Source organism: Vanellus vanellus (assembly GCF_965231255.1).
Source record: "Vanellus vanellus genome assembly, chromosome: 2".
Classification (NCBI taxonomy): domain Eukaryota; kingdom Metazoa; phylum Chordata; class Aves; order Charadriiformes; family Charadriidae; genus Vanellus; species Vanellus vanellus.
Window position 1 is genome coordinate 122,167,283 of NC_138906.1, and position 72,089 is coordinate 122,239,371.

General features: G+C 39.8%; 1 protein-coding gene across 1 annotated transcript; it reads right to left on the reverse strand.

Moving 5' to 3' along the window:
- Window positions 1-16,074: 16,074 nt before the first annotated feature.
- LOC309686842 (opsin-5-like) lies at window positions 16,075-36,266 on the reverse strand (the record flags this gene model as incomplete). Its single annotated transcript, XM_082499626.1, has 5 exons — window positions 16,075-16,686; window positions 33,005-33,339; window positions 33,854-33,981; window positions 35,568-35,730; window positions 36,179-36,266. The coding sequence occupies 5 exons, from the start codon at window positions 36,264-36,266 to the stop codon at window positions 16,075-16,077; spliced, it is 1,326 nt and encodes a 441-aa protein (XP_082355752.1).
- Between the last annotated feature and the right edge of the window lie 35,823 nt (window positions 36,267-72,089).

Genomic DNA, 72,089 nt, shown 5'->3' on the forward strand with positions numbered 1-72,089 from the left:
AGGATGACTGACGTCGTAGGAAGTCATTACACGCATGAGTGCTTGCACTGGGAGTTTGGTTGGAGACTTAGTCACAGTATGTTGGTGCTGGCAGGCTTGATTATTAATGTCAACACATCATATAAATTGGCTTACTAGTATGATACGGTGACATAATCATGAAACAGCTATGTCACACATAGTGGATACACACAGATCTCAAATACTTCCCATTGATATATGAAGATGTGGACCAAACAACACGTTCTCCCTGTGTATAGTCTCTCCCACATCTTTTTCCTTCTTCTCCTCACTGCTGTTCTGAATCAGTAAACTAATTTCATTTTAATTGAATTAAAATGTCCTGACTGTCAGAATTAAAATGTCCCGACTTGATATTTAAAATATAAATGCACACAGCCAATAGTAAATACACCTAAGAGCCAGGAAAGCATTTTCAGCATGCTTTCAGGTATCTGAACACCCATATGCATGTTCATTCTCAGAAATATATATTTGCTCACATACAGAAAAGCTTATGTCTACCCCAGTCAGGGTCCCTACATTATTCTCCTATTTATTGTATTATTACTGCATTATTGCACCTGTCTGTTAAGGTGACTAAAATCCTTCTAAAGAAAGGAAAAGAAAGGCGGGGCTCAGGACTTCGCTATTCAGATTTCTCCTTTTGTAAAGCTGGCATGCAGATTTCCATCCTCAGCAGATGAGTGTGTGCATTAGACATCTGGAGTCCATTGCTGACCCCACTCAAGCTTCAGGCAGATGAACCAGGCCTGCAGGGATGCAATTTTCTCATGTTCCTTGTTCCGAGACAGCAATCAGAAGTGCCATTGTTAAGTGGTGTTCTTCCCTTCTTGCCAATGTTACCTACAAAAATAGTACCATTTGAATATAAAACTTGCAGGAAAGAAACAGTGGAGAATTTAATGCAGCTACAGTTGCCTAAATATTCCCCAGACTAAGTAGCCACGTTGGGCCAAGCTGTTAGCCATTACTAAGAGATGCAGCCAGGGTTTCAAGGCAAAAGGCCCGTAGGTATTTCTTCTGCCAAGGCTGAAAGGGTGCTTACCGTAATCACTGCTTTCAGTAGATTTGTCCAAGACTTCCCACTGGAGCTCATTTCAGTGCACCTTCCCCACAACCTTGCCAGAAGTTCCCTTCAGGTAGGGAGAATAACTTCTCAGAGCAGCACAGTGGAACCTGACAGCGCTCATTACATCAGAGCCCTTAAGCTGCTGCTAATGCTGGAAGGAAAATACCTTATTACCATACTTCTTGTGACACGTTAAACATCCAAAAGACTGACTGAGAAGTTGGGTTCCTGTTTTGTGAAAGGACACCCCTATCCTGTCTCAGACACCACTTGTCTGTGCCAGCAGCCCTTCCTCTCGCTGCTCATTTCCCTCAGCCTAGAGAAGCCTCCAAGGCTCTCCGGGGGATTGTTGTTAGGAGAGCCAATGTCCCTGCCTCCAGAAGCCACTCTCAGACTCAAATCTTTATGAATTTGACTGTGCAAAATGTGTTACTGTGTTTATAGGCTACAGAGCACCAGGGAAATCAGTCCTAATTACTCCATTTTGCAAATACAAACATAGTCTTTTATATTACAGTGAAGTCATATTCCAGAGGCTCTGTGAAGCCTTGTACTTGATTAGAGACTGATGTCTCCCGAGTGATTCCTCAGTTGGCTCTGCTCTACAAATTCTTTTGAACGTTTTTAAGCAATTTCAAGTTTTAAAGAGACAAAAAGGACCTTTTTTGCCTTCAGTGTGAATGACAAACAACACTGACAAGTGAGGAATAGATGGCAGTGTTTTGCTGTAACTCTGAGAACTCAGTGCCACTCAATATGATACATCGTGTGATAAACGGTACAGCAGTAAAATTAAAGACTATGTCCCTTGCTTCCAGGCACGTGTACTCCATCACACCACCTGCCCATAGATTTGTCCCTGTAGCTAGGCAGATTTTGAAGTTACTGATTAAAAGAATATCTTTTGATATATTCTCAATCTTGAGACTCGTCCAAATGTTACGCTACAAGTATCCACTAAGGAATGTTTAAATGCAATAAAATGGAGGCAATTTTTGTAGAGTATGCATGGTAAAATACTGAGAATTGACAGAGCCATACAAATACAGCAGCATTTGGGTGCTGACACAAGTCATTTGCCCTGATTGACAAATACAACTGTCACTTATTGACACTAAGGAAAGAGGCCTATTATTTCAAGCCAGGAATATGTTTATTCTGGGGCAAAACTAGCAGCCCAGTCATCAAAGAACGATGGGAAAGACAGCCCTGGAAGTCGTTACCTTAAATCTAATAAGAAATGTGAAGAACAGAGTTTGTGAGGAAATGGTGAAGACTGTGAGATTATTGAGTGTCCTTGTTCGTGTCGTTTAGTCATGTAATGAAACAGTCACGTTTTAAAGCTGGAAGGTGCTCTACATAAGTGCAAAGGTGAGTTTGTGCAAACTTGGCAAATCCTTTTGCATGTGTTGTAGAGACTGTATTTTAAACCTGAGCTAACATACAGAATCTGTTATGGAGAATAGATCTTGAGGGGTGGTTTGATGTTTATTTAATCTTTTAAGGAATCAGATGGAAAAAGAGAAAGGAAAAAACAGGAGGAAAAAAAGCTTTCACAAAAAACGCCACCATCCTTTTTAATCTGTTAGTTAGATGAGGGAGATCAGAGTTTGGGAAGGTGGAGCATGCCAAACTGCCCTTGCTCTGCCCCCTCAGCCTCATAAAAACTCTGAGGTGAGAGGGAGAGGAAAGATAGCTGGTTACACTTTTCTTGTCTGCGTTAGCTCACTATGGTTGAATAAAATCCTAGCTAGCCAAGCTTTCCACATGTAACCTTCCAACTTACTTGCAAGTATTCTGATTAGTTAGGAAAGATTCGTGCAAAGAACTGCCTGTTTTCCTCCACTGCATTTCTGCTAAGCCACTCAACCTCACTGTTAGGAGTGTCTCAAGGTGGCTTAGTAAAATCTCTTTTCTTGTAAAATGCACTGCTTTGAATCAACCTGAACAATTCCTTTCCTCTTCAGCACTCAGATGTTTTGACTTTGTTAATCCATGGGCAGTAAATAGAAAATAAAATCTGCCTTGCCCCAGGGAATTTGCTGTCTCCTATTTCCTTACACCAGCCACTGCGGTACTATGGTATATTTTGTTATCCTTCTCAGATTAAAAGTTCTGGAACGGAGGAAGAACTAGGCAATACCCACTTTTAATCAATTCTGCAAAATTCACATGGGACAAGGGAAAGAAAAAAATGCCGCTATATTTATGTTGAGAATTCCCCTGCCTGGGAAAGGCTTAGTTTTACGCCTGATTTTTTAAACTGTTATCTCTGTACTATATCTGCTTATTATGCTTGTAGTAGAGTCCAAGTCCTAGTTCTTCTCACTTCAGCTTGTACATCAGAAGTCTCAGACAAAGGCATAGTGCAACGAACCCAATGGAAATGAGATGACTTCCTATGTTCCTTGCCAGCTACCACTCTTTTGAAAAATTCCAATTAGATATTCTACAGCTGTATATTTTTTAAATCAAAGTACCTTATGGAGGACTGTCAACTTCATTTAACTTCAAGGTTAAAAGTCAGGCAGGTTACCAGTGAAAAAGTGCTTTCCAGACATCTTTCATACTCCACCTTCTTTCCTGCCAACGTACTTGGCAGGGTAATGAATTGCTGAGAGACTGGAAGCTTTCTGATTTTTTATTTCCAGGTAAACCAACCATTTGAACTGCCTTGGACCTGAAGCAGTCCTAATTTTCTAGTCCCCAACTCCAAGAAAAATGAGCAATTTTATTTCACTGAGAATTACACAGTTATTGGGAATGCGTTTTGGAAAACCATCATGAAGGGAAATTAACATCCTACTTGCTCCATCTTTCACTTTCATCTCTGATACGAATATCTGTTCTTGAATAAGCCATCTGTAGGCCTCTCACATATTAATGTTAAGTATCAAGCTATGAGCTGTTTCAAACTACTGAGCAGAATGCTAAAGAGGTAGAACGGCTGTTTTCGTGGTCTCAAGGATATATTTATATGTAAAGTGGTTAGATAAAAAAAAAAAAAAAAACCAAAAAACAAAACAGAAAGCCCATATGAAATAGCTTTTCATTCAAAGAGCCTCCTTTTAAGAATGTCATGGAAGACACTGCCAAAAACTCTAATAGGTCAAGTCAGAGTCCATCAGTCACATTTTTCTAACTTGCCAGGCCAGACACCTTGTCAGGAAATTAGACTGTTTTATTATGTTCTGTTCTCAATAAACCCATTTTATTGTCTTGCAAATCAAGCTTAATAACTTGAGCAGAATCTTCCAGTGATCAAAGTTCAGCTGCCTAAAAAAAACAGAAAGCTATAGACCTTCTTCCTTTTAAAAATACATAATGTTCGAGTCCTTTAACTCACTTAGTGCTGCAGGTTTGTGGGCTCAAACCAAATCAAACACCTTCCACCTCTTCCCAAATAGCTGATTTGTAGCCAGTTTCTAACCCCAACCTCATACATGTTCATTTTCCATTTACCTTCATTCAATGCCTTCCAACAAGCTTTTTCTTTCTGAGCTACAAAGCAGATATTTTCAATTTTGACATAGAGCACAAATCTCTCTTATTTTTCTGGCATTCCTTCCCCAAAGAGCATCACATTTTTATGCCGATAATCTAGTCCTGCAGATTGATTGTGCCACCTCTCTGTGATCGAGTTATGTCATACCTTTCATTTTAGTTTCTTCTCATTTCCCAGTGTGTGTAGAGGCATCTCAAAAGGCCCTGTTAGTTTCCTCCTAACACTCTTACAGGAATGAGGGATTTATCCTGTGAGGGAACCAGGGGACCTGCCTACAATTCCCCTCTCCTGCCTTCCCTCAGTGCTCTAGCCTAGATTTATATTTACCTAACAGTGAACAAACAGTGTCAGAGGAGGTTCTTTTTCACCACGTGAGAACATCCAGTGTTCAATACGTTAAACATACAAAGTAGTTTGGACATCCATTAGCTTCTACCTTCCACATTTAACAGGGTATTGGGAAAATTACACTTTGCAAAGAGCTTAGCGTCCTGGAAATGCCCACATTGTGTTTTGAGCAAGGCATAAGGCAAACCTGGATGCGTGGAATCTCATAGACCATGCAAAATGCTACATGTTGGACCATTTGCCATTGCATTCAGTAGTGGGGTACTAGACAGTCTGGATGCTCCCTGAACCACTCAGCCTGGCCACCTGCAAGCTCTGCCATGGGCTTTTCTGTGAATAACCATCAAAGAAATACGGGCAGATGGCAGATGGGTCTAAGAATGTTGTGATCCTTTGCACTCCCAAGGCTGCTGCTGAAGAGTATCAGAGAGGTACTCGCTAGACCTCAAGCCAGAGGCTGTATCTGTGCTAAGGGAAATTCCCTTCTACAGTACTATCAGTACGCAAAGCGTTGCTGAGGCAGACATCAGCAAAGCTGAATTTTGTACTAGTAAAACCACCCCATAATTTCCAAGTGATAATCTTCAGTACAAGTTTTAAGAAAGATCAAACTCACCTAGCACAAGCTGTTTCAAAATTAAGGTTACAAAGTAAGAGGGTGGAGTTACGCATTGTCCATGCCACAGAAGAGATTCAACAGCTGCAGTTCCAGCAGACTTCAGTACTCCACCTTTGACAGTGCATGTGGCATCCTCCCACATCACCTCAGGCTGCGTACATTTTTATTCCATCTCCCTCTGCTAAGTTTTCCCAGAAGATGCAAATATGTGTATGTCCTGTGAACAATTTCACACAGATAGTGAATTCTTCAATGAGAACTTTAAACTGTATTTTTATTATTATACTAATTTAGGACCTGCTAGTAGAATTCAGCATGATTACAAAGCATTTTGAGAGCGATGTTTGTTGTAGATACTTGTAGTTGTTTTTATTTACTCCAAGGACAATTAAAACATCGTACTTCAGGGCACACTGCAATGGCAGAGGGAGACCACCAGCTTTCCTAAGGAGGCATTTATGCAAACAGAGCTTTTCAGAGCAGCTGGGCTTCAGCTATCCTGCCTAGAGTAACAGCTCACCTGGTGTAAATACACTTCCATGTTGCAGAAGTTACTGGAGAATTTTTAGTCCTGCATCATGCAAGCCATACCGTGTATGGAATTACTATAGTTCCCCTCTGGCATCAGGCTCATGGGATGTGGGAAAAAGTCTCCAGAGTTCATTTATGCAATGTCCTTTGTAAAGCTGTATAAAATGTCGAAGAAAAAAATTCCTAACTAACTTCTAAAAAACCTTAAAATTCTGAAAATCATGTTTTCTTGTTGACAACAACATATACAAAGATTTTTATTAAAATTTATGTGTTAGAAAATACTTTTAATGTTTTGATTATTGTTTTCCTTTTCTATTTCTATACTTTTTGTCTTTCTTCTCCGTTAGAAGGGCAGGCAAAGGAAAAAGGACAGACAACTTGAAACTGAAAACTTCCAATTTTTTAACTTCCATATTTCAATAAAAAGCATGACTGAAGACATTAATTTTGGAAGATGGGCCCCAGGGTTTCAAAATAATTTGGTTGCTTCAAACGATGGCCAACTCAAGTGTACCTTGAAGTGGTCAGGAGCCCTGCAAGGGACAGAGACAGCCAACATAATTCAGACCAGCTGCCAAGATGCTCTGGGCTCTCTCCAAACTAAGGAGGATCAGTACAGTCAGAGGGACAAAAAGGCAGACCTCCCTTCCTGTGCTAAGCACATCTTGATCCCAGAGCCTTGCACCATTTCTGTGTACCAGACTAAAGGACTGTGGTGGATTGGTGAAAATGCGCACCTCTGAGCCCTCTCTTCCACCCTACTTTACTGCCAGGGGAACTACGATGGCCTGAAGTCAGCACAGCATAATAGACGAGAAGGTGCCTTCTCTTTCTTCGTTTCTAAAATGTCAACATATCCTTTGCAGTCTGCTGGAAACAAAAATAATTAACATTGCTAATGACTTACAATTCATCCTCTTTGGATTCCCCGCAGTATAACCCTCAATTAAAATTTGTGATAGGCAGAACGAGGTGGACAATATGGTTCTGCAGAGGTCTGAACTATGTGGGTGATTAAATCTCCAATGGTCCTGTGATGGACATTTTTACAAGGGCATGTAGTGATAGGACGAGGAGTAACGGCTTCAAACCAGAGGAGGGTAGATTTAGAATAGATATTAGGAAAACAATTTTTACTGTGAGGGTGGTGAGGCGCTGGAACAAATTGCCCAGATAAGTTGTGGAGGCCCCATCCCTGGAATTGTTCAAGGCCAGGCTGGACAAGGCTTTGAGCAACCTGGTCCAGCAGGGGGTGTCCCTGCCCATGGCAGGGGAGTTAAAACTAGATTATCTTTAAGGCCCTTTCCAACCTAAACTATTCTGTGATTTTATGATTCTATGATAAACTTTGAAATCTCCAGAATATATTAAGTCACACCCTATATAACATCTATTCACATACCTAAGAACTGCACACCAAATCCATGCTTATTTAACGTAGCAGCCTGAAACAGTCACTCCACGTAGAGGTAACCAATTCAGGAACATTTCTCAGAGGCAGGATAAATGTACAGGCACCAAGATACAGATAACAATACTGCAGCCCTAGTTTTCACTCCATAAGATTTGGGAGATGAATGAGGACACGCTCCTCTTTACCATTGAAATGAACTAGCAAATTCTTCTAGTCTTCCCAGCAGGCAAGCACTGGGATTTGCTAGGCACATAACCCCCGTCCCAAGCTTTTGAATCAGAAATACATTGTTAAAGATTTAACAAGGACAAGGGTTGAATCAAGCTTTTGTGGCAGACCATAAAGGCAGAGGGGTTTTGTCCTCAGCTTAGACAGTCTGTAGTCCTTCCCAAGACAAAATTCCTTGTAGATCTCCTTGTAGATCTCACATATTCCACCTTTATACATGGCAGCCCACCTAACAGGATGAAGATATTAAATCCTTCACCCATGCTGAAACAAAAGACATTTTCTTCACTTCTTTAACAAACACTGAATAGTGAATCCTATTTCCAAAGGAATTCCCTGGGGAAAAACATGTTCTTCTATTTTTTGGGGTTTTTTTTAAGACTAGTTAAATAATGAATACATAACTAAAATAGTTTTCCTTTTTTTTCAGTCTTGTTTTTAGTGCATTACATAGATCACTCAGCAGCTCTGCATTTTGCTTCACCTTTCTAACCAGCTGTCACCACCATCATATATTGCAGCTTTTTTAAATTAGGTGATAATTATGTTCACTATGGAAACATTCACTGGAAACATTGAGAAGATGCAAGGTGGTGTTACAACAAAGGGAAATAACAGTTTCGTAACATAACCCATAATGACTCTGTCCTATGTCAGACAGTACAGTCTGTACAGGGAGAACATCTTTCCTTTATTTCAGTTCTGTTTTTCTTTTTTTATCTGCATCCATTGAACACTGATACCAGAAAGCTGGCGCCAACAAGTGCATTTGGGCCAACGCAGCAACCTGCCAGCGCAGAGTGAGTCGCAGGAGCAAGACCAGAGATGTAGGTAGGGAGCTGATAATTGAAAGAAGCAGAACAAAACCTGGTCCCATTCAGCTGGGCTGGACGGGGACCAGGCTGAAAAGAAAATAGGACCTAATAACGTACCTTCTGGAAAATCACTCTGCCTTAGGGTTTGGTTAACACTGTGGTTTCATTGGCCTGGTCGAATTGTATTTAATTGGGAATGTTGTTTATTTTGATCTGCTGAGCAGGCAGTGCTATGGTGTGGGCACCCTGGGAGCATAAAGCTGCTGCAGGATTCCATCCATCTCACAAAGTGACAAGCCCACAAGGCGGGTGAAATTCACCCAGAAAATCCACATTCAGAGCAGACATTGCAATGTCACTGCTTCAAGAAAACCGAAAAAAAAAGACCTGCATGATAAAACTATCATGTGGTTTTGCTACCACAGACATCCTGACTCAGGACTATGAGAAAATCCACGTTATCAGGAGTGGAACTTAATCCCACACAGGTAAAAACTGAAAAGAATAAAGTATTTTGAGAGGAGAAATGAGCTAACATATGTCACCTGCTTCAAGCTGTGCAGAATGCTTCCTGGTACCTTGGGTCTGGACCAAACTTTCCCTACAAGATGTTTAAATTCTTCTTTTTGTCCACTAGTTTCCTGGCTCTGCCTCTCTAATGGAGGTGCAACAAGGGCATATTGAAGGCACCTCCTCTCCAGGTTTGAGGCCATTTGGCATTGGGCTGATGTAAAAAGCTGTTTAAAACCCAACTGCGGTGAGATGCAGTGGGAGAACCATGGACTGGACAGTGAATGAAAAAAAAAAAAGCTTTTTAAGCTGCAGATTTAGCTAGTGTTTTAAACCAGCATAGTAATTTCTGTTGTATAATTCTGTTCATCAGAGAGTACACTGACTGCGACCACAGTCCATAGAGAAGATGTCTGTGTTCATGCATGTAGAATTGGAAAAATTGCCTGTAGAAAAAAATGTCATTTTCCCTGAACAGCAGTAATCACCATTCAGCAACAACCTTGTCTCGGCACGAAGCCTGATAGGAAGCAGAGTGTCATAGCAGAGAAATAAGATAATTGAAAAGGAAAATGTTTCAGCACTCAGGACGACTTCTGCCAGTCTCTCTGAACTAAATCTCAACAACTGACTGGCAGACAGTATCTGCCAGTGTCTCTCTGTCAATGGAATAGGTTGGCCCTGACCCTCTTCAGAAAGTGAGACACATCAAACAAAAGACAACAAGACTCATCCTCATTTCAGCTCACAGCTATTAATTTTACGGTGTGACTCCTCCAAATAACAGATGCGTAGCCAGAGCTGTTCCCAGATTCCAAGTGATGGGAGACCAATTTCCAGCACCTTGACTCCTCTAATTACACTGACAAGTCTCCTGAAATCTTTGATGTGGTCCTTCATCTGAAACAAAAATGCAGACGATTCTCAATAGCGTCTGTTGAGCTGAGAGGAATGAGAGGATTAATTAGTTGCAGTTCATAAAACAATAAGATTAAAATCCGTGAGTAACTGCAAAGTGTAATTGGCAATAACGATGCAATAACCACAGTGCAAGAAGGACAGGATTGGTCCCAGACATTTTACATCTGGAGAAAAATATATTCACTGCATTAAGCCCATGGACTGGGGAGATGCTAGGGTGGCTGGCTCTTCAGCTCTGCTGTCGTGGGCAGCTGCCTGCTTCTCTTCAATGCTGGTGTGCCAGCAGAGGAGCGGTTCTCCGGCAGAGGAGCATCCCCTCTAAATTTCCAAGGGACTGATAATCTCCATGGGTCTTACCTAAGTGTTGCGCTGGGGCATCCTTCAGCTGGCTAGCTGTGGCCTCTGGGCCTGTGAGGTGTCCTGCAGAGGAGTGGTCCTGCGGTTTGAACCCTTCATCTGCCAGCCCCCCCAGGTGGGGTGCAGGCTGCTGCATGGCAGGGCCACCATGCGGCTACCTCCACTGCCCTCCCAGCTGCCCTTGGTGGTCAGGCATCTCCCAAGGACAAAGAGTTGGTCTGGTTTGATACCTTCTGAAAAATACCAAAACACCCTTATGATTCCATACTGAGAAAATCGAAGTCTTTCACTTCAAAATTGCTGTATTGAACAGCTTTGACATTTCCAGCAGTGTTTCCCCCACACACCCAAAACCATTCTATGCTCTCACCTATGTCACAGTTTGCATTTTGCAATTCACTGAAAAACATATCCCACACATTAAAGTCTCTCTTTTTTTTTTTGTGGGTGAAATGCCCTTCTGTCTCATTGTCATTCTCTTTGCACTGCATGAGCACATAGAACTGGTCCAAACTACAGCTCCTGCTTCCTTACAGAAATATGGTTTGCAGAGTCTATTTCTTGCCTTCTTAGGGGCACTAAACTTTGTAGCATGCCAATAGCTTTTCTATCCAAAAAGCCTGTCGACTTTTCTTTCTAGATGTCCTTTACCCATAATGCGACAGGAAGAACACCACTGAGTTCCCTGTTAAAAACCTGACTCTAGGAAAAAGCATATTTCTCTTACAGAGGGACCACTGCATGAGAAGCAGGTACTGCAGTAATGCCTTGGCTACTTCTCTCTACAGATAGCATTTTTGTCTAAAGGGGAAAAAATAACAGGGATTTCCCAGACTGCCTTCCAACCCCATCGCAAGAACATGCCATCTTGGCAGGTGTGCTAGAGAAAAGCTTTCACAGTACCTTGCTAAAATAAAGCCACACAGTCATCAAGAAAAAGAAAAAAAAAAGAAAAAGAAAAAAGAAACATATAGCGTGTGCTTCTGGCCTCCACCGACCAAGTCCATTTCAATAAAGATTGAAGAAGCAAAAGCCGTCAATCACAAAGGTTTGACATTACACACAGAAACTGGGCAGTTCCCAGTTTTGACTACTCTGTTGGGTGTAATGAGAGTGCCAGGTACCTGCTGCAGAGCTCCCCAGGGGTGCTCTGAGTGCCAGGGAGTGGGGAGGAGAGAAAGATAGATCTGGAAAAGAAATAGAAAGCTGAGGGAAGGCAGAGAGCAGAGCAGAGAGGAAAGAGAGAGCACAGCAGGAAAGAACACAGTGTAAGGGAGGAAAACTGCCGCAGGAGGAGCAAGAAGGTGGCAGAAAAGTTAAGAAGAGCTATATTCCATCTCTTCTGGCTGAGATGTGATGTAGCCAGCCAGATCGCTTGCTTTCTACAACCTCGGACAGACTCTGTTTCCACTGCAAGGATATCACTGCCCAGCGCATCAAATGGCATAAACAGTAAGCATAATGCTCCCAAAGTATATCAACTGCCTATAGCACGCATTGCCTGTCCACAGTGGGCTAGAGAGTTGGGCAGAGAGGAACCTAATGAAGTTCAATAAGGGCAAGTGTAGGGTCCTGCACCTAGAGAGGAATAACCTCATGCACTGGTACAGGTTAGGGGTTGACCTGCTGGAGAGCAGCTCTGCAGAGAGACCTGGGAGTCCTGGTGGACAAGTTGACCATGAGAAGACTGAGAGGGGATTTCATCAATGCTTATAAATATCTAAAGGATGGGTGTCAAGAGGATGGGGCCAGACTCTTTTCAGTGGTGCCCAGCAACAGGACAAGGTGCAATAGGCACAAACTGGAACACAGGAAATTCCATCTCAACATAAGGAAAAGCTTCTTTATTTTGAGGGTGGCAGAGCACTGGAACAGACTGCCCAGAGAGGTTGTGCAGTCTTCTTCTCCAGAGATATTGAAAACCTGCCTGGATGCATTCCTGCGCAACCTGCTCTCAGTGAACCTGTTTGGGCAGGGGGGTTGGACTAGATGATGCCCAAAGGTCCCTTCCAGTCCCTACCATTCTGTGATTCTGCGACAAAGAACAAAGCCAAGAGCAGCACAAGTCTCTCCAGACTGCCTCCAGGTCTCTCACCTGGTTTGAAAAACTTTCCATGCACAGCAGAAAGCATTTCCCACCCCAAAACTTACCACCCTCTGTAAGACAAAGCCATAAATGAATGCACGAGATAAATGCAGAGGGGGAGCAAGGGTGCTGTGTTCACACGCACTTCCAGTTCCTGTTGTTCTGGCCCAAAGATTAACTGTCCCCAGCCCAGAGTCACCCGCTGTGCCCTGCTCTCCTCAGCTCAGCCGGCTGAGCCCCTTCATCCCTTCAGTCCAAGCAGAGAGGGATTTTGTTCTATACTTTAAGTACTAGGTCTTTGCTAAGCTATGTGCGTGCAATGAAGTCAAGTCATCTGTTAGCATGTGAGCTGTGCCGATCTGCATCACCAGCCACCACCAGGTGGGAATGACTTTCGCTCCCCTCTGGTCAGGAGCAGGCTGAGATCAGCAAGCAGCTGAGTGTTAGAAAAACACTCTTTCCCCTTCAAAAAAGCACAGCAGCAGGCAGGGCACGCCACGTCTTCCATGCTGTGCTACACTAGCAACCTCACTGGTTTGCTTTACCATTTCTGCCACTGACACCATAAATGGTGTATTCAGTGTATTTAAATACATTGTTAACAACAAAAAATGTAAGTTCATTTGTCAGGTAGGAAAAAGTTTTATTGTGTTACCTTTAAAAACAAATATTTTGTTTAATTTTTTTTTTTTAATTCCAATGATCCTTTGACTCTTTCATCAGACCTTAATGCCTGATAATAAAGAGCCCCCGCAGTCGATGGCTTTTGATTAATCCATACACTTACTAGTGGTAACTTATGACTAACCTTGATGAAGAACAGATGGGAAAATCCAAAAACTGGCAGGTTTCAAAAGTTTTTTGGAGACTGTGGTTGCTACAGAAAGCTATCCACACAAGAGGGAAAACTTCCCCCCCACATAGTAGGAACAAAGTCTGAGTGCACTGTTATTCTTACTGTCTAATATATGGGGAATTCTCCGCAAAGGCACAATGTTCCTCCCATTAACTTATAAAAGGAGCTGGCATGGATTCTACAGTCATTTTTAAAACATTAAATTTTATACGGAAAATTGAATGTCACCTTCTATGTAAATGTTTTCCTCTATACTCAGAGCTAACAGCCAGGTTCAGATAGTCTAATGACAATTGGAGGGGACCTAAAAAGACACAATGGGTTTTCTCTTCGCATTAACAAAAGGACATTGGGTAAATATACGTTCACATATTTTCCAGTAAAAAAAAAAAAAGTAGCATCTAGCGCAAGTCAGCCTTGGCTTCCACTATAGGGAATGTTAAATTGAAAGTGACTATAAATCCAGGCGTGGATTCCAAACTTTCTTACTTTCCTAACATCCTTATGTTGATCTCTTAGAAAATTGGTATTCCTGGTTTAGACTAACAGCTCATATTATTGTCTCACCATGTAGCTAAAAAGCAGCACAGCGGTCACAGCACAAAAATGCCCAACATTTTTCTGATCATTTCAAAGAGCTGCGTGTTATGGCTGGGATTTCAAACATCTGTATGGAAGCTGGGCACGCAGCCCCTCCACACAGTGCAGATTATAATTTCTTTGTCTTTTGATAGCGTGACATTTTTAGGCTTTGCAATGATATGCTAGTTAAAACCCCCAAACATACGCCTTGGTCAGTGAGTCCTCCAGAGATTTATTCACGTACTCAGCTTCGTGTATTGACGTCAATGGGACTTTGAGCGGGAAGGACCAGATGACCTCTGAACATAGCTTCCACTCCTGTTTTTCACTGATTCACCATCTGAAAAGGTCAGCATTGCCTAAAGGTCCTCAAAGCCCGATCCCACCTCATTTGAAGTCAGAGACAGCAGTCGCAGTAATTGCAGCCCCGCAGAACTACGTTCCTGTTTGTGCTGTGCTGCTGACCCGTGTGTCTTGGGAAGTCTTGGAGAAAACACGCGCTGAAAGGACTTTCTGAGCATTCAAAGCCCAGATGCCTTTTCTGATTGCTTTGTTGGAGTTGTGGAAGAGACACAGTATTTTTGACCTTGGGGAGGGTTTCTTTTGTGTAATGCCCTGTAAATGTTTTGTACTCTTCATCAGGTCATGTATTTTAAACATATATGCATCATGGAAATCCAATAAAAAGTATCTTAATGATTGTTCATATACAAAAACATTGAGGATAAAAGGAGGCGGGGGGTTGTGATGTGGTGGTGAGGCCAGTTTAAAACTGGGACAGAAAATTGTAAATATGCCAAATGCACTCTATGGCAATGGAAAATCCCTTAAAGTGGCTAATTGGAGACTTTCATAGAGTTTAACACAGCTGTCCCTTTTACAATCAGGTACATTTTCTTCATGTCGCCGCAGAAACAGCAGAAAAACGTATTGCTGATGAGTCATTGTCGTTATAAAGATACAGGTATTCCCCTGAGGCTTTGGTAGTGTCTCCTGGGGAGTGGAGGATGAACTGGCTCTGCAGATGGCAAAGTCCTTGCGGGGGAGGACTGCCTTATCGTCTAAAGTAACCCTAGCTACAAAACCAAGCTATAATCACTTTTCATAACAAAGCTATGGTAATTTTGGCTGTAGCCTGGCTAAAATGAGAGCCTGGCACTCCCAGCATTGCCCTTGCTCTCACAGCAGCAGCAGAGGATATGGTGCTTCTTGCTGCCAAGCCTTGAAACAGAGAACCAGTTCAACCAAATCCTCCCTAACCAGTAGAAGGAACCATTTCAAAAGCCCTTTCTCCAACACCCCTTCATTTTCTTTTCCTTCTTCTTCCAAGGGAACAAAAAGGAGCCCAAGAACAAGGGAAAGAAGAGCTGTGCCTATTCTTACTCTGCAGCATTGTCCTGGTAAGACAAATTCAATAATTCCTGGGGGATTGGGATCTTCATGTGGGGTAGTTTTCACAGGGTTCATTGGTTTGCACCAGCAGACATTCTTGCCCCTTATGGTATTTCTGGACCAGATCTTCACCTTCCTAATTCTGTGATCCTATACAGGAAACTGGGAATAGGGCAAGTTCTACAATTACACCAAAAGGTACGCAAAAGTTGCATACTATCATGAATTACACAAAATATCTTGATTTCATTCATGTGGAATGAGGTCAGAACCTGCCTGTTCGTCTCAAAGCGAGGAACAAAATCATCTATATCTCTCAGCAAATGCAACGTATGCTGTCATTGAGTATTGCTTCTTGGAAAACAGGCATTTTAGGTAGCATTTACCTTTTCAGTTGCTATAACAAATAAACCAGCATGAGATTGTCCTTTTAAAACTCTACATTGAGTTTTTTCTTTTGAACAGACAGAATATAAAATGTACATAGTCTAGAAAGGGTAATAATGATTTATGGAAAATCCCTCAATGGTTAGTGTATTCTCTTGAAAACGGAGTAAAAGGATGTTAGGAAATGCAGAGAGGATTTGGCTGACAGTGCATGATGTGAACACAGCACAACGTACTTAAGTTGGCATAGCAAGAGTCATACAGCATTTATAGCATGCCCATGCTGTAACACGTGTCCCACCAAAGAGTATGAGAAAAGACAGTAAAATAGTCAAGAAAATGGGGTAGTAGAAGGACTCTAGAAAAAGCTACATTCATAAATCCAGTATGACAATAGTACTGTCAGAGGGGCTTCACGCAAGCAGTTCTAGAGGTCTGTAAATGTATGATGCACAGGTACTGCTTCCAAGGTGATTTCCAAGGTATCAGTTGCAGTGCTTTTTTCTCCCCGCACAACCACCTTTACTGATTTCTTACTGGCCTGTCTCACTTTTGCTTGGAGGTGGCTCTCCACGGACACAGTTTCTTGAGGAGGGCATTCCACAGTGCTTAGCCTCTCCTGGCAGCATTTTGGATAGCTCTGAAAGCATTCGAAAGCGTCACTGCGCTTTTCACGAGGGAAATAAGAACATTCTTCCACAATTGGCAGAGAATTACAGCTGGATTCATTTTTGCCCTTAAATGTTCTCAGGCTGGTGTTCAAAGCTGATCTGTAGTTCTGCAGTGCCTTAACACAAAAACAACTCCTGATGCAGAACTGTTGAAAAACTGTGAAATCCTTGGTGATGGTCTTTCGGAAGCTGGGCTTCAGGAGGAGATAGATAACTGGATTGTAGAGTGTGGAGGACTTCGCAAAGACAGCTGGCACAGCAAAGGCTAATGGAGGAATCTTATCTATTGATCCAAAAGCTGCCCACATGGCAATGATGGCATAAGGGCTCCAGGCAGCAAAAAATCCAATGCACACAGCAACACTCAGCTTGCAGAGAAAAAGAGAAAATACTGAGTTAAAAAGTTGTATGCATGAGAAAAACAGCCACAAAAATAGTATATGCATAAAAATACCACCTGATTGAATCCCCTCCTTAAAAGTCCCCCCAAGTCTCCCATCATATCTCAAATGCTCTCCAAATACATATTTTTCTAGCTATTTAACTCTGCCAGAAATTTACTTCTGCCTGAAACTTTCAGAGTTAAAATGTATCAGGTCCTACATTTCTCTTCTTCTTCATTAAAGTGCCATGAAAACTCTTTCTAGACCAAAAAAGAAGCCAACCTAAAGAAAAAGATACCATTCTGGGAAAATGCGTTTCTAGGTTGCAAAGCCATTTCTATCTATTGTCTGATTCATGAGTAATATTACTATTCGTGGCTACAGAATGTCTTCCATAATTTTACTGTTGGTGCTTAACTGGAGCCACACACAGGCATCTGATAGCAGAAAACCAGATTAATTCTGAATGCAAATCAAATTGATGAATTTAAGTTAACTCCTAATGCACAATTGTTTGTCCTAATAAACTCTTTAAGAAAGATTTGATAGGCATTTTGAAAAAAAAACATGCAAACAACAACAACAAATAAAAAACAAACAAAAAAAACACCAAACACCAAACAAAACCAACAAGTATTTTGTATAAATTATCACAAAGATATGTAAAATGCAAGAATAAATATCGGATCTGCAATAAATCTAAACTTCGAGAAATCTAATGTAAACAGTAAGCATCAGCACGTATAGGAAGACTAACCTGCTGGGCATCATTCTAAGCACTGTTTATAACTGAAGTACACATATATTTTAAAGACAGAAACAAGAATAGTCATGCTCTTGAAGAAGCTTCAAAAGTCCATTCTTGCCAAACATATGTATTTCCAAATGAGGAAGACAGTGGAATATCCATTCAATTTAGAGTAGGATCGGAGCCAAGGGACAGAAGAATATACCCAAGGAGAGTACTTTTGTTTTCAGCTGCTAATTGCACCACCTGCCTGAGCTGCCCTCTGCAAGTGGGAGTACAGAGCTGCTAACTACTTCGGTTAACTGCAAACCTACCACTTTTCTCAGTGAGGCACTGGCTATAAATTCAAGGTTGCAAAAATCATGGGTTTTTTTACTGAGAGATGACACTGTTGTGTTCAGAGTGACAGTGAAAGAGACCCTGAGCACGAACACCAGAAGAACACCCATCAGATTCTTTTAAGGTATAGAGAGCTCCTCCAAATGCTCTTATTTTCTCCCTAAGTTTAATAGTCTTACAAATTTTATTTTGCAAGAAGAAATGCGTGGTAATTGCCAAGAAATATATACCACGAGTTTTATGAGGAATGTCTGTGGCACTTAACTGTTTTTTCTATTAGGCTAAAATCTGTTTATGAATTTGCGTATGTCTCTAGGAAGCCACCCACTATAATAATAGTGGTACAGGAGAAATGTCCCATTTATGGGTGATAACCATCTAGAGCCCTAACCTGATAGAGCTCACATGAAGTCCAAAGTTAAAGTCATTTGACAGAACTGAGAAATAAGGTATTTTGATGGAATGAGACAAGTTAAGAAATGATGAAGAGGCAAATCCACAAGATGGGGTGAACTTAATTTTTCTCTTTGTTTCAATAGCATTCTATTTCTGTACATCAGCTGAAGGTCCAGCCCTATCTATGGATATGCTGGTGCCATATGCATGGGTTTTGTAATCTCAGCTGTCCATGGCCAGTATTCCAGACTGAAACTAAAAGCAGCCTCTGTGACAATAATATGCCTTGGCCTTTTAGAATCACATTAAGAACAAATGAACACTAAAAATCAATTGGTGCATTTCCCAGATGGCTTATTTATGGTAGCAATTAATCTTTGGGATTGTGATAGGCTTTACATTCTTCCTATGAAAAGATGTTTGGCACATATTTTCAAGGAGCTCTCAGCCAACTTCCCTAACTGCATCAATACAATTTCTAGAGCAAGGTGGGAATTAATCTCGCATAAATTGAGCTATCCAAAAATTTATATGCTTAGTCTAAGCCAGTCTGGGTTCTTTATAATGTCAAAGGAAAGAGAAACATATCTCCTGAAAGAATTGAAGTATCATTCCAAGATCTATGTCTAAAACAGATGTGGTGGATTGCTCTCAAGTCTTTGTCACTGAAAATTTTGAGGATGTACTTAAGACAACTAACTTTTAAAGGAGCACAATTAGGCAAAAGGAACCCCTTTGAAATATTTAAGCATATCAACTGTACATATATGTACATGAATGTAGAAAGAGACTTTGTTATTATTATTTATATTGTCATGCCACATATTGAGAAGTCTGGAGTTTAATACAACAGAGCTTGAAAGGACTTAACACTTGTTGCCTGTGATAAGAAGTTTCAAGAGAGGTGCTTGATGAATTGCCTCCATCTCCTTAAGACCAACAAAATGACCAACATGGTTCCAAGAAGACAAGTATGAGTAGGCTAACCAGTGATGCCAACACAAGATGGCAAAGAACACCAATATTTTCATATGCACAACGAAAGAGGAGAATTTTAATGAGGCAGACACGGGGCAAATTTGTGAACATTCACAAGAAATCCACCAAAGGGCCAAACCAAAGGACATATTTGCATTTGTGTGGGCAAAGAAGAACAACAGCAGAGCTGCATAAGGACAAAAAATGAGGCAATGTTTCATAGGCACACTATGCCTTTAGTACACATTCTTGGAGACATGGTGTATTTGTATAACCGTATCTTAGCTACCTCTGAAATCCTACACATGCAAGTTGCAGTGGTCAGTTTTCCTAAACTGATCAAAAAAAGTTTATTGAAGGTACACTGTTCCAGTGAAAATAGAGAGGCAACTAAGCATAACAAGTCAGCCATAATAAGATAATACATTCATCTGCATATAAACTGGTCAAAGATAATAACAAAAAGTTTTGAAAGAAAAATAATCTTTTCCACAAACACTTGTAATGCAAGGGACAGAGCATTCCTTTTTTCCTGCTGGTTCATATTTCAACCTTGCTGATGATTTCCAAAAAACTTTCTTAATTCAGTACATAATACAGTCGCCAAAGGTTACCTAAAAATGTAAGTAACAGGATAGAAACAAAGCGACATAGGTTCTGTAATTCAAGACTCAACAACCAAATAGAATTTTGTGAATATGTCAGAAAAAAAACCAAACCCCTTTACTTCTGCCTTAGGTAGGTTATTTCCAATGATGAGTTCATTTTACGCCAGAAACCATTGTTCAGAATAACTGATTTGTACCTTCTTTTATTTCATTTCATTAACTCACAGAGGCCACACATCAACTGCGTACACCAACGAGAACTGTTCACAAGTGAATATCACTTTCACACTATGAGACAGGTGAACTAACCCATTTCATTACATCACTGTGTGATTGATTCAATTATCTTTATGCTATACTTGATGACCAGATGTCAGTTCTGGCCTTGAATTTCCTGCTCTGAAGGTGATACCACGTGTAGCAGCAGACACCTTGTGCATCACTACCCAATGAGACCCAGAGAGCACTACAGGCATGCTGGTCTACAGCCAAGCCTTTTCATAATTTCACTCTAGACTTGAGCCCAGGGTCTCTCATTAAAGCAAAGAGGAGACACATTGCCTCATTTTAGCCTCAGCCTATAACGCACAGCTGCTAAAATTGCAGTGATAGCAAACTGGGCCTGTATAGAACACAAGGAAATCCAGCATAAAGTTGTGTGGTTGATTAAGGAACAATGTGATGTTGTGACTTGGAAAAATATGTGCAGGCCTCATACAAAGGCCTAAAAAATTTAGTTGTTATGGAAACTATTCCAAAAGGCACTGAGTAACTCATTACAGTTTGTAGCAAGTACAATCAAAGGTTTCCAGTCCAAAATCCCTTAGTGTTAATACGAAGATGATTTTAATGAACCATAGTGGACTCTCTGTAATGTCTTTATTTTATCATGGAAACAGAGATAAAAACAACTTCAGCTCTATGAGTTATCTTTTCATAACTGCACATATCCATGGAAATTTCTAACATTTTTTCTTATCAAAGTGACCATCAAGTGTCCTATGGTTGCTCTGCAGTAACATGAATAAAAGGCAATGCCTTCTTCCCACATCTTGTAAGCCAGATTTTTATTTTAATTATTTCTAGTTCCACTCAAAGATCTCCATGACCAGGAGAATCCCTATGGTCCTGTCTGTCATACAGGGACATGAGAAAAATACTATCACAGGGTACGTAGCATCCCCTATACACCCAGCACCTGTTCGGACAGGAAAGTTTGATGTAACTTATGTAGTTTGCCAAGTATAAATCATTTCTTAAAATGTAAAAATTCATACAATGTAGGCATATAGCAATCTTATAATTTCCCAAGGTAAGGCAAGAAGTGATTCACCCTTGCTCCGCCTCTTAGCATAGACAGAACTCTACCGTAGCTTGTGAATGATATGAGTTTGGCATAGAGGAGTTTTCAAAAATCTTTTTAAATTTTGCCCTCAAGTGTTGGCAAATCCTATATACAAAAACCTTCTTTAAAATATCTCCTGAAGAAGCAAAAAAACCCCCACAATTACAAATGAAAAAAAAATATCTGTGTCTGTAAATCAAGTACAAAGATATTTTTCACATACCAAATGTAATGGTAGGTGACACTTCTCAGAAATTTACAGACAAAAATCCTTCTTGGGGAATTACGATTTAGCTGGAGTGTGGGAAAAACATTTAGGTTTACAAGAAGAGCTTCACAACAAAGAACACAAGTTACAGAGGATATTTTTACATTACAGGTAAACAGAAAAACAAAATAAATGTTCTCCACTTGCAGCATTAAGTCACCTTTGTAGTTAGATCTTCAGCAGGTGTACATGATTTGTAGGCACAAGCTAAGGATCTGGTTCAACTATTTCAAACTAGATGTTTATTGGCATACGTATTCAATAAGATGGGGTGAATTCAGCTTGCTGACACATTTAAGTAAGTGATGAACTGAACCACTGGTGAGCATATCCCTGATGTAATGACCAACAGTCACTCAGGCACAAAGAGGCAGCAGTACCTTGGTGTCAGCCTAAGAGAAACAAAGTCATGTTATTTGTTCCCACGAAATAAGTGGAAACTATGTACACGTACAAACCTTTCCCAGTTCTCCTCCTAGGATTACTGTAAGTTTCTTTAGTAAGAACACGCAATGCTTGGAAAGGATACTGGCTTAAAGTAAGTGAAAAACAGATTTTATCAAATCATATATTTTGAAAACTAATTGAAAAACATGAACCACTTGATCACTATGGTTCTTATTCAAAAAAATATTACAACAGAAATATCTTATTTCAATCCTCGTTGCCTGACTTCTATTTCTAACTTCTAGACGTCTAACTTGTGGAGCTATTTTACCCCATGTTTTCAATAGAAAATGACTCATTTCCACACGCAAAAGTATGTATGCATTTGTGTACATGCATACTAAACTTATGCATACATATCATCTAATTGTACATGCAAAATCCTCTGGACTATCTAAACTTGTTACCAAAAAACCCAACAACAATTTTTTTTCTCACACATCTCTAATAGTGCTCGCAAAGGAATGTGTATCTTTGCAAGTCCAGTCCAGGTTTCTCAATCTGTCCATCAAGTTTATAAAAATTAGGACTAGAAATACAACACACCAACCATGCTTGATATATTCAACAAATCAAATTCTGAAACTACTCATGTTTTTCCAGCCCCCATCAGGGAAAGTATTTGTCACTTCCAATCTGCTTCCAAATAACGATGTCTTCTGTCCTATGGAGAACTACCAACATCTAGAAACAGATTTCCAGATTTGCACTTCTACTGTACAGGAACCAGCACACAATGCACCAGTCATTCTATTTTTTTTGCTTTCATCTTTCCCTTAACACAGTCACCAAGGTAATCTACATTAAACTACCCATATTGTAAAGCATTACTCATTATAATTAAGAGAAAGTACATGAAGTATGAGAGCACATGCATTACAAAAAGTCTATTTGTCTATATGTTTAATAACTGGTGTGAAGCACTATTTCAAAGTTATGTTCTGGGAAGCTTTCTAGAAACTAATTTTGGCAGAAAGGATTTTAAAAGCCTTGTAGGTAGTCCTAGTATGAATTGGTCAGCCATGTTCAAAAAGCCCAAACATGTCATACGCTTCAACAGCATATTCTAAAAGTGAACTAACATGTAAGCATCTGGTCGTCAGTACTGCAAGTCTGAGTCATTGCTCATCTTTCTCAGAACGGTTCGCACAGGTTGGATGCAGTTTTTTCTGGCAAGCATAGACAGATGCAAATCATGCTTACTGCAAAAGTGGCATCAGTGGGTGTCACCGCGAGCCTCATGCATTTTTGTATCCTGAGGAATTATCTTAGCAGGCTGGACTGCTTGCATTAGATAACACAAAATCTAGAAATGTTGTGAATCATAGGAGTTTTCAAAATAATAATATCAGCCCAAACTGAAGCCGACTACTCCAGATTTAATCAGAAGCCAAAAGACTCACCAGACAAATTTACGTCCTTAGTAAGGCAAACAGATTTGACATCACAGACACTGACCAGAGGAATTAAGACTGACAATCACCAGAACATGTTAAGATCCTGTTGAGCATGGTATAAAAGCATCAGCATGAGAAAAGTCAATCTAATTTTTTCATTGCCATTCATTTGGTACCAAAAAGAGCACTGCAGGCTTGGGGACAGGATGGGGCACTGTCATGGTAGGAGTGGCAACAGGCCAATAGGCTTCCTGACAATGGCAGTTCTCTTGTCGGAAAAATGAAGGTGTTATCACTCGTTTTCCTACTTAAACTATGCAGACACAAAGCTTTCTTCATGCAGAAATGCTACTCAGCCAGGAGCAGCTTGCAAAGAAAAAATAAGCCTCAGAAGCTCTCCCCAGCACTTCAGCCATGTTAAAAAGGGGGTCCATGTGATGACTAACACACAGTACCAGGAGATATACCCTGGACATAAAAACTGGTTTTTATAGTCTCATTGGCTAAACTGATAAATAAAATAAGATCAGGGACCACTGTCTGGATCTAGCACAGACTACTCACCTCCGCATTGCATAGTGTTGGGCCTTGGGTCTCACCAGTTTTCTCTGGTGGTGTCTTGGTGGGCTTATGACATAATTATTAGCGTTTGGTGTACTTTTTTCAGTTCAAAGTGTTTTTATTTCATGAAAGAGAGTATTTCTTGTGTGCCCTAGGAAGGAACATTAGGATCATGTTAGAGTACAGATGCTGCTGGGACTACACTATCAAACTGTACAAGAGGGAACCAGACAAGATAAATGTGCCACGGTCTTGTCCATATCACAGGAATGTCCCTTTCAGGAACAGTCCCTGGTTTGTGCTGTCCCCTGGCCTACACCCAGGCCTGAGTAAAAACCTCACAAGGGAGCATGCTAACAACCAAGCAACAGGGCAATCAGTGGGCCAGTGCTTGTGATCCTTGGCCTTCTTTTCTTTGAAAATACAGAAATCACCACCCTATCCTGCTACAACTCCTCAGACTTGTCTGCTTTTATGTACTGCCTTTTGCTTGCTAATTTGATAGAAAGACATTTGGGTTCACAGTTCTCTGGGTCTGCACTCCTACAGCATCTAACAATACCAGCTCCTTTCCAGTCTAGTGACATTTGTTTCCTCAACAAAATGATTTTCATATACTCTAAAGTTCAAGGAAACAGATATATACCTACGATTGTGATACTAGGCTGCTCTAAGAATTCGACACTGGTTTACATCAACCAGTATTTCAAATAACAAGTGAAGATTTTAATATAGGTAAAAAATTATGAGTGTTAAGATAGTAGGAGCCATTGCTGATCATTTTCTTACCTTGTCGCAGCCCAGCATGGAGCTATAACTGCAAACTTCTGATAGATGCCATGTTTGTATAACAGTATAATAATTACATAGTGGGCTTGTTTTTTAATTCTGAAATATATAAATACTGAAATAACTATATATCTGTCATGTAGTGTGTAATTTCAGCAAGCTTTAATGGAGAGAATGTAGATGCTTCAGACCATTCATTCATGAGCATCTACAACTCAGGACGTATGTCACTATTTTAGCACCTGCCTACAATTTCAAACTCAACAGCTGGCAGGGTGTAAATTATCTGCAAATTCCACTAAATCAGTACAAGCTGTAGATCTTCAACCAGCCTGAAGAACTCCTGTTTATGTCTCCAAATATAATGCAGTAGCTTCAATATAATAGCCAACTTCTATGTTTAAAAATTTCATCTGCAGAAGAATAATGTTGTTCAGAAACACACACAGAATTGGACAATATATTATGAGAGTTGTGTAATATTTTTTCACTACACTTTACCCTCACTATAATGAACTCCCTTGGACTCACATGAACGTTTGCTATATCAACACGTTCACTAGAGCAAAGAAGGTTTAGGAAATTCTTCTATCTAGATAATAAACTGACTAAAAAATATTCATTTTCAACTGATAGTTATACACCTGTATGGAGACTACAACATTATCGCTTAAGATTGTCAGGACTATCAAAAATGTCAGTAAGGAGGAGCAGTGTACAGAAGTCGTGGAAAGGAGAGTTTCTGGTCGAGTTCAAGAAAGTTACTTTTGAGTTAGACCATGGACTTATAAAACCCTGTGCCCCTAAGGGTTTTTTACAAAGAGCAGAACGATTGTAGCCTGTAGGCACAGATGAGGTAAACCTGCATGCTGTCAAGGCCAGTCCATCCAACGGGCCTGAGACCAATACTAGGAACAGGCAGAGAAGCGGCGTTTCAGCGTATTCAGCATCTTGCATGTCTGGACTTGAAGAATCTCTGTGTACAACAGAGAACCTTGCCGGCATACAGTTGTTCCTGGTACAAAATTATTAATAAAGGATACTGCACTGTAATCATAAAGAGTTTAGCATAGAAAGTTAGAAGTTTTCTGCTGCTTAAGAAATATATTGCAAAAAGTTTTTGAATAGGAAGTTTTGAGCATTATTGAATTAGAAGATTCAAGCCTTTCTGAGATGATGCTATTTAAATAGAGAGGACTGCATGTTGTCCTTCCTCTGAATCATATATTGTCCATCATTTTTTTCTTCTGTAGAACCTTTTCCTTACTTTGGCAGCCAAATTCATTCTTGTCTGCAAAACAGAAAAGAGTATTTGCAGCAAGTGCTTAACTTTTCTCAATTTATTTATGCGATACGCTTATTGCAGCACAGCCTTAAAGGATTCTCAGTTCCCAGAGGCTGCAAAGAAGGAGAAATGGGATCTCAGAAGGTAATTAGATAAGGCTATGACAAAGCCAATAAAATGACTTTCTCCTTTCCTTTCACTTTTAAAGGAATTGCTATGGGTGAAGCTATTCTGCTGAGAATAGAAAGTTTTTCCTACAAAATGTTTCTGACAGGGTAAATGCAACTATTTGCAAAATCTGTGAGACTTAGTCCAAATGCATGCTTATAAGCAGCAAATTAATTCCACTGATTTTTTATGCCTCAAGGGACTATTACAACCTCTACTTTGTTTTTCTGCAAAATAATAAACCAGTGAGCCAATGCATTGATAAAATAGAGGAAGTAAAAGAAATTAGAAATTCACAGGCTAAGCTTTGAAAATTCATGTCATGAATTTTACTTCTCTTTTCATTCAACAACGTGCAAAAGAGTAAAAACAGTAAAAACAGTAAACTACTGTTAAGAGTACCATGGTTCAGAAAAAAACATCTGATTCATATTGTTGTCTGCTCTAAAACTTGTCAGTGAGCCTCTTTCCAATGATTTCTCTGCTCTCAAGATCTTGGAACAGACCTTTGGCAGCATTGTTTTAAGCAATCTGCCATTATTTCGTTAACTTATTCTTTTGTACATACTTAAAGACAGCATCTCACTGTATCTGCTCAGCTTAATGGTGCTGAATTGTGCAAGATAAAGGTAATTCTTCTTCAGCTGTTGTGCTAAAATAGGGCAAAAAATATTTTTAATGCTATCTAATTGCTATCTAATTGCTACTGTCCAAAATTTTTTGGTAGTTGTCTATTTATAGCTTGTCCTACAATTTTCTTTACTGTCCTTTTAGGACACCAGGGAGATATGCACCCCAGAAAAAGGTTTAATAAACAGTGTGCCATAGAGAAACCACTGCTTCTCCAAAGTTTCTGAGAAGTACAGTGACTATAGTAATGTCTGAACAAGACAGAGGATGCTACTCCTCTGAGCCAACTAGCTCCGTTGGCACGGAGCATGGTGGAGGAAATGGCTCTTGTCCCTTGATGCAGCCCATCATCACCTAAGATCTGCCACGATGCTGCCTGTTCCTCACAGTGACCCACAAAAATGAAGACAGGTTCCTACAAATCACCCGTCTCTTCTCCTTACGGAATTTATGTTAGAGTCAGGTAACATGGACCCCAAACTCAGCCTCTGGATCCTTGAAGACTGCAAGACTTACACACTTGATCTTATGGACCAGCCTCTGGCAAGGCTCATCTAGCTCTTTCTTCAAAAGCCTGAAAAAGCAGAAGCCTCTGTTAGAAAATTGCAAACTGTCTCTCTGTGCAAACTTTGCTGAGTATTCAAGTCACCATAAGTACCATACCAAAGCCTGGAGAAGGAAACATGCAAGATGTAGAGTATAGTGGGTTAAGCACCAGGCAAAGCAAAAATGGTTCCTGACTTTGAGTCTTTCAGCTAATTATGACTACACTGGTGGCTTTAGTTTGGTCGTTTAACCTTGTGCCAGGTCTCATTGGTAAGGGAAGCATTGGCCATGATTTCCCATCTTGCAGAGTTTTACGGTACATAGAAACCATGAAACTAGCCAGCTAAACACTCTGCAGACTGGTAGTTTGCTGACCCGTAAACCTAAAGCATATTGCAATTGTGTCTTGCAAAATATTCCAAAGCAATGATGGCAAAGTCTGAAAAGCAACAGACAAGAACAATGGATGCTATTATTCCTACACCAGGAGGAAAGGAATTAAAATTCTATGCATCAGGCTATAACAGAAGTTTGACAACACTTGGGATGACTAGCGGCTATCTCACACCCTTCATCTGTCGTCTTTTTCCTCCGTAAAGCTTTTGCAGATTTAAAAAAAAATAAAATGTATTTTTGTGCAAGATTACTTGCAACTTCATAGGACCTGCACATCTGGAAAGCCTATGGTGCAGCAGTGATCACTATAAACGAACTAGTCAAATGAGACCAAACAAAAATGAAGGCAACTTAATGAAAGGTCTAAAGCATTATGGACAAGTTTTTCTGATCTGAGCCATGCTCACGTAGGAATCTAAAACCACTTCTTCTTTCACTTTTCACCATTATAAATGTTTACACTGCACAAAATCAAAAGCTAACCATAAATGTGATCACCTGTATCAAAGTAATAGAATCTGAATTTCACATTCTCCCCAAATGAAATGTCTGTATTATTCCACAGCAAGCCTTGTCAACATGTACTTTATTGGTCAACCGGGTTCTCTCACTCTTGCTAGAAAGCCTACTGCCTCCACCTCAAATCAATAAATATTATACAGTCAGTAGTGTAACATAACTGTAAGTGTGGCATTGACCGTGTCTTCATGCAGATTCTCTCCCTCCACATGCATTTAGAAACAACACACAAACCACTAATCTCCGAGTGGCGTTGAAATGCCTGCAGCAAATTGTTGTGTTGCTGTGCCTTAAGACGAAAGCATCTGTTTAAGGTGGGCAAAAACAAAAAAAGCATAGAACAGCTGTAATTCTTCTTTCACTTCAGGAGTAGATTTACCCATTAAAATGAATTATTTGGATTTAGCATCTTGTATTCTAAACTATAAGTCTTCTTTGAAGAGTAACCTTTATCCAATTTGATTTCCATTATATTTCTTATTATGCTCATAGATCTTCCCACCTGTAATTAACAACAACTTTCAAGAGTGCTTCTACTAGTGGATATATAACACTTCTAGTTTCAGAGCAGTGCAGCAACCTCCATTAATGTTGGTGGTAACATTTCTATTAATTTAACAAAAAATAATTTAATGAGGATTAAAAAACCCCAAGCACTATGTCCATGCATTGTGAAAACCCAATTTAAGACCAATTAACCTTCATGGTGTGCAGATTTATGTTGTTTCTCTGGACATCATTGCATTCCATACTAAGAACAAAATCAGTTTCTTCAAGAAACAATATTAGAAGAGAGATGTGAATTATTCAACCTTCTCCTTTTCAGCCAAATGATACTTCAGTGTTTTAAATCAGGTACTTCAGAGGTACCAAAAAATACAGCCACAAAGAAATGCAAGTTGAGTACCAGGAGTTTTGTCCAAGGTCATACACGAAGTCTGAATCAAAACAAAGACTGAACGCAATCTCCCAGGCCAAAGGCGTACCCCTCATGATTTAAATTGAATGTACTGTAGGCAGAGATGGTATTTGGACAAATATTTGATGAGACATTAAGTTACTCTCATGTTAGTTTTGCTCCTGCAATATCTAGGGTGAACTAGGATGTGTTTCTGAAATGGTTTAATCCCCAGGAAGTCCTGGAGAAGAGGAAATTTTCTATATCTCTGCTTGCGTTCATAAAATTGATCTGTCTTATCTATATGCTCAGACCATGTTTTCTCCAGAAGCTGGCAAACCCATGCACCTGTGAAGAGATCACATGAGAACAAGTGTCCTCTGTATGCATTATAATTGATTTTTATGGCACTATATAATAATAAAAGCAATATCAGTAGTTAGCCAACCTTGCAAATTCACGAGCGAAAAAGCACTAATAGCGCTATACAGCTCCCAGTACATTTTCTGAAAGTCTTGCTATTGTCATTGAGGTCCCTTCCAACCCTGACCATTCTGTGATTCTGTAATTCTGTCATTCTGAAATAGCACAGAAAAAAACACTACAGACAGATCTTTTAACATGGGAAGTATATTAATGATAGTGAATGTTATCTGTAATTTATTGTTCTTTTTTAATTAAAATATTCAATTACTAATAAAAAAATAGACTAAACTGGGCCTAAATTGAATGCTATGGCCTGGTTATGTTAATATGTTTGAAGAGATAGCTACTTAGTGTGCAGGGCAACACAGATTAAAGCAAACTGCAGGAATTTGGGAAGCCTTTTTCCTCACAGAGGAACCTGCGGCATCTTCATGGAACCTCAAGGCATAGGCAGCCACAAGCGAGAGCTTCCATTATCATATTTCTGGGCTCGGCAAGATTCTTAAGTGTCCAAGTCCCGCTTTGAATGTCCGGGTCATTTTCGGGATTTAGCTTTTCAAGCATGTCAGCCGAAGCTCGATGAGAACGTAGAGGCACAGGTGAAACCTGACCAGGACTCCTAAGTTAGAGTGACCTGATGTCAGAGGCAGGATGGAAAATGCCAGAGGAAGAACAGGCTATAAATTGTCTCTAATTTGACAGGTGCTAACAAGGTAGGCTGTATTGCAGCTCAAATCCAGAAGGAAAAACTACAGTTCAACAAATATTCATTCCAAGTACACCGCAAAATTGACATATTTGCAGTGGGTTGTTTTAGCAGAGTTTCTTAAGGAAAAAAAAATAGTCTTCTCTCCTCTCTGCTTTTATGAGTTTGACTTATACTGTCCTCTTAGCAGATGTCTCCAAGGGATTATCATGTATAACTATTTGTTGTTTGTATTATAGTTATTCTAGAGTGAGATTCTCTGCACATAGAATAGAATCATAGAATCGTCTAGGTTGGAAGGGACCTTTAAGATTATCAAGTCCAACCGTTTGCCATGTCCACCACTAAACCATGTTCCTAAGCACCACATCTACCCATCTTTTAAATACCTCCAGGAACAGTGATTCCACCACTTTCCTGGGCAGCCTGTTCCAATGTTTGATAACCCTTTTGGTGAAGAATTTTTTCCTTACATCCAATCTCGATCTCCCCTGGCACAACTTGAGGCCATTTCCTCTTGTCCTATCACTCGTTACTTGGGAGAAGAGACCAACACCCACCTCGCTACAACCTCCTTTCAGGTAGTTGTAGAGAGTGATAAGGTCTCTCCTGAGCCTCCCTTTCTCCAGACTAAACAGCCCGAGTTCCCTCAGCCGCTCCTCGTAAGATTTGTTCTCTAGATCCTTCACCAGCTTCATTGCCCTTCTCTGAATATGCTCCAGCACCTCAATGTCTTTCTTGTAGTGAGGGGCCCAAAACTGAACACAGTATTCGAGGTGGGGTCTCACCAGTACAGAGTACAGGGGGACAATCACTTCCCTAGTCCTGTTCACCACACTATTCCTGATACAGGCCAGGATGCTGTTGGCCTTCTTGGCCACATTGCTGGCTCATATTCAGCAGGCTGTCCACCAGCACCCCCATGTCCTTTTCTGCTGAACAGCTTTCCAGACACTCGTCCCCAAGCCTGTAGCACTGCATGGGGTTGTTGTCACCCAAGTGCAGGACCCAGCACTTGGCCTCATTGAACCTCATACCACTGACCTCATCCCATCGATCCAGCCTGTCCAGATCCCTCTGTAGAGCCTTCCTACCCTCAAGCAGATCAACACCCCCACCCAGCTTGGTGTTGTCTGAAAACTTACTGAGGGTGCACTTGATCCATTTGTCCAGGTCATTGATAAAGATATCAAACAGAACCGGCCCCAATACTGAGCCCTGGGGAACACCACTTGTGACAAGCCACCAAATGGATTTAACTCCATTCACCACCACTCTTTGGGCCCGGCCATCCAGACAGTTTTTTTACCCAGTGAAGCATACGCCCATCCAAGTGATGAGCAGCCACTTTCTTAAAGCACACGTAAGCAACATCCACAGCCTTTCCCTCATCTACTAGGAACTCATAAGAATGACAAGTATCATTGAACATGCATGTGCACCTCTGAGTGTTCCGAGCATACAGTGTAACCAGCATCTTGGTCTCACTGAACAGGAGTGTAGAAGTCAATTAGGATAAACTACGAAGAGTTTTAAAATTTAATTAAAGAGTTATAGGATGGTATCCTGTAGTTAAATGAAAGACTGAAGAAAGTCTACTGAATATCCAGGAGTGGGGCAGGAATATACTTAAGAGGTTTATCTGGGAAATGTTCCATCTTAGACTAATTGAGAAGAAGGATTAGGTAACATAAATCTTTAGTTCTTCAACTGCTTAGATTGAGGAAGATCTCCAAAGGTCTCTTCCAACACCTACCATTCTGTGATTCTGTGATATTTAGGTTACAAGACCATGCAGTAGACAGGACGATAGTGTTTTCCATGGTGGTCAAAACCAAGATACTCAAAGGGAGAGATAGAACAGATTAAGGTGTCTAGTGCAGCTGCACTGCACTTGGTAATCTAAAGAGAAATGTCAGAGAAAGACCAAGTTTTTTAGCATGAAAGAGAAAGCAGACTATCTATACAGAAGCAGATTTGTGAGATGTCCAATTGCATTTGCAAATGAAAGTGTCCATATTCCTGAACAGAGAGAGAAGGACCAAAGATGACTCCAAGTGGAAAACTGAAAGGTGGTGAGGAAGATACTTAGAAGGGCACGTGAAAAAAATAACTAGAGAAATAAGAAAAGGATTCATTAAAATAAAGAAGAACCAAAGATTTTCTCACTGGAAATAATTAACAGAGTCATATTTTTCAAGAGGTACATTAGGAGAAGCAAATCTAATGTTAGCTGCAAAGTTCCTCTTCTTATTTTTTGGTATATTAAAAAATAGATGCTGGTCTTCACCTGGAAATGACAGGGACATAGTTTGCAGAAGGAAACAATTTCCAAAACAAATACTGCAACCACAGGTTTAATTTTACTGTATAAGGTAGTGAAACACAAAATTTCAGAGGTTTTGGTTCAAAAAGTATTTACAGAAATACTATACAATACTACAATACTATTTAAAATCTCCTCAGGTGTCTGCAGCTGGGCAAACAGAATTCACTCACTGGCTTTCATAAACAATGGTTCAAGAGAATGAGACCCAAACTCACTTCCACACTGCGTGCTAATTTTTAACCTCCCTTTTAATCAGAAGTCTGAAATCTCAATTTTCACTAGTAATGAAGCTCTGTGAGCTTAATTATCATCCTCCAGAAAAAGCACAGCGACTATTTGTATGTTTAGCAACTCATTGCCATGCAGCAAATCTGCACGAGACAATGCCGTTGTCTGAAATGAAAATGCAATAAGGACCAATTTTCTTTTCCACCTTTATTCCCTCCTGTTGAACTTTCTTGGTCCTTAAATGATGCTGCTCAGCTGTGCCAAAAACAGCTTCCCAAAGACTGACTTCCAAATACCTTGACAGTAATGGTTTGTGCGTTGGTCATCCTGGCGGGGCCGGAGATGTGTTGTTCCACTGCCTTCCTGGATTCTTTCACAGTTACCAGAATAAGAGAGTAGGAAGTGACAATTACTCCACAAGGGAGAATAAAACAGAAAACAAAAAGGACTACGGTATAAGACATGGCCACAGCATTTACGTTGGTGGAACGCCAGTCAATGCAGCATGCTGTGCCGTAGGGCTCTGCTCCGTATTCTCCCCAGTGAGCTAGTGGAGAACAGGCAAAAATTGCTGCGTAAGTCCAAGCACAGGCTATCAAGATTTGTCCATGTTCTCTCCTGAACCTGTTCCCTGGAAGGCACAAAACAAGATCAGCATGGTTGCCATGTCTGCATCGATTTTCCCACATGCAGAACGCTGAGCAGGGTAAGTGAGAGGGACAACTTTAATAGGTGTTCAAAATATTACAGCATGTTGATTCACAACAATTTGCAAGAAAAAATAGGTAACAATTCTCTGATACGTGTAGGATACTTAGTACAACATAAATCTATATGAATAAATCTCTATCAAAATGTAGCAATAAACTCTGAAAAAATCAGCTTATTCAGGCCAGCCTTGCTTTCAGATTGGACCTCTTATTCCGTGTTTCCAAATTATCACCCTGACTTAAAAGAGCCTAAAAGTATTAAATTGCATAAAAGTAGCCCTATAGTTAATTATCAAAGATCACAGAAAAAAGAATCGTTTGACTGGATGTAAAAGATCTCTGCTATAAAAATACTCTCTAGGATATGCAACCCAAAAATGGTCGTCTGTGTTCACATGAAAAATTGAGTAACTTAAGACAGAAACATTAGCTTACCGTAAGCTGGAAAACAAATTTTGAGGCAGCACACAGTGCTCAGTAATGTCAGTGTTGAGAGACTGCAGATCCCAAACAGCACCCCACAAAATGCATAGAACAAGCACATATGTTTCCCATACAGCCACCTGGCAAATAATCAAGAAAGTTAATTCTTCGATGCTATCCTTCTTTTTTTAAATGAAATAAATTTACAGTTGAAGCCTTAAAAATTCAATAAAACTGCATGATTAAATTATTTGTTGGTCAAAAATCAACCACAAAAGATATACTTATTTGAAAAACTTACATCCAGTAATCATGTCCTGCTTTATTTCTATGATTCACATTTAAGTCTTTCTATTTTTATAAAACAAAGCAGTATATCTTAATGATAATCATTCCAAAAAAAAAATCAAAATGCTTGTCACTCCTAGGTCTAGGTCATAAAATCATAAAGCTTATTATTGTTTCTATTATCTTTATGTATATTTTTACAACTAGTTTTCATCAAAATTAACACATTCTCTTGTGAAGATTCTCCAGAACAATTTTATCTGAATCACTATACATCCTCCCTTTCTATTCAGACACCGGCAGTATTTACAGTAGCAGTTATCAAAAGCCCTATTCTAGATTTTGAAGATATCATCTCTATTAGTCAGTATATTTAGCAATATATTAACATAGAAAGTAATGTGATAAAAACTGAGTAATTACTGGATGTTTTTCTCTTATTTTTTATTTTGATGCGAAAATGAGAGAAAACTAGATGGGAGAAGGATAGAGAGATTTTTTTTCACGTCAAATCAAATACATTTTTATCATTTTGGTTAACTGAAGAGAAAGCAATACCTAGGGGCTATGTTGGGTGAGGTGTTCTCTGTCTCTTTTGTTAAATATATTCTATTTAATTACATTATTAAACACACATTCCTAGGTTTCTCAGTAAAGTGTTGTAGGAAGCCAAATTAGCACTGTATATTCACACCTGTACAGTTGTGGGACATTCTGCGACTGGGATAGACCAAAATGTTACAAATACCATCCTATCCTATCCCAAACCATCCAGAACAGCTCCTGACAACCAATTCTGATCTTCCTTCACGTTTTCTATCTAGTTCCCTTCTCTCAAACACTTTCATACTGCCTGGGTTGCACAAATACTGTCTGAGGTCTCGTAATGAGTCTCCTAAGCCCCCCAAACTTTAAAAGAGGACCACAAAAAATAGATCTTGCACAATGATATGAGGGTGAATTCATGTGGATAAAGAGGAGAGAAGTGGAGAAGGAAGGAAGAAGTTCTAAATTTAGAGAGCGGGACTAAAAATTAATCCAGAACATTACATTACTATGCATCATCGCTACCACTACTTTTGGAAATCATAAGTAAATTCAGGGTACCAAATTTTACTGTTCAAATGAAAAAGAAATTAAGCATTTCACCATTGCTTGAATAATACTACCCACAAAGAATAAAAGCAGTAGGAAGTGGCTCTTTGGAAAAAAATCTTCTCAGCCCTGCAGAAATCAAAAAGATAGTGACCTCAAATAGACACAAATGCTAATTAACACCAGCAGTCCATAAACCTGCTGGTTCATACTTCTCTCAGTCCCTCTAATTCATTCCCACTTTTATGACAAGCAAAGTGGCAGAGTAATTCAGTCTTCATCACTGACACAGACCTCCAGAGCCTGCAGAGGATGTTAAATACCACGTACATAGCGAACAAACCTGTGTGAAAGGCTGGAGGTTACAGCTAGAGGGTACAATGTCAGAGTCATACCAAGGTCACTGATGGCAAGGTTAATAATGAAGTATTCTGCTGGTTTCAACAAATTCTTTTTCTTGTAGGAGATGTATAGGAGAATACTGTTCCCACACAAGGACGATATTCCTGCAGAGAAACACATAATATGAAGAAAAAGTGACTTTCAGCCATCCTTTTAACTTATTTTTTCCTGCACAGGAATAATGTGCTGTCATCATAACTGGCATTTATCAGATAAATTTGTTGCTTTTTTACATTTGTGTTTTTCTCTTCTTTATATTTCAATTTTTAAATTTTTTTTTAATCATTTTTCCTGGTTTCTTCCTGTTTTGTCCATCAAACTATCTAGAAAGATCTAATGAATAATTTTATCCATTAATTTAACTGACCTGCCAAAACCATATTTTTCCTGTAGGAAGCTGTCATTAAGACAGAGACTATGTCCACCTGGCACTGCACACGTTTTCCCAGTTCCAGGTCTAGAGCTCTCCATTCACTGATGGAGTCAAGTCTCCTTACCACATCAAATACAATCAAAGCTCTATAAACACATGTAACATGCAATCACACTTACCAAATACCATATAACATATTCCAACAGCAATATCAGCTGATTCTGTTATTTTGGACTGGAACGTTGAGTTCCAGGAAGATGGGCCCATCTGAAAAATAAAACAAGGCACAATATTAGAAATTCAGTTTCCAAGCAGACACCTGTGAGCTATCTGCAAGGCTCTAAGCTGTTTTGCGGGGAAATGACATGGAGAAGTTAATTTTATTTTATTTTCTGAATTAAAAATTAATTTATCTGAGTGGAGGATGCAAAGAGGATGGAGCCAGGCTCTTTTCAGTGGTGCCCAGTGCTAGGACAACAGGCAATGGGCACAAACCACAATACAGGGGGTTCCCTCTGAACATCAGGCAACCTTTTCACTGTGAGGGTGACCAAGCACTGGCACAGGTTACCCAGGGAGGTTTTGGAGTCTCCATCCTTAGAGATATTAAAAAAAAACATCTTGACATGGTCCTGGGCGACTGGGTCCAAGTGGCTGTGCTTGAGGAGGGGGGTTGGGCCACAAGACCTCCAGAAATCCCTTCCAACCTCACCAATTCTGTGATTCTGTGTAATTTACAGATGAAATTGCAACCTAGAACAGACGCTGAGGTAAACCAATTTCTAGTAATTGGAGGGACTTATCTAAATATAAGAATGTCACAACATTACAAATGCAATTGGCGAGCAAGCGCGCATTAAATTTTGGAAGCTTGACTTGGCTCACTAAGGTTTGTTCCAGAATATTACTTATAATCATTTTACAACAACAAGGTAGGAAATCTTAACAACAAGGAGTACAGAACTACAAATATAAACCTAAAACAAACAAAAAACCCCAAAACTCACACACTTCCAAAAAAAAAAAAAAACCCACCCCAAAAGACCTTAAAAAAGAGAAATGTAGGAAAAGCATCAGAGTAACTAATATGTAGAGACAAGAATGTATGAGATATGTGTATGTATGCACTTAATTCTAAAACTTACTGATACCATTTAACTTGTATCTTTTTGTAGGGGTGAACCAAATAAATTCTCTCTTCTTTCTGCCTTTCCACAAGCATTCCACTTTTAGTTCCCATCCCTGCCCTCCACCTTTCTCAGTCTGTCTCACTGAGTGTATTTGTAAACCCGCCTATAGAAATTTGTGCTTCTCCAGCCCAGTCATTAGCAAAGTATATGAGAGAGTAAAGGGCTGTATATGAATCAACAGTCCTTTCTTTAGTGTATAGCTCTTATCAATTCCCTTAAACTGCAACAGATTGAACTCTCAAATTTCAGGAAGTGTTTTATTAAATGTAAAGGAGTCTGTATTTCAGGGACCTCGTGTGTCAACTCTGAACATAAGTATAGGTGTTAGTATAAAGTCTTCAGCAAGGAGACATACTTTGTAACCAGTCAAGTCAGTGGGATATTGCTCAGCTTTTCCTAGCAAAATCCTTTGTGAAGAGAATTACACTAATGGAAAAGAACTTCTGTCAGCTGTCTCCATGTTGGTTTGAGATACATACAGGCTTAACTCAAAAATGCCAGGGTCACCGTTTACTGTCCTCTTCCATACCTGTATTCTAGAAGCCTGCTATGGGACCAGCCCTATGATGGAGTTCAGACCTTACTGCCCATGAGGATGAGTGCAGGATCAAAGTGAGGACAGTAATGTGTGATAAAATTGCACTACACCTGCTAGAGCCAAACCCAGATACCTAGATGCTCTCACATACAGGGTTTTAACACGATAAAATTTAAGGGCGAAGACCTCAGGTGGAGCTGTCATCCAGCACAGTTAGAAAGAAAGAAAGTCTACCAAAGGCTAATCTTTTTGTTTGTTTGTTTTTTTCTCCTCTCGCAGATGCTGTTGCTGTATTGCCTTAACCAGCATTAGAGAGATTATCTGGAGCTGTTCTTTCAAACTGAAGTTACCTCAAAAATATGACGACAAAAGCTCAGCAAAATCCTCTAGATATATTCACAGGCCTTTGCCTCAGATAACGGTAAGTACATTTTCACTGCCGGTCATTTCTCTCTTTCTCTTTGCTTCCATTGAGTTTCTGTTACAAAGGGAAAGCTCCTGTCTCCTGCTTGATCCCTGCAGACAGCAACAGGCTCTCACTCCATCACCACCGCAACAGCATCTCACGATGAAGCAGCAGCACATTTGGCTTGAGGGCAACATGTGAAATATCAAAGCAAAAGCACCTGGAGAAATGAAGTCATCTTAGCAAAGAGCTAAAGCTCCTGTGTTTTAGCTAGCTGGTTGTGTATCCACATTAAATAATGATCTTGTAGCTGCTTTGCTGTCTTTCGGTGTAATAAGGCAGAGCAGCTAAATGCAGCTTCTTCGTCTTCCCTGCAGCTTCCTATAAACTGCTTATTCTCCCAGTGGTCCATCAGTGTTTCTACATAAAACCCTCTTTCCTCAGTTGCGTTAATCCAGGACACCTTCACCGAAACCAAAGGGGCTACATGCTTCTTCACCAGATGTTCACTCAAGGATGAATTTTAAGTCTCATGCATAACACTGATAATGTTTGTATTTTAATCTTTTTACCAGTATTTGCTCCATTCATTAAGCAGAAGCAGTAACAGCAAGTTTTCACATCAAAAGCCTCAGCTCTAGCATTTTCCTGGTGGCCAGTGCTGCAGCTTGTGTCTGCCCTCAAGAGACAGTAACAAAAATAGTGACAGACCATTTGTCTGCTTTTTCCCTGCGGCAATCTATTCACAAGGAAAGGCTGAGCTCATTTCAGATGTTAGAGCTCCATTTTCAATGCTCTCTCCTATATCAAAAGCAAATCTCATGTTTGCTTAAAGGACAGACCTTCTACCCTAGAAAATGCAGTTCTCCCGCTGGTCATGAGTTCTGGAAATCTGGTTTTCCAAAAAGCTATCTGCTCACTTGTCAGAGATAGACTCTGAGTTTCATTCTTATGGTCTTTGGAATGGACTTTGGAGAATCAAATCCCATGCTGAGAAAAGGGGAGTTTTATTCCAAGTGCCCAGTGCTGGCCAGACTCAGGCAGAGGAGGATTTAAGCCACAACTTCCATATTTTGTTCAGATATGGCAAAACCGAGTTAATATTACCAATATATGCAGTGTCCCTCATCTAAAAAGCATCCAACCCTACTCCTAATTTGGCTTTGATAAGAGTGGCCCCCACTTCTCTGAGTAGATAAAGAAGATCTCACTCAGAAACGTGAGGAAGATGTTTTTTTGTGCCGCTGACAAGGTAGCTCTTGCTTGTCTCATTTACTTTACCCCTGTTGCAGTAATACCACAGTTTTCACCTGCCATTGTAAATGAAAATCACTTCAAGGTTGTCATAGCCTGTTTCTCTCTTTCTGTTGTGGAAGCTGTAGTCCCTAGAGCCCACTCTACTCAGCTCCTCTCTGACATATCTCCAGCACCAATGCTCATGTAAAGCCGGTGTACCAGCACTGTGCTCTAACAAGAATAGTAAGAATAAGTGTTTTAGCTTTCTGTGTGCTATCAAAACAAGAAAATAAAAACAGATAAGGGAAGTGATGACCAATTAAACATACCTCCATCCTTGTTAATAAAAAAGAAATAAATGCCTCCATTAAACAACATTTCAACAATCACCTGAAAAGTCTGTTCTAATAGTTGTTATTTGCTGTGTTTGGAAATCTACATTCTTTAAGCACTGTGAATATTTCTTGCTATTCTTTTACAGTAATTTTTAACTAAAATTGTGCCTTCTCAGGACTAGTGAAGCCATTTTAATCACGATTTCCCAAGCTGCTAAGTCTCCAGAAACCTTCCACCTAAGCAGTTTCCAAGTGTCTACCTTTTTGCAGACATTTGTGGTAAATTTAGAGTTAAGTATAGTGATTGATTTTGCACATCGGTAGTCAACAGATTTGAGGAGATTACGTAAAGAAGGGCTTAAAAACAAACAATATTCAATCAATTTATAATTTAAAAGCAAAATCATCACTTTTTGAAAAGATGTATAAAGCCATCTTCAAATAGGAACTAGAACAGAAAAGAACTGTGTGTTGATGTTTCAAAAAACACTCAACACTCTCTAACATGGTGTGCAGGCAAATAGCTACAAGTTTCACTGTCTTTTTTTTTTTTTCTGGGCTGATGAATTACGTAATGATATTTTTGAAAAATACTTTACCTGTGTTTACCTGTAAAATATTTTATCTGAAAAATGCTTTACCTGTATTTTTCTCACTCCTTCTCTCAACAGCTAGAACAACTTGCCAGCACACAAGACGGCCATTTAAATTCAAATTGAAATATAAAAATATTAACAAAATTTATTTTAAAAATTTAAAATTTTGATAGTATGTTAATTGCCATAAATCAGGTAACAACTAAGGTCTGGACATCTACATTCAAGGTATCAGTTTCAACAAATTGGTTTAAAAGTCACGGTCTTAGTTAAACTGTTGTCATTGTGAATGTATGTCATAAATCTCTCATTTTCTCCCTTCAGATAGTCTTCTATTGATTTCAGTTCTTCCATCTTCCCCAAATAACATTTTCCCCAAGTATTCAATGCTTCGCTATTCCCCTGCATTGTATATATTAGCTTAAAAAGGTAGGTAGAAAATAGACTAGCAGGAAAAGTATGTAGCAGACGGAGAAGCACGGTGGAAGGAGGTAAAATCAATAAATTAAGACAGTCTACTAATTCAGTATTAAATGTAAAGTATTTTTGATAACTAGTAGATACTATTTCATTTCAAATCAGGTGACATCAACCTGTGACTAAGAAGGAACTAGAAGTAGAAAAATTTCCAAATGCACTTTCAGTAATAATTATATTTTTACGTTAAAGAGGCATCATATTTAGTCCTATACAAAGCTTTTTTGAAATGTGTTCTGCACTCTTTTTAATCACCTGTATCCATTAAATGTAATAATAAATCCAAACTGCTATGCCTCAGCTTAAAAAATATCTCAGAAATCTTCTCTTTTTTAAAAAAGGTTTACTCCTCAGTAACTCTGACAAAAAAAAGCATTAAGCCAACAGAAGATACACACAGCAGCTTTGATGATTTTGTAGTGCATGAAAGATTCCTGAAATAAGGAGTACATAGAAAGAGGCCTTTACCAATAAACACGTGAACCCTTTCTGCTATAGCCATGCTTCTGAAGACTTTGGAAGTCATAATACTAACTACTGTAAAAATGTATTAGACCACAATCACTCATTCATGTGTATGAATAAACATTTCTGTATACAGATTTCTACTGTCTCATTTTGTTCGCTCTCATTGCCATTTCAGCATGCAATCATGAAGTGAGCTGGCTCTTCATGCATACATGGATGCGCTGAGGTCCTATCATCGTTCAACTTTATGGAGAAGAATTCTCTTGCAAATCGATTTCTTTTTCACTCTGTTTATAGAAAGTCATATTTCTGGAGCACAGGACTGAAATCATGCTCATCTCCAACATTGTGTCACCCCACCTTCTATAAATAACAATTGCTGGAAGGACTAATTAGAAGTCAAAGAGCATTGTGTCTTGTGTGCAGTACCTTGTCCATGAATGTGCAAGGGCTAGTTCTGCAAGAAAAGACAAGGATACATTTCAAAATTTCTGATATTACAAATCAATAAATCACCTTGAATTACACATTTTTCTTGAAATGTTGAATGCCAGATAATATGCTTCTATGCCAGCCACATTAAAAGCATCCACATGAATCAAATACATTAAAATGAGAAAAGTTGTACAAAGAGAATTACAACCTATGTGCTTCTGAGTGGAGTGTGACAGGAGAAACCCCTAAGCCCCAGTGTAGCAGTACTGCTACTTTTACAACACACCACAGAGAGGGAGACAGCATGCAAAAGGGGACAATTTTTAAGTAGATCTGTTACATTTAGTAAATAAGAACAGAATAAAATGGAAAAAAAAAACCAAAAACAAAAAAAAACCAAAAAACAAACCAAGCCTGTTGTGTACATCACTATGACCAGAGTATGAAAGATGAAAATCCTGTCACAAACTTCTTTATACTAAGAAGTCATCCCAGATTCAGAGATACAAGAGACCTCATAAGAAGCCTCTCATAAGAGGTCACAGGAGGTCACACAATATGATCACCATCTGATACAAGCGATTGGACTTCACAAAATTAAAGCAATCATCCAGGCTTGACCTAAAAGACAAAGTCCAGCACAATCCTTAGGAAGTCACTCAAGAGGGTTAGTTGAGGAAGGAGGAGATGATGCTTTGTTTCTGCCGTTTGTCTAGACCCAATTTCCAATCACACCAACTCCCACATCAACACAAAAAGACCAAAAATGAGTCACTCTTAACCTTTCCTTGTCAATTTAAATGGAATGGACTCCAGAGGTTTAGGATAGAGGCTGTTTCTGCTGCAGCAGACTGACTTCACTGACTTCAGTAGTAGATGTGGCGCTCCAGGATTTTGCCTTTCACCTTCTACAATAGACCAATCCAGTATCTAAAACTTCTTGAGATTAGCACCATCTCTTAGGAGTTTTGTGGCTACCAGCCTGTGTTTTCAATATCCCATAACGCCGCCTTATTATTGACTTTACACTTCAGATTTACTTCAGGAGCTGAAATTTGATAAAAATCTTGCAATTCAGAAAAACACAGAATCTTTGATCCCTTACCTCTGCCAGGGTTATTAATGGGTGTGAAGTACGTTTCAGAAAACAGTCTTCTGGAAATGCAGTGCTATCTGCAGACCATTTAGGAATTGATCCCGTCATGTTGAGGCATTCTGCCATTGCTTTCCAAATCTAAATGATTTCTGCCCTTCATTTTCTTCCTGTACAAACAGCAGCCCAACTTGCAAAACTATTTTGCATTCAGTACCTGCTTCACATCTCCAATCTTCATAATATCTCAGCAGCTACTAAAGACCATGGAAGCACTTCCAGCTGATCAGGGCAGAGGGAGGAAGGGGCATGTGTCATATTGACGGCTGCTACCTGAACTCTATTCATAAGGGGACTTGGGTTCCAAAGCTGCAGGTCACACTCTCCCCCAGACATGAAGCGGGTAATGGCATGCCCAAAGGACGTGTAGCTCCTGGTGTAATTCATCTTTGGCCTCATCATTTCTGCCTTGTAATGATTTTATTGCTTTTCACATGGCAACAACAGAAGAGAACAGCTAAGATTAAATATGAACATGATAACTTATCAAAATGAATATTTAGAAGCAAAACAAGGTACAAAATATGCATCATGCACTCCACTAAGTTACACAGAGATTGTGCCATGCACCTCAATATCTTCTCTTTTCTCACTGATCAAGCTCTGAAATAACTGGAAGTTGCAAACTACCATGATCTTCCATGCGCGTATCCCATCTTTTATAAAATAGGTCTTCGTAGCGACGCACTTCTCTAACCCAGCCCTAAAATGCCACCCATTCAGCGGCACCACACTGAATTCTCCTTTCTGAATTGCTGTGTAATGTGACCACAACAACAGGAAAGTTTTAGTGCATTGGAGGTACAAGCTCAAAAGCCTCTGTCACTGCAGTCATGGACAAAGGCATCCTTCCACCAGTGTAGTGAATGACTTGGGCTCTTCATTCAGTCTGAGAAAAAGCTTCTCCAGGGGAGAAATTAGCAGATCTTACAGCTTGATTAGGTCAAAATAGCATCAGTCCATTAGAACTGGGGAGTTCACTGACAGTTACGCCTGCCCAACACTGGGCTGTCAGTCTAGCTGGGCTCACTTAGTGGATTAAAGCTGGTCACCCCCATGCCCTCCCTTAGCACTGTTTCTCCTGCACAGCCTACTCATTCATTTCTACCTCACTTACACCCATTCAGGCTAAAATCCTGATGTTTGAGGGGAGTGATGCTCAATCTTTCCACCTAAGCAAGACACACAATTCGTACTGGCAAGGTGAGCTGCCTGCCACGATATTACTGAATTCATATTAGATGTGATGGCTTCCGAGGGGTCAAATTTAAACAGATATACATAATATATTCCCCCACTTTCCAGAAACACCGGTCTTATGCATACGGAATGTGCAGAGTACACTCTCATTTCCTAGACGTAGCCCTTTCCAGAGGATGAGGTAAGTCTCAGCAAAGAAAAATCATCGTTGCTTATGGTATACATCCATTGCATATACTAAAAGCTCTCAGATTCAACTACTGTCCTTCTGACACCTTCTAGTTAGAAAGCTGCAATTGTTCGAAGCAAAGCATAAACAGCATTCTGTATTCAATTGCAGGACAAGGTTAGTAAAATGGAATCAAAATGTAATTACTGGGATGAGGGGAAAAAAATCATACAACTGCTGTTTATAGTCAGAACTTGATTTCAGCTTTGACAACAATCAAACTATTCCTCCTGAGTACCCCAGAACATTCCTGACTATCCTAAAAACCATAAATATTAACTTTAAGTGAAGACTATTTACAAAGAAGATAATTCAAACTGTACAGTTAGTTGAAAAAGTGTGCATGGTTTAATTCCAACATTTCTATAATTTTGTTTTATCTGATAAATGGAGGATTTATTTAACCCATCGATAAAGAGAAACTTAGAAATTCATAATACTCCACTGAACTTCATAACATACCCTGCACTCATGATGAGGGACAGGTTTGTGAAAGCTGATCCGATCACAGGTTACCATGGTGCAGACACAGAACAAAACAGTAACAATTCCAGCAGTAACTTGCTAATTTTGTCTCTCAAGAAGTCATAAAGAAGACTATTTGTTATACTGCCAAGTCTTCTGAGCTGAAAACCCCTTCCAGTTTTAAAAATAATTTATCAGTGTACACAGCAGGAATGTTACTGCTTGAGAGAAAGAGAACTGACTAATAACAAAGAATTGAAGGAGTGAAACAGTATTGATTCAGGTCCACAGGACAAAAAGTGTCATTAATCCTGATTAGGTCAAAGGTATCCAGGGAACAACTGGATCCAACAGAATTTATTTCATCTCCAGTTAGTGAAATGGTTGTTAAAATTCATAAAAATACCTGCTGCTATTGTTATCATTTTTGTTTTGAACTAGCAAATCAGGCTATATTGGAAGACAAACACGAAGCAGAAGCTGATGAGAAATGTGACCTCATTACAACAGGCACAAAATCCTATCCTCAAACCCACTAACTAGAGCTGTGTGAAGGGCTTCTGATAAAATCTTATTAAATGCTCTAGTTGACCTCAACATGTGTTTTGTTTGTAAAACGCACATGGTCTTCCTACTGTACTGGTTAATAAACAAAAAAAAAACCAGGACAATACTTTAATGAAATACAATTAATTTAATAGCACTCGATATACTGCTTCAAGATTTATTTCCATTATTTTTAAAAGATTTGATAGCCGTATGCTTGAAATTATTAAACAACACAAAATTTTTCAGCTTTTTTCTTTCCACCACCGCAAAATTAACTGAAAAGCCACTTATTAACAGGGATCTTACCTCAGTGCTTTGATTCACACAAGTGACCCATTATACTCCATATAGTTTTATACTCTGTGGATGTCTAGATATCAGCAATTTGATTACTTGGAAAGTGTCTTCCCCCCTGCAAGAAGGACTCGCAGCAGCAGTGGACAGCTGTTCATTACTGTCATTGCTCTAGAGTAGATGGAATGGTTGCCAAGGTGTTTCGTGCAAGTGGTCCGTGACTCTTGAATTAATTTCCCTATTGGTCTGCCAGTATCTCAACTGGTTAGCTTCTTAGCAAGGTTGGGAGGCTTAGAGATGCATTTTGATTGCTCTTCTTTTCTTTCAGACATTTATAGACTAGACAGGTTAAACAAGATGAGCTGCTGCTCGTTACATCAAAATAGCTAACGTGATCAATTACATATAGTTCTAAGAAAAATCAAATGAAATTACAGACACTTCCATAATATTGCATAGGCATAACAGTAGTAAAAATACCCAGAACTATTGCTGGGCACTTTAACAATAAAATACAAAATAAACTTTCATTTGCCCATTAAGTGAACCTATTAATGCTTGTTATTATAATTCAATTAATGAATTGGTCTGCATTTGCACAAATAATTGTATTTATTTCAAGGCAGAAATTTGCATCATTTACATTTGAGGTAAAAAGTAGGCTTTGTACAGAAGCTATGGCTTAAACATATGCTCTCTATATCATATTATCTCATGTTAAAAGTAACAAACTGATAGGATGGGACAAAGAAGGAGGTCTGGTCTAGAAGGGTCCCATTTCTTTCCATTTTCTTTTCTTCAGGTGAGACATCTCCCTAAAGTATGGTTATTTCTGCCTCTCTTCACTGTTTATTCTCCTCATTGTCTGTTTCCTTCTTGCAATCAATTTATAACATAAAGTTTACTGGGGAAATTACATATTCCAACGCTGGAAGTTCTCCGTTTCAAAATTGCTTTATAAACCTTGCTTGTATATGCAGCCAGAGCAGAATGGGTGGAGTTGAGAAATAAATGCTTTTTTGTATGTGTGTGTATTGCTCCTTTATGAATCAGAAGATAAAGCACTCTCAAAGAAAACAAAACAAACAAACAAACAAACAAAACTTGGGGCAACATTATGGGAGAAAAAAAAACTATTAACCTGTGGCAGGAATGTTCCTCGCTCAGCATAAGAATGCCTTTTAATATCAACTTATATAGAGAATCTAATTCCTCATCTGATTTAAATTTGTGTAGCCTGAATACTGTAAGCAGTGAAGGGACCACCAGCCTCCAGGCAAACTTCCTGAATTACAAAGTATAAGTGCATTGTAATTTCTGTTTGCAGAAACTTAGAGATTAATATCCCAGTCAACATTTTCTAAAGGTTAATTATTCTCAATATGTAATTTTTTACAGGTTTCTTTTCCGATTTTTAACCTCAATTTGTCTAGAATCAACTACCAACAACTAACTACATTTTACCATTTTCTACTGGAAAACCCTCTGGTAGCAGGACTCTACTCCCCAAATACCTAGTTGTAAAACATGATTAACTCATAGTCATCACTTGGGTAAAATAAATTGATTTTCTTAATTATGGTGGAACTATTTTTTTTAATCATTCATGAAGCTTTCCCTTGCTTCTTCCTAATTACTCAGCCTGCATTTCTCCCACTGGGGCACAAGGCTTCTAACCCCCAAATATCTTGATGAATGCAGTATCGAACTTAGCTGCCACTTAATATTCCCCGATTTAGATATTCATAGCAGTGCATAGCAGTCACAGCATCGCAGTCGGAACTCATTGGTGAAGCATGAGTTACGGCTGCTGCTAAGCCCTTTTATTTTTTTTTTCTAATATTCTGGGCTGGTTTATGCTACACGTATGCCTTTGTATTTGACCTGACCCAGCTCTTTCTTTATACCAAAGCAAAGATTTCTTCTAAGTCATTGTTGAAAAAATTGAAATATGCTTAGCCAGGAGCTGTTCTATGGACAGATCCTGCTTATGATGCCTTTTTTCCCCCCTTTATTACTTTTCAGATACTTCCATATAACCATTTTAGAAACCAAATGCATTCTATGTTTTTTTTTTAATTGCACCCGCGTTTTTTCTAGAAAAATCACTACACGTATGCCACATTATACTACTAAAGAACCAAGCCCCTAGTACTTACTGCTATTAATGAAACTGCACTGAGCAAGAAATAAATTAACTTTTGCAAAATTTTGAGGATCTTCAACCTGTATTTCTGTTGGAGTGTTTTCTTTTGTTTCCCACAAACATTAAAACATTTGTCTGAAACGAATTCTTAGGAGAAGTATATGAGTTGCTTCCTCAGATGATTATTTCTATAGCTACAGCAGAATACATCAGTATATGCATTGACCTGCTTGCACTAGGTCAGTGACAGACCTGTCCAATTAATGAGTTATGCAAAGAGAATTTTGAATTGCCAGTTTAATGACTAAATTTCCGTTTTATGTTATAAAATAGCTATGTCCAATTAAGACCAGGAACAATACTGCATGGATTGTGTATTTCACCAGCACAACATGGAGTGCCCTTCCACTGTACATTGACCAAGAAGTATCAACAGAAGAATTCTCCAACCTAATTTGAAGTAGGGATTTTATTTGAATATCTTGCAGTATCCTAGCAAGCAGGAGAAAAAAATGTCAAGATTTCCTTTCTGATTACTTGCAATTTTCTGTATCAAAAAATGCTAAAAATTAAGGAGATAAAAAATACCACTTTTGCCATTATTACCTCATTAAGATGGCATCAAATTATGAATTTAGTTGTTCATCTGATCATTGTTATTAATGACAGAAACCATTTGTTTGATACTGAGGCTTAAAACAATTGATTTCTCTTGGGGAAATTAAAGTCTCCTGTTGGTCTTCAGGGAAAAAATAAATAACACTTAAATTGTTAAATAAATAATGCTAAATCCTGCTCACTGAACACATGAATTCTTAAAAACACTTTCTGTTCTAATCAGCAAGTGGTGGTCCATTAATGGGTGGATATTTAGCAACAATTACAGGGGATCATTAACTCTTAGAAAGATATATAGATATGCGCACTGAAGGAACTGTGGAAGACTATTTGCCAATTTTACACACACAATACTTTGCATCATACAAGAGATGTGCGATAACAATGTGTGAGGATGTATGAATCTACAAGAACAACAAAGCAACAGGCCCTTTAACGAAAGCTCTCCCTCAGAGGTCTGACGGAGCTGGAAAAAGAAAGGGCATGTTTTAACTAGAAGAATAGTACATCTGAAAGCTAAAACTGAAGCTGATTAAGCCATCTGTCATTTCTGGAAGTAAGACAAAACAACAGGAAAGCAAATAAAAGCTCAAGATTGCCTGGGAGTTGGTTCATTGCTAGGGCAGAGACATCTGCTGACAGACACCAAATTTATTCAGCAGATAAAGGAAAAAAAAATGTAATTGCAATATTAACAGAATGTAAAACATCAGGAAAAAGCCCCAGACCTTTATAATTAGTTCTTCAGTTCACAAGTATTGTAGTAATATTCTGGAAAATGCTAAATGCAGCTATGGCTCCAGCTCTAGCAGAAGTTAGTAGACACACTCGGCCTTTTTATTGTTGATACAAAGGGATGCTTAAGTGTCTCTCTGTAAAGTGATGCACAGAAATAACAGAAACTACTATTGCACAACCAGCCAGGAAGTCTTCCCCAGAGAGCGAGTGCACACGCGAAGGCATCAGTCTGACAGCCTATGTATAAATGAAAGGAATGGAAAGCTATAGGTGAAGACAGCTGGAAAGCAACCAGGAGTTGCATCATCTCTTGCACAGAGTTCATGTTGAAAGGGCAGGCTCAGACTTTGGAAAGAGGAGGTCTATCCTCCAGCTGTGTGCAGTGCTCTGCATGCACACTTTGCAGATAAGCAGGGTCATGCACATAACATATCCCCAACCCTTATCTCCCCTTCCTTCTTCCCAGTGGAAACAATCTGGCCAGATGTCCACATCCAGCCAACCGCGCATCCCCAAGCCAAGAAAAGGTTGGAAGTTAGGACACGAGAACGAAACATCACAGGAAAAACCCGTGCAGGAACACAGGGCAGGTCCCCCGTGCTCAGCGGTGCCTGCCGTGGCTCAGGCCCCCAGCCAGCAAAACTCGTAGGCACGACATAGATGCAGCCCTGAAACTTGACTCAAATTCTTTTCTACAATCTGATCATTGTTACATTGTGTGTCCTGATTGATCTCTGTGGATTCCTAAAGCCGAACTAATGGAACTTAGACCTTTTTTTTTTTTTTTAATTATCAACTTTTATCACATAGAAATAGTGCAAATTATTAAAGTGATTTGAACTCAAAGACATTTTAGGTTAAGGAGTGCTAGATATGTCATCACCCCTGCCCTGCCTGGGTTAGCTAAGTGAATTAATGGGTTGACACAGACTTGTCTGGCCTTCTACATAGGTTGCTCCTGTCAAGAAAAGATCAACCTATTTAGTAGCACAGTAACTGCCTTCCAGGTGGATTTCCGTCTGTACAACCGGGAATGTGAACGCACACAGGAGTGAATTTCGCTGAACTGAGGGAGACTGTGAAACTACAAGAAAGGCTCCATGTAACAGTGACTTAGGTACCAAAGCACTTCCTTGTTTTCCTTTTGACACTTCCAAATTTTGAAGTCCTGCGCTTCCTGCTATTCACATTGTGAGAGCAACTTTTTATTCAGAAAATTTCAGAAAATCAGAAAAATGTTTCAGAAAACATCAGAAAAATATGATCAAAAGAACAACATTTTCATCTCTGTTCATTGTCAAGACAGAGTCCCATCTTCCTTAAATTGCTGATCCTTACAGTAGCAAAGACAGGGTGGACAAAACAGCTGAATAATCAATCTCTCCTCTTAGGATCCTAATTCAAAGCTTGCCAACTGCTTTTTTCCAAATTGAAAATGAAAACTTTGAAACACCAAAAAAAGATGAGGCGTGGGTAGTTCAGGAAAGATGTGCCTGAAAGCATCAGAGGTTTGCGTTTAAACACATGAAAATATTTCATTTGTGTTTGTGATATACTGAACCTAATCTGTGCTCTCACTAAGTTATCAGAAAGCCGTATGGGAGTTCTCATACAGGTGCTTTCTGTCCCACTTCTTCTTTGGCAGCCGAGTTTAATGATGAGGACATGACAGATTTTAATTGCATGGTTCCCATAACTCAACAGGACAGTCATCTGATGACCAAGTCCAAACAGGTAAGGGAGGCTGAAGCACCTGGATATCACCGTGTGCTCAAACAAGAAACCTCATTTTGCAATGAAACATGAACAAATTTCAAATCGGGTTTCCATTTGAGTTGACCCAATCCTAAACAGTCTTTGAAATATTATTTAAAGTTTCCAAATACACAGACTTTATTGTCACTAAAGTTAAAGTTTTCCTGCGATGTACATTTTCCTGTTCCACAGAAAATTTCCAATCAGCTCTATTTTTAAAAGTTTTATTTGTTATCAGATGAAATAAACATACTGAACAGTCTAAAACACTAGGGTACAAACACAGGGAGCTGAACATACAGATACAACTCAGATCCACTACAAAGAATATAGACATATCTATATGCAGATATACCTACATTCAAAGGCAAAACCACATGAGCATACGCTACTAAATTAAATACCTCTCTAATCTCTACCACTCTGAGCACCAATTTATCCATTCATTAATATTGAACTCGCGAATAGGAAATCTTAATACCTTTTCTCACATGGCAGGCAGGCGGGAACAAAATACAATCCCCTTCTGCTCCTCTGACAGATAAAAATCATCTTTTTTCCTTACAGTAGGGGTCTGCATACCTGTCAGTGAGGTGTCCAGCTCTGACTATATTGCAGGATGCTTGCCTGATTCTAAACTAGAATGTTTTCCTGGAACCACCCACCCATGCCTTCTATATACACAGAGGACATGCTCTTACAACTCTTTTTATGTTTCTGTTTGTAATTAGAATCCTAGTTTATGTTGCAGCAAAGAAAAGAACTGGAACAAATAACAACCTGCTCCTCTGCTTTACAAGGTATGAGCCAGGAGAATAAAACCAACAAGGTAAGGTTTGCAGTAGAAGTCCTTGATACCAAATCCTTATTCCAGAACTAATGATTACTGCTGTGATTATACAGCCGTCATTAGACTAAGTAACCCCTTTTAAAAAGCACAGTTCAAAATATAATATTTAAACCTACCACAAACAATATTATTGCAGAATAATATCCTAATGGGATGCTTACGCATAGATGTCTCTTTTTCAGTTTGCTTATGAATTTTTAAAATGAAGTAAATTATGTCTTAAAAGTAGATTGCTCCATGAACAGAGGTACAACTAGTAATTGTAGAATGGAGATGAGTCATTAAGAGTCTTTGCTAAAGAACAAAACTAAGCACAAGGTTTCAACCAATCTGGAAGGAAAGGGAACTTAATCTTGTCTTGTGGATGTCTGACTTGAGTGAAAATCCTGATTAGGAGATATTGGTCAGCTCTGTTGAGGTCCAAGACTCCCTCTGTGAGCTGCCTGCACTTTCTGTGGTGAAGCACTTGTGTCCATTGCATTCAGCCCTATAAGAAACCTGCAAAAAGTCTTTATATGCTACAAGAAAATGAAACTGTAATTTAGCTTCAACCAAGTTATGTTCTATAGTTTATATAATTTATTTCGTCAATTGATCTACTTCATAATCAGACACTCCCATTTTTGTCATCATAAAGAGAGTCGGTAGTGCATCATGTGTGTCCGCAGACACACACAGACATTAGGAAATTAAGAGGGAACCATTCAGAGTTTGTGCATTTAAGGAGCAAGGCTGCATAATATGCACAATATTTGAAAATACAAGCAAAGATTAGCATTTTCATTTCCAAAGTGGTTAAGGTATAGACTTTTCTGAAGAACACTTAGGCAACAAGAATATCATTCAACCCTAAACCACCAAATGGTAGACATCTTGCATCAAAGAAAGAGGTAAAATACCTAAAAAGGTGGAAGGCTCCATGGATTAGCCAGCAGTCCAAAGCTCTGATCCCATTAGGATATATGATTAAACAATTAAAAGGAAATTCAATTGATTTAGAGGTTGGTATCAACTTCAAAATGAAGAAAAAGAAAGAAAAAAAGATGTTTTGAGCAAGGGCATAGTACCTCATAAAAGATAACATGCACCACCACCGTTGCTTCATGCGAACCAGAAGAAAGTTTATTCCATTTGTCCCTTGAATTAAAAGAAGATATTATTTTTTTCTGCCTGTTAAAGATTCTCTGGATTGAAAGCCTTTCTCCCAGTGAGGAAGTCAGGAATTTCATCAAGCACAAGATAGTGTTAGCTGCTACTGCATATGCTGATCCTCTTCATGAAACATGAAACTTGGACCCCAAAGAGATTTAGAGGGCTGGCAAGGGAATGCTTTGCATGAACTTGCTGTCAGGAGAAACACAGGCATAAACTAAATAGTATTAGGCCAGGGTTTAGAAGAGAAAATATTGCCTCCCTCATTTTGTAGATACTAACAGAATTAGGTCTGTCAGATCTAAATCGCTGCTCCTGTCTGAAAGAGACTCTTAAAAATGGTGATTTTGGGGCCCACATTTGGAAATCAAGAGATGAGTGAGACTCTGGAATGCTATGGATGTCTCTATAAAATCAAAGAAAAGTGAATGTAAAAAACCATCATCGGAGTTCTATTTCTGCTTTTAAAAAGGTTTAAAAGGTTGAAAGGCTCTACAAAGTGTCCGGAATCAGATTTCAAACTGGCACTTTCAGACATTATAAGAAGGGTACAATACTCGTTCTGACAGCAGTGCTGGTGGCAAGTAAGATGCAAAAGGCACTGTCTGAAAGGCACTCAGGTACCCTGAGAACAACTCATCACAAGTCTCTCCGTAATTTCTAATATCTCCTCAAAAAGGCATTCTTCACCTTTATTTCCCCTGCTCTACTTTGCTTTGCCTATTATCATCATATAACATTGCTGTATGGCACACAAAACATAACAAAAAGGGTTCCAATCCCAAAGAATTTACAGTAGGTCATACAGTGGAACAGTAACATCACTTAAAGCATTTACAGATTGAGAGAAAAATAAACATTATGACAAGTTTATTGCAGTCACTAAATTAAGCCTTCAGAATAATTGGAAAAGCATTGCATATATGTGATTAATGATACAGAAAGCAAAGGTGCTTATTAGGAAGTTCTATAATCATTCTGCATAGCTAGAACAAGACCAAATTATTTATGCTTGGGAAATAAATCCATTGCTGATCTTGAAAAGCCCCAGCAAGAATAAACTCAGCCTTGTGCTGAGCACAGACAATGCATGGTTCACTTCAGACACACTAAAACATACTACAGTCCAAAGGCATAGCTACTGGGAGCTGTCTTACTTGCTAATAATAGATGCCCTTGGAACAAGGAAGAAGTTATAAAGTGATCACATAATTTACTGTTATTTTTTCCCTGCCAAAATAACCAAAGAAAGACTTGACCTATGGATTCAGATAATCTAGGCACACTATAAAGAAGCATATTACTGTTTTTTTGAATAAATGAAGTAAATAACCAGCTGTGATTGTAACTTTATGATTTGCAAGCCACCAGCAAAGTAAGCTGAATGTGCAAAAACTTGCAATAACATAACACAACATACTGTGAACTGCTGCAGAAATTTTATTCTGCAAGCACTGTTCCTCCAGGAGAGCTCAAGTCAAAATGAAGCAAGGGGAAAGGCAGTAGCTACATGCTTAGAGCTGACATTCTCAAGGCACTGAAGAAGGTGCCTGACAAAGATGTCTGCTACAGCGACAGCAGAAATATCGTTAGAACATAACGTCACAGAATCTGTTAACAGGTTAACAAGGAAAACATTTTCAGGGGCTCCACTACTGACCTTTACGTTTGTAACAGCACCAAATCTGTACTGTCCCACTGCCCATCAAAAACTCCAATACCAGAGTAGAAAGTGCATCTTCAGAGAAACACATTAAACAACAAAAACTAAAGCAAATGTTTAACTAAATTAAACAAAGAGGGACACTACTCCTGAAAACTATGATTACGGCACTCACTACGACCGGAAGGCGTGGATCCTGACTGTTTCTACATCACACATCACATTACCTTTGTTTCCAACGCCAATCCTCTCAGCAGCTCCAAAAACAAAAGCAAAACGCAGGAACAGAGACCAGTGTGGGCCCAACAGCACAGCGCAGAGCATGGCAGGGCAACATGATCGGTAGCTCTCAGAAGAGCTGAAGTTCCCCTGTTTTGGCTGGTTATAATTGCTGGTCTTATTCATTGGCTTCATAGTGCAGTTTTGCTCAAGAGGAGAGGGGAAAGGAGGCCTCCAGCAAATGAGAGAGCATCTTCATCACGCAGTTCTGGTTTCATTAGTTAACTGACTATTCTTGCTATGGCTTCCAATTTACCCAGTGGAATTGCTAGAGCATTTGTACCTTTTTTCTACTTGTTTCAATAACTGAAACAGTAACAGGACTCCTTATTTTACATAAATCTCCAAATGTTCTCAAGCACTCTATTTCCTGTCTCATTTGTAAGGCGGAAAAGGACAGTCGTATTTTCTATTTTCCATTTAGTTATTTGCTCCGGTACCTTTGGGAAGTAGCTATTTTCCTCATTTTGGTTTAAATAAGAGCCCTGTTTAAGAGCCCTTTTTTGGTTTTGAGAATCATTGCCAAAATAAAACCCAGTAATGACTGACTTGAAATACAATTACTTCCACAATGTAAATTCAGTGGAACCTTACATCAAAGCAAGAATAGGGTTTGTGGCCTGTAGGAGAACCTGAGAGAAGGCAGTTTTCCCCTTCAATGAGAATTTAGTAATAAAGTCTGGTTTCAGGCTCAGGTGCTGCCATAGAAACCTCCTTGAGGTCATGAAGTTCAATGAAGTTCAACTTAGTTCTGAAAAAAGGACTGAATGCTAGAGGTGACAATAAGAAATAGGCAGAAATAAGATGCCTTGTTACCTTTGTGGGAACTTACTGCTTCGATTTCCTTTCTTGTTGCAGGCAGGATAAATACACCAGAAATTTCTCATTCTCCCCCTGTGCTGCAGGCTCTTCTGAAGTTATTCTGGTACTGTCACAGTACCCTCTAAGAAATGCAAATGGCACTTTAAGAGATCTATCAGTCTTTTACTAATGGAACATACTCAGCTAAGATTGCTGTGGAAATACAGCTGGTATTGGAAGTTAATTGCCAAATGAAAAAAAAATACCTAGTCTGAAAATGTGCTACGAGCAACCAGATAATAACACAAGTGCTGCTTTCTTCATAAAAATGTTACATCTCTTGTACTTCACAGCTTACAATACCTATTTACACCTCACTGTGATACGCACATGACCATGGACCTCCTCACAGAATGTGACAAGCCATTTCTTAGAAATTAAGAGCTTAAACAGATGAGGAAATGTCTTCTTCATACCACTGGTCCCTCTCTCATGAGAAGAAAGTTGCACCGCTTCAAACCTATGTCCTCAGCTGCCAAAGCAAGACAGGAGGTTGAAGATGGACTCTGCCAGATCAGCTAGCTAAACTAGCAAGGAGAGGGGCCGATGGCTGAAGGGAAAAGACACACTGCCAGACGGCAAAGGTGATAGTGGAACGACGGTCTCCAGAATGGGCCATGCTTGCCAGCTCTGAGCCAAAAAAACCCTGTCTGTGACACTGCAGTGCGAGCGTCTGCTCTCATACTGCCACCACAAAGACCGCCACCTCATGTATTAGCTGTCTTTTTGCATACTGGTGCTACATTTGTCCAAAGCAGTGGTGAAAAACCTGATTAAGGTATTGATTACCCTGATTAAGGTACCCCTCCTCTCTCTGATACTGGGAATATCTAGGTAACTACTTCGGACTAGATGCTGAAGTGTTCGTTAACTAAACCAAAGTAATATGAATTCACTCCTAATCCCGCAGTCTACTACTAAGACAGTTGGCATCATCCAAACCTGTCCTCATGCTTTTTGTGCTCTATTAACTTATCAAGTTAAACCACAGTTCTTTAGCAGTTCTTCTACAATATTCTGCTGAATATATGTAGATATACATAATATGATATATGATATATGTACATGTAATATGTAGATGCTTTACCAGTTTGTCCAGTTATGAAACCCCGTTTCTCAGACTGAAAACCTGTCATGGAAAATTAGCTTGTAAAAAAAGGCAATGAGGAAAGCAGTCAACCAAATTACTATACCATAAAGACCGTGCATATTGCTCAACGATATTTCTACTCAAGGCCAAGAGAAGATAATCCACTCTGCAGCAGCACTGCTAAAACATTTTTATAGTAGGAGTCAAAGTCAGAAGTATATGCAACTAACTTTTTCTCTAAACTTTAAGAGAGAACACAGTTGCATGAGGTGCCACTGACTTAAAAGATGAGCATCCTTTAAAAGGGGAGCAATGGAGGAGAAGTCTGGGAATTATTCCCAGGGAACATACATTGATTACTTTTATCGGTAGTCATCCATGGAGACACTCCAGTCTGGTACCAGAATGCCTAATTTTTTTAATGTCACAAGAGCCTTTCCTTATCAGATTGTTCTTTAATGCAACAACAACAGCAACAACAAAACCCCAAGAAGTAAAGCATTATGCAGGCAGAGCAGGAAATCCAGAAAGGCTATTTAAGAGTCTCCAACATAATCCCTGCAACTGCTGCTACCAGCCCTTTCAGAAAGGTGATTTAAAGAGCCAAAACAAGGATCTGAAGTGCTGGAGAGTGATCCACAAACACCAAGAAGCCGAGCAGGCTGAGAGGCCAGTGAGCACAGGCCTGGCTGTGAATTTTACCTTCCCTCCAGACTTTGGTGCCTGCCTCAAGGCTGAGTTAGGCCCACGTGGAGCTCAGAGCCCAGGTGTCTCTCCTGGGTAGGCACTGCGGCTAAACGGACTCCACATTTAAGACTCCACAGGAAAAGGGTGAGGGGAGTGAAAAAGCCTGCCTTCTGCACCCCTGCCGCATTGTTACCAGCAGGGCTGCACTGCAGTGTGCAGCTTGTCAACATCTCCCATTTCTGAGGGGAGCACTAAAACCACCAGGTTCCAGCAGGGCGGAAGAAGGGTTCTGCTGCTGAAGTTGAACCACAAGCAGGAAAGGAGAAGCTGTGACCCATGGAGCTGCAGGGAGCTTGGCTCTCTAACTCAGTGGTTGAAATATTTGCCTGAAAGAGAAGATGTAATTCAGCCTTTTTCCTACTTAATTCTTGCCCTGCCCTGACATCCATGCTATCTTCTTTATTTTTTCTTTCTATTTAGTTGCTATCTTTCAAATTAAATCCAACGACACTCCAGAGTCTGTATAGCTGAGAGGTATTGCATCAGATGGCCCTGACCCTAAGAACAATCTAAATAAACACGACGAGCAGAATGGATACGCCAGACACCACATGGCTCCCATACAGAGAAGGGTATCACTGTAAACCCAGTATTATTAATACCAGTAATGACAACAGAAAGAGGAATTCTTGCTTTTAAAAATCCACCTCTCTTCCACTTACTGAGAGAAAGTTGTAAAAGGTCCTGTGATACCGCAGAGGAGGAAAATAGAGAAAAGGCTTGTGGCAGACAGGTGCTTGTCTCCTTGCGAACCCTGACCTTGTGAAAAAGTGCTAGCGGGCAAATTCTCCATTACTGAACAAGTCTTCCTCACCAACGTGATGCAATACCAGCTCTGGTACAAGAAACCGCTGGCGAAGTCTCTGGTCTTAATCCAAAGCTTGACTGATGTCTGGAGTAAACACCATGGCAAGTTGAGCTACGGGCCACAGGCCAGCATGAATGGACTGGAAAACATGCTAAGCCACACCACTTCCATGGCCAGTGTTCTCCAGTGATGAATAGCTGCAAAGCCACCTGTAGAGAATAAGTATTTCAAATGAGAAACCACAGCCAAGGCATCATCAGGCTTCCAGGGACAGAGGGAAGGACTGATTCAGGTAATTTTCTTTGCTAAATCTTAGAACTGATAAAACCCACACGAGCCAAAATTCTATAGAAAGTAAGAACATTGTAGAAAGTTCTTTCTTTCCTGTAGAAACAGGACCATTTCAAACACATCCACATGCCCTGAAGGTTCTTCAATGTATTTTTTTTTACACAGTCCAGCCTTTAGACAGATGAACTTTCCACCGACATATGGAAGGATTTTAGTCCTTTAAAATGAGAATTAGCTGAGAATGGATCCAAACTATTTCTTCAGAAGTACTGTTTATCTCCCTAATGATCCCAGCTGTCAGTGATGAACTGACAATGGAAAACAAATGGGAAATTCCTTGTTATTGCTATCCTTGCTATTGTTTCAACTTCTTCCCTGAAAAAATTAAAATGGACTGGGGCAACCTTGTAGCTGGTTTTTTTCTAAGTTGGTAGGTGTAAGATTTACGTATCTACAAAACCTGTCATTTTGGAAGTATTTTACATTAGAAATTATGACAGAATTCTTGTAGCAGCTAGGAAAAGCTATATGTTTCTCAGACTAGGACGCTGAGTGTCTGGGTCAAAAGAAGAATATAAAGTCATTGCTTATGTACAGCCTTCAAGAAATATTATTGTACCCAACTAACCTACTGGTCAAGCGTGAAGGAACGAGGGAAGCTTTCCTGCGAATATGAATCAGCAAAAATACTTTTGGAAGGGTTATTACTTCAGCATACAAAGAGAAAGTGGATAGAAATCAAGACTTGTGGAGCTGCGTGCTGGGACTAGACATGATTTTGTGACACACACCAAATGGATTCTAAAATTATTTTAATACCATAGTTCTGTTCCAAAAGTTGTTGGGTTTTGCCAAACATCAAAGGAAAAAAGCTAAAATATATTCCAGGAAATTTTATGTCTCCAGATTCTTGCTGGTGTTTGGAATGACTCCTTGGAGGAAAGAAATCAAACAGAAAAGAGGAGGAAACAATCATTAACCAAAAAAAGAGAAAGCCCAGAAATGCACAGAGGAGGCCTTCGAGTGAAATGGATCCCTTGTTCCTGAAGGAATCAGTACCATATCTCAATACTCCCAAATCATTATTGCTAAAGAGAACTTAAATTGCCTTCTCCTCAGGGACCAGGCATAATCTTCCAGCTTAACTATAATGCCAACCAAGGAACTTCTGCTATGAAAACAAGAGAAAAAAAATAGTAAATTAGAACCACCTGGTCCACGGTTTCCCCCAACCTTGACAGGTGATAATAAGCAGATTTCTTCAGTCCTGAGCCATTCAAATGGAACAGGATGAGAAGGAAAAAGCCTGGGATCCTCCCACTCCCTCCAGCTGAAGTGGTGGCAGACCGGAGCATGTGATATCCGTTGCCCCTCTCCCCAGCACTGCCCTTTTCCAGAACCCTGGGCTAAGGATTAAGAAAGTAAAAGACCCACAGGATCAACACCAAACAGTAACCTTGATAACATGGCTATGTATTTCGTTACTAATTATGTTTCAATAATAGACTTCCATGTTTGAGCCACCTGCATTTGTTCACTGTTAACTCCGTACTTCGGTGCCAGAAGGCTTCCTGGATATTTCTGTTTCACACACCACTGTGGCCTGCTTCATGTTACACACTATATTTCCTGTTGGTTTTGAATAGTTTGCTTAAGTAAAACAGCAAAATTACTGGTATCTTCTTGTCAAGGGCCAAGTGATAGGTGAAAAAATGTCTTCTTCCCACCCTGAAAGAGTATCACCCAGCTGCATGTCAGGTCTTGCTATTATGGCCTTTTACATATATATTTAGCGGTTTTGTTCTTAATTAATATTTATTTATTCCATCCTCTTTTTTTTTTTCACATTTACGCTGAGAATAGACTTTCTTCATAAGATTTTATTTAACAGCACCTTTTGCTCCACTATCAGTTCTTTCCCACTGCATGTGTATCTTTTTTTAACAGCACTCCTCTTGCAAAACCTCAGGAAATCTTCCGTCACACTGCAGCCAAACTAGCAAGTCTAACATCTCTTTTGCTGTTGCTACTACGGCTTAGGCAGAAGGTCATGTCAAGGCAATAAAAAACTACTTTAGCCTCTATTCATTTACAAGATGGGAGCAGGTAACTCATCCACTGTAGCTGTTTTCCTCAGTCATTGCTCTCTCCAGTCCGACATAAGGCGTGCCCTGGAGTTACAAGCATCCGAGGTTTTATTTTCATCTTTACATTTGATCTTTTACCATAACCCTTTGATGTCATGAATTACGTTAACATCCTGAACGGGGTTACTTTACATCAATACTTTCACCCTCCCACACTGTGAATGAAGTCAGGTTTGCATTTCTTAAAGGACTGACAAGCTTTTACTTTCCATTGGAGTTTTTAAAGTACTCTCCCGGGGTTCCACTCCCTGTTTTGTAACAGTCTTGGTCACTGAAACTTGACACCCAGTTATGGAGAAAAGAAAAAAATCATTCGAATAAAAACACATTTATGCGTAAATTTAACTTTATTATTTTTTAATTTTGATTGAGTTATTGTGCAATCCCATTCTGTTTCACTGCAATTCATTTTTGGAATGTTCGGGCAGCAAAGAGTCCTTCAGACTCACGATGATTAACCCCTTTTCCCAGGATACAAAGACAACATTAAGTAAGTTTGGCAAATCTATACCAAACTTGAATTCAAATAACTTGTGTTCAAAGTCTGTAAAATGAACTATTTATTTAACAATATTTTCTTTCAAAATCAACTATAATTAAACAGATTTTGGATCAACACAAACAGCCAGTTAGCATCAATTTCAGTGAGGTTTTATTGTTTATCCTCTGAAACAATACACAGAGAAAAAAGTACAGAGATGTTTATCTGAAACTTTTACTTTTTGTCACACTTCAGGCACTGCAATAAGAATGTGGGGGAGACAGGGTGTTTGTAAGGATGATTAAACTTGTGTCATCAGACTATATTAGTCTGGATTTTCAAAGATTTTGTGTTCCTTTGCCTTCAGCAGTTACTGTAATGAATTAAAAATAATAAAAAGAAACCAAACCTTTCCTATTCTGACTAAATAACTGAATAAAAAAAAAAAAACAAACACAAAATTGAAAGAACATTTTATACTAACAACATTAAATATTCTTTTTTTGAACTATCCCTGTCTGAGCTGTGTAATTCGTTATCTTTATGATCAGTGGAGCTTTGCTGATTTTATGTGTGTGTGTGTGCACGTGAATTATTCAGTTCCTTTAAGTAGAGGGTTATTTTTTTAGAGCCCAGCTGTGACTCTCACATTTATAAAAAACGCTGCATGTTCTTGAGCATCATCAACCATCACATATCCTACTTCATGTTTTGTTAAACACAGAAATCTCAACAAGGTTTCTTCCCTCCTCTTTAGTGCCTCAAGACCAAAGATATAAGTAAAAGCAGCGCCTTTGATCGAAAGAACCAGAAAAGCTACACACCAAGAAAAAACAGGAGAATCAGGACTCTTACAAGAGTAAAACCTAAAGAGCTGTTGTTTCAGCTCCCACTACACTCAGCGGAGATCTAGCAAATACAGTCAGTAGAGCCTTGAAAGCTCTTCATTTCACCCTCAACCAGGTGGGTCAGTAGAATAATTTTCTAGATTCCACTGACTTCAAACATTAGTTCTCCGCCGCCTGCCAGAGAAGCTTATGTACCTAGCTTGCATGTGGGCATCACATTTTTTTTTCATTTGGAGCTGCATCCCACCTTTAACCATGAGCCCTCCTCTTCTGCTAGACCTGGAGAAGATTTAATGTTTGTTAGAACCGGCAGAGAGGATCTGCTTTCACGTCCTCCTGAATCCTACCAGAATTTTGGTTCTTGAGGCAAATCCTATAGCAGAATGCTAAATCCTATAAGGAAGCAACAGCAGGAATTGTCTCTTCCTTCATGCAGGTCAATAACCAAGCTTTATGAGCAACAAGATGTGGTAGTCCACAAACCAAGAGTTTCACAAGTTCTTGTAAAGGAAATTGAGCATTCCAATCGCTGTTTAATCAAAAGACCCAAATAGGGCTCATACAAAGTGTGCCTTAATTAAAAAGATGAAGGTGGTAGTCCAGTAATAGTGCATTTGAATAGACATTTGGAAGAATCAAGAGCTGTCTTAGCTTTTCCACACTACCTCTCTTTAAAATTATTATTGGAGAAATGCTACAACCGAGTTTAAATACTCTGGGATCTCATTAGGAATCTCTGGAGCTAAAAGCATAGTCCCAGTTTAAACTAATAGCAAGTGTGCTGTCAGACTCAGAAGTATACCAGACAGCTTCTGTGGCTCTTCTGCACAAACACAATGAAAGGTGGATTACATCATCACATCTGCAAAATGACTGCTTATGAATTCCAATTATAACAAGGATCTGCAAATAAGCAGTATCAATTTTGGGCAAGTTACATATCTATTGCCTTTTAGAAACAGTCTCTGCTACAGCTGAATATTGCATGCAGCACTGGACAAAGCTCGCTAACTTTTCGTGATCTTCTGGCAACTTTGAACAGGTTTGGGCTCAAAGCTATAAGCAGATAACGTTAGGATAAATCCAGGAACCTCTTGTACTGTCTATGTTTACCAGAGAATCCCCCTCCTCAGAATCAACCTTTCCAGGCTGGAGATGTAGGGAAAAATCTTGGTTCTATCCCAGTGAGTATTACACTGACATCGGCAAGTCCAGAACCTCCATGTCCCATTTAGCTGATGGAAAACAGCACAAAGTGATTTTTCTGCCTCTGACAGCTGGGGTCACAATATGTAGTTCCTTGGCAAATCTCAAGTAATTATCTAAAGGTTGCATGTCTGACAGAAGGCTGGATTTCTGAAGAAAAATAGCATATTTTAGACATGAAAAGTCTTAGTTATCAGCAAGAATTTGCTATTGGGGTTTGGAGGATGCCAAAAAGCATATATGCCATACATGAATCCTAATCACTACTGACAAGAACTGTTCCTGACTTATTTACTGAATCCATATATTCAAATCTGACAGGGAAAAGGCAAAGCCTGACTCTTTGGCTTCAGATAACAGAAACTGCCAGCACCACTCAGCTATGAGCAATCAGAAGAAACAGAAATACTGCCACACTTGTTTTTGTTCTTATACAATGCCAAGAGATGCCACACACACAATGTCACCACAGCACAACATGTATTGGTGATATCCTCCCCCATTCATTACAAGATTCCTCTGTAAACAGCAAAACCTTTCCGTTTGGGAAGTTGTATGCTAAAGGCTGGCCAAACACTTCCTAATGTCATAGTTGCCCTTGCGTGTAACCCAGAAGAGTTACAAGTCCAGTCACGTAACACCTTCTTATAAGATATATCACATTCTAAGACAGAAACCCTCATACACATCATATTCAGTACCACTGTTTGCATAATAGCTGGTCAGAACATTACCTTTTTACAGGAAAATGTATTTTTTTTCTATTTTAAAAAGTGTTTCCTGTTTAATTGAAAGGGAACCTATGTCTTTGGTCAGCTCTGACAGCTATCCTTGTTATGCAAGCCAGAATCACCTCTTAACTAAAGAAGATTCTCAAGCAAAGAGACAAAAGTTGTTAGCATGAAATTCACTCATTCTGCCACCCCCTCATCCCTCAGTCTCTTACACCCCTTCTTAGGATCTCACACATTCATCGTATCTCAGCTTCCTTGGAGGGGAAGATGTGCTCCAGTGCTTTGGTGCAGCTGAGACCGTTTGTCTCTGAACATACCCCCAGATCAACAACTTGGTAGCTGAGACAGCAAAGAGCAGAAAAAGATGAAGTCTGCTTTCCACAGTTCAGTCCTTTCAAAAAGGCCGAATATTGCAGTTTCTCTGCTATTCTTCTGCTTCTGACTAGAAGCATGTCATCTGCCCTGAAGCCTTATTGCCGGGGCAGCTAGGCTGTCTCTGTTTTATCAGTGTCCCGGAAGAGGGGTGTTCCAACACCTCACATTTTTCTTTGAAAGAGCCAAAGCTGGTCAGCCCAAACTAGCTTCCAGCTTGCATGCAGCAAGTCATCAACCTGCAACCCACTCTTCCTTCTGAAAGGCTCTGCTGTGCTTGTTCTAGCACATGACACATTTCACACATGCAATTAAGGGGCAGGAAGAGGTGGGTGAAGGACTCTAGGGAAAGAAGATGGCCAAAAGCATGTTCTTCTGCCAGGCCAACTCCTCTGCAGCATTCCCACCCACTCCTGTGCACGCCTGAGAGGTGCTTTGGAAAGACACGGTTGTGAAATGAGTCACAGAATTAGAGTCAGAGAGTAGACCAATGTGGGCTGTTGTGGCAAGTGTCTGCTATAGACTGCCTGATTAGGAAGAAGGAGTAGTTGAGGCCTTCTTCAGATAACTGTAAGGAGTCTCACATTTGCAGGACCTGGTCCTCGTGGAGGACTTTAACCATCCCAGTGTTTGCTGGAGGGCCAATACAGCAGGGCACATGCAATCCAGGAGGTTTCTGACAAGAATTGATGGTAACCCCCTGAAAAAAGGGATCAAGGAACCAACAAGAAGAGATTGTCTGCTAGACCTCATACTTACAAACAAGGAGGAACTGATCAGGGATGTGAAGGTCTATACAACTTTGGTTTCAATGACTATAAGATGGTGGACTTCAGGTTTCTGAGAGAAGTGAACAAGGCAAATAGCATGATCACAACCTTGAACTTCAATGGTATACAGACCTGGAGAGAAGAGGGACCAGAAGAGCTGGTTGACTTTCAGGGATCACCTCCTCCAAATTAATTTCCTGAGTAGCAGGAAATGAAGCGTGAATGAACAAGGAACTCCTCACTAAACTAATAGGATAAGCACGCACTAGGTGGAACCAGGGACTGGTGACCCAGAAGGAATACAGAGACACTGTCTGAGAAGGCAGGAATGGTGTTAGGAAAGCCAAGACCCATCTGGAGTTGAATCTGACATTCAACTCAAGAAAGGCTTCTGCAAGTACATCAGCAGCAAAAGGAAGGCTGTGGGCCCGCTGCTGAATGGGGCAGGGATCTGGTGACAAAGAACATGGAAAAGACCAAGGTACTCAATGTCTTCTTTGCCTCAGTCTTTACTAGCGGGACCTGCCTTCAGCAATCCCAGGTCAGTGGAAGACCAGAGGAAGAGTCTGGAGCCAGGAAAACTTGCCCCCCCATGGAGAAGGATCAGGTTAAGGAACATTTACACAAACTGGACATACACCAGCGTATGGGCCTTGATGAAACACAGCCATAAGTGCTGAGGGAGCTGGCAGATGTTACTGAGAGGTCGCTCTCTATCTTTGAAAGGTCATGGTGATCAGGGAAGGTTCCTGAGGACTGGAAGAAAGTAAATGTCACTCCCATCTTCAAAAAGGGCAAGAAGGAGGATCTGGGGAACCACACCTTGATGCTCGGCAAGGTTAAGGAGCAAACAATCCTGGAAACCATTTGTAAACATAGTAAATACAAGAAGATGATTGGGAGAAGTCAACGTGGATTTACAAAGAGGAAATAATGCCTTACCAACCTGAATAGTCTTCTACAATGAAACTACAAGCTTGGTGAGCAGTGGATATTGTTTACTTTGACTTTAACAAGGCTTTCAACACTAACAACCTCATGGACAAACTGAGGAGTACAGGCTGGAAAAGTGCACTATAAGGTAGATTGAACACTGGCTGAATTAATGGACTGAAAGGGTTGTGATCAGCAGCACAAGGTCCAGCTGGATACCGATCACTAGTGGAGTACGGGTCAATACTGGGGCCAATACTGTTTAATTACTGACCTGGGCACTGGGAGAGTGGACCCTCAGTAAGTCCGCAGAGTTTGCAAAACTGACAGGAGTGGTTGATACATCAGAAGGTCATGCTGCCATTTAGAGGGACCTCAGCAGGCTGGAGAAATGGGCTGATGGGAACCTTATGAAGTTCAGCAAAGGGAAATGCCAAGCCCTGCCCCTGGAATAGAGCACCAAGCTGAACATGAGCCAGCTATGTGCCCTTGTGGCAAGGAAGGCCAACAGCCTCCCGGGCTGCATTTGGCAGAGCGTCATCAGCAGGTCAAGGGAGGTGATCCTTCCCCTCTACTCAGCACTGGTGAGGCCACAGCTGGAGTGCTGAGTCCAGTTCTGTGTTCCCCAGTATGCAAGAGACGTGGACATACTGGAACAAGGCCAATGAAAGACCAGGAAGGTGATCAAAGTATTGGAGCATATGGGGAGACGCTGAGCTCCTCAACTTGGCAGTGCTCAGCCTGGAGAAGAGAAGGCTCGGGAGGATCTTAGTGTAAGCGTATAAATACATTAGGGTGGGACATAACGAGAAGGAAGACAGGTTTTTCATAGTGGTGCCCAGTGACAGGAACAGAGGAGATATTCAAAACCCGACGCAGCCCTCAGCAACCTGTTCCAGGTGATCCTACTTTGAGCAAGGAGTTTGAACCAGATGATCCCCAGAGGTCCCTTCCCACCTCAACCATCCCGTGATTCAGTGAAATTCTTGGCGGTAGTAGGCAACTCGCAGCAAACATCTTCCTCAAAAGAACAGTAAAACACATTTCCTTGCTTATCTTATATACACAAATGCATAAAGATTTCAGTACTTGGAGAAAGATTTGGCATGTAAAAAAGCTGCAAACAGACTTAATGTACTCTCCAAGTACAATTACATGGCAGGAAGGGCATAAAGCATGATATCCTCTTCTGCCAAAGGAAACATTTGGATCCTAATTTTGTCTCCAAACTTCAGCTAAACTGGGCGCTACTAGCTTAGTAATTGAATTATGGCAAGCTGTTCACAGAACATGAGTTTTCTTTTGCTCCATGCTACGAAACCTTCCACGGCAGCCTAAGCAAGTTCCTCATACAAATTAGGCAAAGGCCCACTTAGGTGAACATGGGTCTTATCTATCCAGGAAAGTGCCTCAAGCAAGAGGCCAAAGACTGTGCTGGGAAGGAGGAGGAGGAACGGGAGTGTTTTCTCTATTTTCTTCCATCATTGTGAAATTCCAGGCATGAAGAAGCTCTCCAATTAAATAAAAATAGTACAATTCCACCAAAAAAATCTGGTTTTGAGATTTTCCAGGGGAAAAAAAAAGGTTTTTTTAACAATTTTTTCTTCAGAACTTAGTACTCTAGCTGATAAGTGAGGGAAAACAGTGTTGAATCAGTGCCTGTGTTTTTTATTTACTTCTTTGGTACATTTACCTCACCAAGCAGAATGTTTAGCTCAGATTTGTTTTGTCTAGGGATATCTACAACTTACAAAATTAGGCCCATAAAAATGATTCTAGCTCATTAGTTGCAGATAAGCATTAGGCACTGGCTTGTGGGAACAACAATCAGAATGCCTATACTTGGAAAAAAGCCCCACTAAAACCAGACGGTAAAAAAATGCCTTCCAGTATCATCAGAGCTAACATGCCAAGTTCCCAAAATTTTGCTTTGCATATTTATACAGTCTTATGAAAGCACTTCATGCAAATCTTAGGCATCAAAGAGTGTTTCTGTTTTCATCTGATCCTATGGCTGTACCTTAAAACACACTGCACTCCTATCTCTGAGAGTACATGCACTAAGGCATGGTTGTCTTTCAGTAAGTATATTCCCTTGTAAATGCAAGAAACTAAGACCACTACCTAGGCAAATGTTACAAAGTCATCAGAAGTAAGGACAGGAAAAAAATCTCTTCCAAAAATGTTTCTAAACATTTTTTGCACAAATTATGAAATTTAAACTATTTAGCAGGCTCTGGCTAGACTTGACTAGCAAACTCAGGAAGGGTTAGATATAGTTGGAAATTTTTTATATAAGAAGAATGATCATTAGACAAAAATCAAGACCTGAAAAAAAAAAGAAACCAACCACTAGATTTGTTTTAAATTAATTCTTTTTCTTTAATAACCCTTTCCAAAAGGATTAAATTGACATACTTGAAAGACTTTTTGTGGAAAAAGTCCTATTGTTAACTGGGTCATATTTAGCATGGGTATGAGAAAGTAATTTATTTCCCACCAAAAATGTCTTTGCAAAAAAGAAATAATTTGAAACTTAAAAAAAAAAAAAAAAGAAGAAAAGAATGGGGCCGTTTAGTTCTTCTTTCCTTTGGAGTATAGGGAAATGTAGGGTACAATATATATACTCTTTAAAAAAACTGCTGCTTCTTCACAGCACTAGTTTTGTGCTGTGACACACTGCCACTATAAAAAGAGATTCAGGAGACCTGGTTAGCTCTTCTGAAGTAGCCTGCTACCACGTAAGTTTCATCCCCTGTTAAAAGAAACTGAACTATCCCTATCCACTGGAGTAGCCAAATGGAGTCATCAGACATTTGCATGCTCAAAGTACCAATCAGCAAGGCTGGTTGGGAAAGCATTGGTTTCAGGGGAAACTTAATCTCTTTTGGTTTTGCTTCCCAACAGACAGTGCCAGTTTGACCAAGCTGAGACACTGGAAAGTGGTGGCAGCTTCAATGGGAGAAGTAGCTCTGCTTTAGATGGCAGTTTTTGGTTAGAGTGAAGGAAAGACTCGTTGGTTTCAGAAGAACATGCTGGTGGTTAGCACGTCTGAGCTCACCCTGCCATATTCAAACCAAGCCGCAGGCCACAGTGCCATTTTGCCAATGACTAGGGACTCATAAAGGATTTTTTAATGGTTCTAAAACTTTTTAAGACTGTTATGAGCCCTTCCAGAGTGTTTCCTTTGACATCAGTCTTTTATTCTCATTTAGTGTTTCTGAGCACTGTCCACAAACACTGTAAGCCACCTTAATGTTAACGTTCATTGTCTTCATTAGGTGTCTTCCCCACAAGCCCTGGCATCTGCTGTCTAATACTTCCACACAGAACAGGGGGAGACTGCACTGCATTCCAGTGAAAAAGAGGTAGGCTGCAAATAAACCTCTATTACTTTTTCTACTAGCCGAATGTTAGTTACTACTAACATGCAAGTAGAAGTGTTGCTTGCTTATTTTAAAGCAAATTCAGTTTTTATAGCTAAAATCATGTGAGCAGCTTTATCAGATCATTAGTAAAGAAAAGAACATAATAGGAAGAAATGACAGAACTGTGTAATTGACTCAATCTGTGTCACTCATTTGAGTTTTTGGAACTGTACTTTTCCATGTCCTTGAAGCAAAGATTGGGGTCTCCCCTACGCATCTGGACTTACCCAACTTCTTACATATTACTAGGAAAGATGGTGATAAAACTAACCGCAAAAGGTATCCCTAGCACACAGTATGACTTCATGTGAAGTTCCTGAGGTTAAGTCCAGCTCTATTCTTGGAGTTAACATTCCCAGCACAGAACCAGGAAACTCAAACCGCATTTCCACATATTTTCTTCATTTATTTTTAAAGCGTTCTAAAATAAATCTAAAATAAATCTTATTTCACAAGAGAGAATACAGCTTTATCATGTGTTTATATATACACACACATATAAATATCACACATATGTATATCCCAGTCGGGATATCTTCCCCTGATAGACATTTTTAAACACCCATTCTGCTCTTCCCTCGCTTCTGGTAAGAAAGTCTTTCAAAAGAGCAAGAAGAGCTTTGATCACATAGTCTAAGACTACTTCTTGAAGCATTGAGACTGATCAGAAAAAAAGGAGCTTTCACATTACAGATAATAGGAAAGTATGATATGAGACCAACATTTGCTCAACCAACTAAGCTCTTTCCCACATACTCAACTAAAACCTATGTGCAATGCAGTGATCACTTCTTCAAGTTGGAAGATCGCGACTCACCCCATTCCACAGAAAAAACTTTACGGTTTGGGTTTGTCTGGTTTTGTAGAAACAGTCCTAACTTCTGTTTGTTTAGTGTGGATCTCATCCACGGGATGGCAAAGCATGATCTAGCCCTTCCTGCTAGATGTTTTTGTGGCCCATTTTTGAAAGTTTTTGGTAAGGGAGACTCCACGGTCTACCTTGGCAATGTTGCTGTTCTACCAGGCTCATAAATACGTTACTGTTAGAAAGTTCCCCCAATGCCTTCCTGATCCATCCAAGATGGCTCCCCAAAATGAGTTATCCTCTTCCTCTTTGCAACAGCCTTTAAATGATAAATAAAACACTGTTATATCACCCTCCCACTTCTACCTCTGAGCTAAAGAACTCATTTTTCAATATTTTTCTTTCTTTTCTTTTAGGTGGTATTTTCTCTAGGCCCCCAAGCCTTCATTTTTCTGCATCCTGGACTTTGTCCTTCAGTCAGTCTTCGCAAAGTTATGACCATGACCTTCTGCAGCCCATGGGCACAGATCTGTGGCTTCTCCCTCTCTGCTCATCCAACCAGACCCCCTCAAGCAACCAGGGCAACTTACAGGTCCTGACCTCAACAAGGAGTCCGCTGGGGCACAAACACACAAACCTCTGATATCAGTCAGCTATGATCTCACCACAAGATACAGAATGTAGTTTCTGTCAGTCTTTAGTATTTCTCTAACCCACCTATAATTTCAGTGTGGATGCTAAATTTATTGCACCTCTATCACCCACCAGAGTGACCAGAGCTTTCAAGAGATGTACACAAATTGCTCCGTAAGTAATAGGATATAATTCACCTTTGAGCCATCATGATATTGCATGCAGAAGTGATGTGCTAGACTTCAGGTCATTCTTTCTGAACCACTCTCACAGAGAGATCTTCTTTCAAGAGAAATTTCACATTGTATTTAACAGTTTGCTCTCAAATATGCTCGACATAGCTGTGAATTTTTCCACTTCAAAAAGATCTCTCAATTTTCCAGGACTTTCTCAAAAACCAAGAGTTAGTCATTATCCGCAGACTTCTTTGTGTTCTTCCTGGGAAAACAAAATGATGAAAAGGTATCATGGGGAACAAAATGAAGAATTTTTATAGATCGCACTCCATCTGGGCTCACAGAATCACATAGATAGAAGAAAGAATTTCAATCCATAACGGAAACTCTTTCAGGATGTTTTTGAAAAACATCACTGCACATGGGGAAAAAGATGTGGTTTTACTAATTACTTCACAAACACTGGGTAGGTTTCTGAAGCATGCACTCATACTCTTCCTGATCTGAACCACTAACAAAACCAAAGTCCAAATGCAGGATACACTGCACCTTCTTGTCATCCATTTAAGAAATAACCAGGAATACACAAAGCTTTTGAAGATGCCAGAGAGCAGGAGCTGCCATCTCTACAGATGTAAAATTTTAGTTTTGGAGTTAGTCACCTTTGGTCAATTGCTCTTCTCATTTTACAGTTTTCACACTACATCCATTCGGTCTCCTTATGCACTATAAAATCTTTGTTACACTGGCACTGCTCCTTAACCGGGCACAAACTCAGAAAAAGTTCTGCTTGCTTTTTTATTCTGTTTATTAAAACTGGAATCTCTCTGCAGTCACTGGTGGCTTTGGAAATGGGTAGTTTTATAGATTTTCCACTCTTTCATCAGAAGTTTTTTCGCCCGTGTTTAACAGAGATCATTAAAAGACACAGTGGGTTATAAATGTTAGTACCTCATGCACCGATCAAATTGCCATCCCTCCCAGCAGT